Source organism: Trichosurus vulpecula, chromosome 3 (genome assembly GCF_011100635.1).
Source record: "Trichosurus vulpecula isolate mTriVul1 chromosome 3, mTriVul1.pri, whole genome shotgun sequence".
NCBI lineage: Eukaryota > Metazoa > Chordata > Mammalia > Diprotodontia > Phalangeridae > Trichosurus > Trichosurus vulpecula.
The window spans coordinates 230,245,363-230,317,451 of record NC_050575.1 but is presented as its reverse complement, the minus strand read 5'-3'; the positions used below and the strand labels follow the sequence as shown (position 1 = coordinate 230,317,451).

Below are 72,089 nucleotides of genomic sequence, written 5' to 3'. Positions count from 1 at the left end.
TACAAATCCAATGAGTCCATTCAGCCTTTGTTTCAAGACCTCCAGTGAGAGAGGACCTACCCCCTCCTAAGCCAGCCCACTTTTGTATAGCTATAATCGTTAAGAAGTTTTTCCCTACACAACCTTCTTCCTCTCAACAGATCTCATTTGAAAAAATATTGAAAGGTTTCATTCTAAGTTCCTCTTCACACCTCAAAAACCCTTCATATTATCCATTATTCTCTCCTTCTTTGAAAAGAAGTCTATGAAGAAGAGAGGACCCTCTCTTTTGCCAAAGCCAACCTCCTCCCTTACTCTTGAACCCATCCCCCTCCTCTCTTCTCTGAGAGCTTACTCCCTCCATTATTCCCTCTTTCTTCTTCATTCCTTCTTCAAACACTGGCTCCTTCCATGCTGCCTACAAACATGACCAGGTCTCCCCATTCTTAAAAAAAAAAATCATTTGACTCTGACCCTTAAAAAAGGATTGTATATATACTTAGTGGCCCCCATTTCCTTATCTTCCATTCACTTCTCAAATTCTGACATTCCACTTTTCCAAACTTTTTTGCAGAGGTGAGGGACTTTTGCAGAGGGATTGGTTATTTTTACTGAACAACTTTTTATTTCTCTGTTGTGGGGTGAACATCCAAATTGGGAGACTCTCTGGGAGAGGGGGAAAAGGAGGATACAGTGTGAAATGCAGATGGTGTTAAAACAAAACATAGTCAAAAAATTTTTTTAAAGTATTGTCTTCCAAATCTGGCTCTCACCTACCTTTTTGGACATTCCACATAACCTATCCCCTTGAGGCACTTCACATTCCAGCCAAACCGGTCTTCTAGCTATTGCTAGAAGTTGACATGTCACTCCCTATCTCAATGTCTGTACTTTGACTGTCCCCCATGACTTTAATACACTCCCTCCTCACTTCTGCCTCTTAGAATTCTTAGCTTCCTTTAAGGCTCAGCCCAGGTGCTACCTCTTTCATAAAGCCTTTTCTGATTCTCCTGGTTAGTACTTTGTGTTTACCTATTAATGTGCATTTTGTGTTCCTTTACTAGAATTTAAGCTCCTTTGGGGATCCTTGTTTTTCTCTTATGCACCTTGGACAGTGCCCTGAATTTAGGATGTGCTTAATAAGTATTTGTGGAATTTGCTGACCATATCTCTCCCCCACCCCCATCCTCATCTCCTTCCTTATCTTAGGTTTCAATTCCCTTCTATTTTAATCAATCCTTACCAATCTGGAAATCATTCTTCTTAGCTAAGAAAATAGCCAAGGGAAGCCTAGTTCACTTCATTGCTACTAAAGGAAAGGAGGCCAGGTGTTGTGCTAGGTTATTACAATGATCTTTAATTTCCTGAGTTACCCTCCTTTCCCATCACTACCCTCAACTGTCTGGTGACAGTGGAGTCTGGCTGAAATATTACCCCTTTCATGACTGTCCCCTCCTGAAGGTGAGTTTAACCTCCTGTGGATTCCTTTTTACATGTCTTATTACACATTCACACATTCTACAAGAGAGCTTCCATACTAACAATTTCATTCTATACCTTGACAAAAACTTTCAGAATAAACCATGGCGACAACAAGATTCCAGGTTCAGCTCCATAATAGCTCTAGAGTTCTGCCAGGACTGAGAGGGACCCGCCTGATGCATAGTTCATCAAATTTGGGAATGTACTGACTTAGTTCTTAGGTCATTCTCTGTGACCTTCATCACAGCTTGTTTACTTAAACCTATGTTATCTTGGAAAATTATTGTGGTATTAGGAGGACTGTGGCATGAGGGCCACTTGTAGCCTCTTCTCCATGGGTATATTTCGGGGGTCATAAACTTGGATGGGAAAAAATATATATATACGTTTTTACTCTAGCTGAAGTTTGAGATTTTCTTTAATTATGAACATAGGCGACAAAACACTATTCTGAAGAATCCATAGGCTTCATTAGAATTCCAAAGAGGTTCATGACCAAAACCATGTCAAAAATCTCTGTTTTAGGGAGAGAGTTTTGTTCACTCTTAGGAGCACAGTTTTCTCTTTTCCCTCCCACCCCTCAATCTTGAGCAATGACTTTAGGATTAGAAATAGGTGGGTCTTATAAGAGGAGAGCCAGAGGCCAGAAGGAAAGGACTTGAAAAGTCCAAAGGGGGTTTTCAGCTAAAATAATCTGATCATAGGTATTCCCCTTTACCCAGAGAGCTGCAAGGCTCTATTTACTGGATTCAGGTAGCTTGGCAGCTGACTGGTTGAGAATCTCTTGGAAGCCTTTCTGTTCACCTTTTCGTCTCTCTCTCTCTCTCTCTCTCTCTCTCTCTCTCTCTCTTTCTCTCTCTCTCTCTCTCTCTCTCTCCCTCTCCTGGCCAGCAAAGGACACCTCATGATCTTGTGCTTGTGCTCTCCTCTGCCCTCTGGTGCCTGGTACTCACACTGCATCTCCTGTGAGCAAGCTCTGCATCTTTTAGCCTCACATCTCTGCCTCACTCTAGGATGATAGGCCACTTTCCTATTATGCCATTTGGGATACTCAAGGAAAGAACCACTAAACTAATTTCATAGCTACAGAAAGCAATTTCGAAGTGGTGGGGAGACTTTCTCCCCATCACCTCTGCCCAGTGTTGTGCTTGGTCATTTTTCAATCATGGCCCAACTCTTCGTGATCCCAGGTCCCCCAGTAGGTAAGTGCTAAAGCCAAGACTTAGAATCCAACTCTTCTTTGTTGTACACTGCTACCTCTCACTTTAAGCAGGTACCATTGGAGGGGGTGGAGATGAGTTCCCTCATGGACCCTGCACATGCTAGGCTCATCCTCACCCTTCCATATCCTGTACCCCCAAATAAAATGCTTTTCTTTCCCCTTGCCACCTAGCAATGTAAGCCCCACCCCCACTTTAAGGCCTGCCTTGCTCAAATCCCATTTCTTCTATGAGGGCCTTCCTTGGGACAAAGATAATCACCACAATAACAACAGAAAAAGCAGTAAAAACAATACTATATTTTATAGCATTTTCATGATCAAATCCAATATAAAATTTTCTATTTTACAGCATTTCAATATTTGCAAGGCACTTTAAATACATTATCTTATTTGAGTATCATGACAACCCTGTGATGTTGTTCCTTACAAATACTATCGTACAGATTTTGCAGATGAAGAAACTGAGGCGTAGCTAAGGTTAAGTTATTCATCTATGGTCACACAGCTAATCAGTTTGAGAGGTGGGATCTAAACCCAGGTCTTCCTGACTCCACATTTAGCAGTCTGCTAACTATTCCACATTGCCTTTAAGGATTCATGTCATATTCTGTGGCCTTCGGTTTCCACAGATGCAAAATGAGGGGGTTGGACTAAGTTATCACCAGGTACCTTCCAACTTTAAATCTATGCTTCTTCTTCTATATACTTCTTGCCATCTAGCAGAGACCTGAGCAGGCACTTGGAAATTGAGACCACAAATTTGGATTTTATAGATGAGGAAACAAACTGAAGCCAAGTGACAGAAAAGAATTTGAACTTGGGGCCTGTGAATCCAAGTGCCACAGTCTTTCCCCAACCTCAAAATGCCTCCAACTTTGTGGTTAGTTGGTTGGTTGGTTGGTTGGCTGGTTGACCGAGTAGTAACAATAATAATCCTTCATTTTCTATTGTGCTTTAAAGTGTACAAAGTCATTTTCCGTATATTTATTTGTGCTTTAAAATAGATCTTCTGAGGTAGGTGATATAAGTATAAACTTAGATCCAGAGAGGGAAAGTACCTTTGCCAAAGGCCACACAGCAGAGAAGCAATGAAACTGGCCATGGAACTCAGTTCAGTTTTCTACTACACTCAGCTGGTCTCATCAGAAACATATGATACGGCCCAGACAGGAGTCCTTCCTGCCTCCCAAGTCTCCTTTCTCATTCAGCATCATTCACAGCAATATTTGCTGGTACCCTAGAATTTGCCTTCCAACTTGGGTTTCCAAACAGCAGCTGTTAGCCTCTGACAGGCACAGTTCTCTCAGGCCATCTAGGTTTTCTCCTTCTTCCTTCTCCTACACTGTCTCTCTAGAGTTAGAATACCTGGGTTCAAAGCATACATCTTACAGTTGGTGCCTATGTGACCCTAGGCAAGTCACTGAACCCTCCTGGGCCTCAAAGCCCTCATCTGTAAAATGAAGGCATCCAACTAGACGGTTTCTGTGGTTCCTTCCATCTCTAGATCTGTGAACTGCACCAACTGGTTTTACTGCAAAATGTGTTTTCTTCTCTCAACTGGGCTCTCAGTGCCTTATGGCAATCCTTTAATTCTTCTCTGATTGACCCCCTTTCCTATTCTTCAGTGACTATTTCAAACCTTATTCTTTCCTGCTAACTAATACCACTCTCCTCTTTAGTCTCTCTGTGTCGATGTAAATCATTGTCTTTATCTCTCTTTCAGCAGAGTAGGCATTGCTTCATATTTTATTTAGAAAAGAGAGCATCTGCTGTTAATTCCCTCTTCTCTGTCTCTTAATTGTAGCCACCTCCCCCCAAAAAATATAGTGCCTTATTCTCTTCTTCTACTCTCTAAGGAAGAGTTAGTCAAGGGAAACTTCACCTCATCAAAGACAACCCCTCTATTTGTGCCCTCCATTCCATCCCTTTCCATCCTATTGACCCTAGGATAAAATACCAATTCCTCTGTTTGGCATTTAAAGCCTTTCAGGATCTGAGGTATCTAAGTAGTGTAGTCATGGATAGATTGCTGAACTTGGAGTCTGAACTTGGAGTCAGGAGGATCCAAGTTCAAATGTGGCCTCTGACACTTACTAGCCATGTGACATTGAACAAGTTAGAAAACCCTCAGAGGCTATCTAGTCCAACGACCCTTATGTTACTTACCCAAATCATTAAGTGTCAGAGACAGGATTTGAATCCTGGTGCTCTTGACTCCTGGAATTCAATCATTCTGCCAAGTGGCAATTATTCAATCATTTTGGAGGGGGAAAGACAAGGCAATTGGGGTTAAGTTACTTGCCCAAGGTCACACAGCTAATAAATGTGTTAAGTGTCTGAGGCCAGATTTGAACTCAGGTCGTCCTGACTCCAGGGCTGGTGCTCTACTCACTGCGCCACCTAGCTGCCCTCATTCAATCACTGTATTATTCAGTCATTCAATTGTGTCCTACTCTCCATGACCCCATTTGGGGTTTTCTTGGCAAAGATACTGGAGTGGTTTGCCATTTCCTTCTCCAGCTCATTTTACAGATGAGGAAACTGAAGCAAAACAAGGTTAAGTGACTTGCCCAGGATCACACAGCCAGGAAGTGTTTGAGACTGAATTTGAACTCAGGTCCTCCTGACTCCAGGGCTGGTGTTCTATCCACTGTACCACCTAGCCGCCCCTCCTAGAGCCAGTCCTCCTGTATAAACACAGTGCAGCATAGGTGATAGGCATTCACAATAAATGACCTCAACCAGACCTTGAGGTGTCCGGTGCAGTGAAAAGATCTCTTGATTTGGAGGCAGGGGAAGTGGATTTAAATCCTAGCTCTACCACTGACTATGTGAGCTTGGGCAAATTGACTTAAATGAAGTATCCTCATTTGTAAAATTAGGAGGTAGTGTTATTAGCAGAAAAATCATTGGTTCACATCATGACTCCAGCATTTATTAGTTGTGCTAAATAAGCAAGCCATTGTAAGCCTGTTTCCTTATCTGTAAAATAGGGGTGTATGCTGGTATTTAACATCCGGCTCTCTGGGAAAATGTCTGCATGACATAACTTGTTTAATCTGCATTATCAATGGTTTCTCCATCAGTCCATCACTTTATTAAATCTAGATAATCAACAAAACAATAAATCAAGCCCTGTTTTGTAATGTTCTACAGTGTAAATACACAGTCATCCTGAAAATTTAACAATGGGTGAGTGCTCCTGTACACGTGTTCCTAGCCAATTAATACTACCTGCCTCACATAGTTTTTTGAGAAAAATCCTTTGTAATCCCTAAAGTGCTATAGTGCTTTTGAACCCAAAAGAATCCAATCATTTGATATTTTCAGATTCCAGAAATCAAGGAATCACTTAAGATGAGATGGTTCTGCCATCTAGTGGTATCCAGTGGCAGTGCTGCTGATTTCACAAATCCAGTGGTAACAGGAGCCCAGAGAGCCCCAAAGAGCTGGGGAGGAAGTTGTCTGTCGTCATGAGGCTATTGCACTTTAAACTTTGCAAAGTGTCTTCCTCAATATGCCCTTATGAAATGATTAACTAGAGCACTGGTGGAACCCCACCTCTATCAGTTTCTGTGTGACTTAACTCCTTATCTATGAATGGTAAGTTTAAACTAGACGGATGAGCCTTCCTAGGCTGAAGATCCTAGGATTCTGTGGACTATAATGTAACACTTTATGTAACAACATGTTCTCCTTACCTTAATGCCGTGCTCTTCTAAGCTGGGACGGATCTTAGAAGTCATTTCACCCAATGGCACATGCACAGTGGGAGACAAGATTCGAACTCAGACCCTCGACTCCAACATTCCAGCATGCTGCTTCTCCAGATCGGAAAACTACAATTTCCCACCCCCAAAGTTTTAATGCAATCTGGTAATATTAACTATATCCCTCACAAATCTAGTAGTACATATATGCATACTGTGCTAAAGCAAATGACTGTTCAAATATCCTATTGCAGCTTTTTCCAAATTAAGATCCCTCACAGCTCTGATTAGTGCCCACCTGCACCTTCTGGGCTAATCATATTGGGAAGCAATCTCATTTGGAAGGTATAATGGATGCTCAGCTCGAAGTTCATGAATGGGGGGGGGGGGGTGGGATTTCCATAGGCTGTGTCTTCTAATCGCTTGTCTCTTCCTGCCCCACCTTCCCCTTTGTCTTCCAAAGCAATGGTAATATAATTTATTGAGGGCAATTGTACCTTCAACTTTGGAATGTGGATGCAAATTTTAAGATCTGACTCTCCTACTCCTAGGCTTAGAAGCAATTATGAAGCAATTATGTTTAGAGTAAATATTGGTTGACACCCAGAACTGAACAAGTGAATGCTAACTGGTTTGAGATTATATGTAAGGAGGCCCTATTGATAAAGACATCTGAATATCTATTACTCATTTGATCTCCACAAGATACTTAACAAAGGTGAAAGAAGCATGACTTGCTTTCTGGGAGCCTGTTTTCTTACCTATAATGTGGGAATTATATTCTCTGAAGTGCTTTACAAATTTACTAATATTCCTATAATATAACAGGCATGTGCCTGTTACAAAAAGAATTTAGGTGTATATATAACAAGGGGTTTTCTTCCACACACACAAACTGTGCCCCGAAGCCCATGTGTTTTCCAAATGGAAACAAAGATGAGGACTGATTAGCAGACAGGCCCATTTCCACGAAGCATAGCTTCGTGGTTGGTTGTTATTATTACAAATGTGCCATGGGAAAGAACACTGGATTTAGTGTCTGGAAACCTGAAATCTGATCCAGGTTCTGCCACTAATTTGTCATACTAATGTCATACTAATTTGTCAATTAGGCAAATCCTCTTTGAGCCTCAGATTTCTAGCTTTAACTTTTCACGATTCTTGGAGCTATACTATTAAATTCTGGTTCCCACTCTTTGTTTAGTTTTTTGAGACAGGTACAGAATGCTCACAGAAGCCACAAGATCCATATGTATGTGGTAACCCCAGAGCCTAAGAGTTTTAGAGAATAGGATCTAAATCTAGAGAGACCAACTAAATCCAACCTCATTTTCAAAGAAAGAAACTAGGGTTCAGAAATGTGAAGTGACTTGCCCAAGGTCACACAGATATTAAGTAGCAGGGACAGGATTCTTGCCCAAATCCTCATTTCAAATTCGGTGCTTCCTTTCTGTGATAGCTGTAATTCAGTGTCCATACCATACCAGTTTCCTCTGTTCCTTCCAAAATCAATTTTAACATCTTCATTACATAGCACACTGTATAAAGTTTTACTCACAATTAAAGACAATGCTAATGTGTTTTCTCTCCATCACAAGTTGGACACACACAAGCTTGCTAACTTCTTAGTGACAGCCTGGGCAGTTTCTCACAGGTGGCAAAAATCAAAGCACTTTAAGCTTTGGGGAGGCCATTCCTTGCTGCTCTGGCTTGATTACACTGCTGTGCCAAGGTCTAGTCTGTGCAAAAATTCCATAGCTGCCCTTATGAGGCATTTTGCTCCATTTGCTTTATGTAGGAGCTATTTTTCATGTGACATGTCCCACTATATGGAAACTCTACCCTCACTGAATCCAAATGCAGTTTTTTTCAAATTAAGATCCCTCCCAGTTCTGATGAGGAAGAGAACAATTCTTAATTCTTAAGTAGTTTCCTCTCTCTCAAAAAAGATGTCCACAAGCTGAGATTGAATATTTCTAAGGGAAGAGACAGGTATTTAAACCATTTCAATACCTCAACTGTTCAGATGCTTAGGGACAAAACTTGGGAGTATGTTTGCACAATAGCTTATGCTACCCAAAATTGAAATTAGTTTCTGTCCTACTTATGAAGCATAAATTCTAAGTCAAAATCAGTATCTTTGCATTTTAAGACTTGTGCATCTTAAGACTTGCATCTTAAGACACTCCTTAAGAATCAAAATCCATTATGTATCAATTCTCCATAGGTTAATGGCTACCTAGGTTCTGATAAACTTTCCTGTTGTAGGAATAGGTGTTGTTCTTGGAGTGGGGCACCAAATGATAGTTTGGCTGCCATCATAGCTTCTGCTTCCTGCCTTACCATACTCCAACGACCAGACCTTCAACACTGTTAAAATTCTGCTCGGATTATAGCTATACAGATATACCAGACCGAGAGACTAGGACTTATTACAAGGAAGACAGCAGACAAGGAAACAAGTTCAGTTTCCTTCTATATAAAATACTTGATTACATACTTTCACACAAGGTTGTGACAAAAGAGTTTTTGTAAGCCTAAAAGCACTACAAAAATTGTGGTTAATGCACCAGCAACATTAAAGACATTTTGCTAGTTTGTCTGGATTTTGGAAATTGATTTAGATTCTTGTGTAGAGAAGGTCCAGTTAGTTCTCCTTCACTAAAAATCAAGAGCCATAGGAAATAAAAATTATGATACAATGAAGGGTAAACACCTACAACACCCAAAAAAAATTATTGCTGTTGAATTTATTGAGTTGTCACTACTGACAAACATTTTACATTCCTAATTCAATTTGCAACCTTGTTCCAGTAGCAAAGATGGAGAAAACTGAGGGGAAGAAATAAGAATAAGGTCTAAATAGGCAATGACATAAATCATCATACATCATTTTGCTCAAATTATCTCATCAACTAAACAAAAATGTCCCCATTACCTCAACCATTAAGTATGTAAAATAGCCGTTAGCTAAAAGCCAGCTTAGGTCATCATTTTGACCTTTATAGTTACAATGACTGTTTGGCCTAAGAAAATGCTCGAAGTTTTAGCATCTCAATTATGTCTCAGTCCTTTTACTTTTATCCTTCCACCTTCTTTCCTTGCTATTACTGACAAAAATGCAGGACAGAAATTTACCTCATTCTGGCATCTTTTTCATCTCAAGTACAGGACCTTAAAATAATAAATAGAAATGCCTAGGATCTCAACAGACATTACAATGGGAGTTCAAAAATATATACACCTCCACTATCCCTTATACCCCCCCCATTAGAAGAAATCCTCGGCTGCAAACCTTTAATAGAAGAAATTGAATTCACTCTAGGTATTTATGGTTACTTGTCTTAATGGCATTATATGCAAACCAGTTTTGAATGACCATAAGAATTTTCCAATACCTAATTATTTCAATATACTTTTATTTTAAAAACAGGTCACAACACTAAGCTCAATCCCATTCTGCCATTGTACACAAGCTACAAATGCTTGCTTAGCAGCTGAGGGGCAATCTTTAGAAGCATATTTGAAAAGTGAATAAAAATCCATATAAAACAAATATTCAAATAGTTTCCATAGGAACACAGATAAGTGTGACCCCATCTCTTAGTCTTCCATATTGTTGCATTTGTGCCAACCCTATTCTTAAAACATATTTAATAACTCTAGCAGGAATTAAGTTAATGGTCCCCCAAAATGCTCTAATTCAAGCTAAACTTGCAATTAATGGCTACAAACAGCATCTATACATTAATACTAGCTGAAGTACAAGTTGTTGAGTGATGTTCCATTCCACTTTCCCAAGCACAAGATAATGGCAAAGTGTTGATATCCTGATCCTCTACTTCTGCCGGAAAACCTTGGTTCTTGATTTGTTGCATGCATTGCCTGAGAGACACAGAAGTAGCATATTAAAAAGCCATACTGTATAAGTCTCGTTTTTTGTTGTTGAGTCATTTTTAGTTGTATCTGACTCTTTGTGACCCCATTTGAGGTTTTCTTGGCAAAGTTACTAGAGCGGTTTGCCATTTCCTTCTCCAGCTAATTTTACAGATGGGGAAATGGAGACTTAACCTCAGGATCACACATAGCTACTAAGTGTCTGAGGCTGTATTTGAACTCAGGTCTTCCTGACTCCGGGCCCAGCATTCTGGGTCACCTAGCTATTTAGGCTCATGAGACGAAGTATTGACAATATGGCCTAAAAATTCCCCCCATTACTGTGGCAAACACAATAGCAATGTAAATCAATCTCTTAATGCAGTCATTTCTTTAATACCAAATCTTTCCAAGAAGAGCACTTGTGAATTTACATGAATACAAATCCTGAAAGGTGTCTCTGTGCCTACTTACCCATAATATATATATAAATATATTGCCAATTATACTATTAATTATGTAATAAAATCAATTTTAAAACTAACCATGCTGGTCCAGACATCACATAATAGATAGTGGGTGTCTGGAATCCATTGAAAGTAGAAGCAGCAGCAACAGTATAAGCACCCATGTTTTCAAACAGCATCCAATCTCCCACATGCATTTCTGGTAAATCACAGCGTTCAACAATTCGATCAAGGCCATCGCATGTTGGTCCCCATATGCTACAAGAGTAATACTTCTCATCTGGTTTGGGTCTCTGGAAAAAAAAACAAACCCACGAAAATACTAAGTTACACCACTTAAACATGACCTTTGTCTTGTTTGTTAAATGGACTCTTCTTACCTTTTGTAGAATAGGTTTGACATGAGCATGATCAAACAGGATGCAATTAAATGATCCATATACTCCATCATTTACATAGTACATAAAGGTCTGGTCATTTGTGTCATCTTCATCTAAAAAAGGGAGAGGAGAAAATCCCAGTGAGTTGTTTGTATGAGTCAGATAAATTTATTTACTTCAGTATTCTAGACTGCTACATACCATCAGAACCTGTCTGTTCCTTCAATACAAGTTTTTTGGCAATGATGTTAACTGCAAGTGTAAAAGCTGATGCAACATAGTATCTGCCTGGTTCAGCTATGATTCTCACTCCAGAGTCAGAAGGAAAATACTTGTCCAATGCTGGATTGATTACACTTGAAATCTAAGAGAATAAACCATGAATTATTTACAGACAAATCAGGAGACAGCATTTACTGGTGGCAATTTGTTTTGGTTAACTAATTCTCTCCATAGCATGTCAGAATAGGGGTCATAATTAACACAAATACTAAACTCCACCACACATAACACACATTATATACAGTCTTAGTTCCAGAACTAGTCAATTCTCCCAGACACCCTTACAATTCACAGGACTTTTAAAAATGTTAAGTGTTTATGAAACAACATTTTTTTTAAAAGTTCCAAGCTCTCACTGGTATATCAATAACTACTTTAAAAAATTAATCCTAGTTAATTTGTACACAAAATTCTAGAAATATTTTGGATATAAACAATTAGTCAATCATTGAAAGCTAAATTACAAAAAATACAGAGTTAAGTAAAAATGAAGTTCTACAAATTTTTAATCTTAAGGTCACTTAAGAGGCCTGGCAAAATCTGAAAATTCTCTGCCAGATAATTTTAATTACCAAGAAATTCTGAATAGTTTTTTAAAACTTAAGAATTAAGTACCTCTTCAAACTTAAGCTTTACATCTTCAGAACCAGGAAAGCCACCACCAATATCAAGAAGATACATGTTGAAACCAAACTCCACCTACAGGTCAAAGAAATTAAACTGTCAGACAACCGCAGCTCACTAGGTAGTTGCCAACCACAGAAATTTAACTTAAAAAAAAAAATCCCAAGTTGTCAATGCTTTTTCAAAAGTTAAATTAAAAATATAATCCATTCAGTAAGTTAGGGCAAACAGCACAGTTAGTTTGCCAATTGTAATAACTGTACTGCAAAGTGGCTACCATGGGTTTTTTAATACCCCTGTAAGCCCCACTACTTACCCCCATGTCAAACACACATCGGGCATCAGAAACTGCTTGGACGAAGGTTTCTGGATCAGTACAACCACTTCCCACATGGAAACTAAGGAGAGAAAATTATTCTATTATTTTTGACAAAATAATGACTTAAGGAAATTTGATACCTTTCTATAAAATTCCAACATGATGAGCTTACCTAACTCCAATAACATCAATATTCAGTTCCTTTGCTCGCTCAAGGAGTAGCCTACAAATTTTGAGAGTGGCACCAAATTTAACACTTAGACGACAGACAGCTTTGGAGTCATCAGTGGCAATCCTCAAAACCAGCCTAATGGGAGAAGAGAGAGGCAATCAAATTTTGCTAACACTAATGATGTTAAGATTGAAGTGGAAAAAAAAAGGCTTTCCTAAGTAGCATCTTAAAAACCCCACCTTGCCACATATATTTTTAAGTAAACTAAGATGGTTTACTCTATTTTACAAAAATATATTTAGAATTTTTTTTGAGGAGGAAAAGGTGGTTCAAGAGTTCTGCACCTGTTCCCAACACAAATATTAATCAAATGTTAATGTACATCTACAGAATGTAAACTACACAATGAATAGAGAGTTTGGAATTATCTCAACCCAATATACTGAAATATACTAACTACTTACTTTGCCTTTGGATGAGCTCTAGCAACTTTCATTAGCTCTACTTCGCTATCAAAAGTCATCATTTGTACTCCATTGTTGGCAGCATATTTAATCTGTGACACTTGTTTGCATGGATTTGCATAGATTATCCTCTCTGGAGGCACCCCAAGACTTTGTACTAATTGTATTTCAGTCTGGGGAGAGAATAAAAAGAAGCAATTTATTAGGAGAATAGAATAAACAAAACCCACAAAATACTAAAAGTTATTTGAGCCTTCATTTGTTACATTTTCAGTCTTTTCCCTAGAGCTTAAATTTGACCTGTCTTCATATATGTTGATTTGAGCAATTTACTAATATACAAATAAAGCTTACCTTGCTAGCACAATCAAATCCTGCTCCTAAAGCAGCAAGTGTCTTCACTACAGCTCTGCTGTCATTACATTTAACAGCATAAAAAGGAGTTACTCGAGGAAGAGCTTTGTACCATCTCAAGTGTTTCTTTAGGATGTCACCAAGGTCAGCAACATAGAAGGCATCTTTATCATCCTGAAAGAAGTTAGTATAGAGATTATCTAACATGTTTAAACATCTATAGTAGTTCACAAAAATATTACTTAAGGTCACCCTTTCTTCAAGTCATTCTTTTTAACATCTACTTTTCCCCATTTAATGACCCTAGAATGGAGAAAGGGTCAAGGTTTAAATAGATTATTCTTTATGTCCCAACAACAAAGTTTCCTTTAGGCTTTGTCCGGGTTTCTTTGAGGCTCCAGATACTACTCGTGTCAACAAGCTGCAGACAGCAGCTACTTAAGCAATACACGCTTAGCTTAATACTTACAGAAGAAGAAACTTCATTAATTTTCTGGTCCACAATATCCTTAGCAGTAAAGCCTTCATCAAGGAAGCTGAAGTTAAATTCATCATTGCTAAAGTTGTTCATGGTTTCTTGGTGTTCTTCTAAAGTGCAACAAACTATAGCATAGACAGGAAAAAAAAATTGTCCTAACTGAATACCAAAGATCCAAAAGCTTTAAAAATTCAATTTGAAGCAATGAATATTTAGTAAATTATTATATAAAAGGACCAGGGATATTTAACAACAAAATAAAGAAACAAGACCTACTGTACATGACACAAAAAATATGCTACTGCAAGACACAGGTTATTTCATTTGTTCCTAATAACAACCCAGTTCAATAGGCACTATTTTCCCTCCACTGTAAAGGTAAAGAAACTGAGGTTTCTTCAGAGGTTAGGTGAACTTCATGGGGTCACAGAGCTAGTAAGTGCTAAGACAAGATTTGAATTCAGGTCTTCCTGCTGAGCTTTCTAAATCCAATACTCTATCCACTTTGCCACCTGCCTACAATAACAGCTAATACAAAGACATTTCAAGGTAGAAGAATACGTCATAGATCAGATGTTTGAAGACAGTATGAGAGCTAGCCTTAAAAGCATGCATTCCAAACTGGGGGAAGAGCCTGGGGAAGCAATGATCCAGAAATGGCATGTTAAAAATATTAAGATAAATACATAACAAACGACTTTAATTACTTACATGAAAACTAAGAGATGGAATTTAAAGACAGGCTATTTCCAGCTTTACACCGAAGGTGGTTCTCCAGGAAGATAAAGTCCTGTTAAATACAAGGCTACAATTGTGCCTTCGGTGCAGCCGTTGCACTGGACGTTCTCTGATAAAGAGACACACAAAATGTACAATTCAAAACACTGTGTACAAAATAAATCACAAACTCCCCAAAATATTTAAAAGGGCTTCCTTCGTGATAAATTAGCAGGTTTTTTTTCAGATGTTCAGCAAGTTTATAATATTACAATTTGAAGGGAGACCCTAATATATGGTCATTTGATCTCATTTTACACAACAGTGAGGCAGAGAAAAGTTTAAGGACTTTGCCCACAGGCAGTAGTTTTCAGTGACAGGGCTAAATTTCAAACACAGGTCTCCTTACTTCCCCAGTGCTCTTTTATTATATGTTTATGGTTCTTGAAAACACACCTAGGAACGGATAGCTATAATTCAATATCAGGTGTGTGAAAGCTTTTACAGAACTTGTGTGCAAAATTCTTTTTTGATGACCCAAGTGTACCAAATTGCCATAACACCCAATTCAGTGTTTTAAGTTTAAAAATGGTGTTTCAGCAACTGCCAAAAGCAAAATGAAATTTATAGCATGAGGTTCTGAAAACAAGTCAGACTTTTTTGGTCATTGTATTTGCAATCATTAGATACTGAAGTAACCTTTACTCTTAATAGCCCCTGATGAGAATCAAGAAGTTGGTAGGCAAACACACAATTATCTTCACCCTGTTCAACAATCTTTCTACAAAACTTCTTCTCCAGATTCTGAGACCAGAGTATATGATAGATTTTTTTAAATGTTTATTAACAAAAAAAAAACAACACATTTTTTTGTTGCTAATTCTAATCTTTACAAACACAAAATAGAGCAATTAAGGTACTAATTGCTACACTTATCTGTTTTTATGGCCTCCACTTTATAGTCAAAAGTGGTTAATAATATCAACTGTTTTAAAACATGACTTTAAAATAAATTCTCTCTTCCAGCCTTGCCAACCTTAAAACTTGTTCAAAGGTAAAATGAGCTCCTCTTTGTCTATATGAAAACATTTTACCAATGGGCAAAACGAGGTTTTAAACAATCTATTGGGCAGATTATTTTTCCCTGTAAACTTTTTAATTCAAGTTGAAAATGTTCTAGTACTTGAGCCTTTATTCATATGTCCATAATAAAAGAAAGATATGTGCTACATACAATTTAAGAGCTCTTCTAATTTATTATTCTATTTGATATCCACCAAAAATGCACTACATATTTTTAAAATACACTTAAAGTTATCGTTTTTTAGACTTAGTAATAATGTACTTTATAGCCATGTACTTTAGTAGTAAATAGTCCCTCTCCTATATCATTGAAATCACAGGTATTTCTACCTTCACGCTCTGGTTCCTTTTCTGAACCCATTACATTTAATTTGCATTCTGGGATCAGCAGACCCAAATTTAGTCTCAAAACCAAATTTTACTTGAAACTTAACACCTTTCGTGATTGGTGTTCCAGAAAAATTTTGCATTTTGTTTAAACAGTATTTGAGAGCAAGTGGGGAGGGAGGAAAAAAAAAACTTCATTTTTTTAAAGTACAATTAGGTCTGACTTTAAAAGCAGCTGTCAACTTTGAGTTCCAGCCAGTTTTTTGAGCCAGAATATACACATCTATCTTTAAGATCTCTTTCTGTGCTGAAAATGCTATATACTCATTGGGGTCTAAACTATTCAGGTCTACTTCTACATTTTTATGGGATTACCATTAGGATGAATACTTTGACCAACTAACAACAATACTTTAGCCAACACCAATTAAGGGAGTGGCCATTTGTAAGGTCATTTTATAGCTCAATGTTTATCAAAACTATTACAAGGCCATTTCTGCAGGACAACCTAGTAAAGGAAGGAGCAACTCCCACAAGTTTCTCTATCAGATAAGTACTCTTCTAAATAGCTTTCATCCAATCACTCCACCCAGCCCCCCCCCCCAAAAAAAGTCTTTATCCCAGCTATAATCAGAAAAAGGGCCACCTGTTGCTAAGGTTGGCTGGAAAAAACACAAAAGAAGAATAATTTGCTATTATCACAGCTAACATTTATTACAAGATGGCTTAAAAGCATTTTCCTCACAACTACCAGATAAATCGGTATATTTATCAGCCTTTTTTCAGATGAATACTGCATAGGATTTAATGGGACTTGTTAAAATAAGTCGGATTAACTCATTTTTCTATAAAGGAAAGACCGAAATTATTTGCCCAAGGTCACACAGCCTCGTCCGCCTAATTCGCAGAAACAGTGTGAAAGAGGGAACCTAAGTTAAGGACCCCCACCCCACCGTCTTTGCAAACGAGATCCAATTCGGATGGAGTCAATGGACTGATTTTTGTTTTCAGTAACTCGGGGCTGGGAGAGGTTGACGTTGACAGCCCCGAGTGAAAGGTCACGCCGTGAGTACAGCGGCCAAGTCAGTTTCTGGGCAGCGAACCCCCCACGAATTCAAACGGGTGAATTTCGGGTGTTTAGCTTCCTGTCGCTCACCCCCTTCAACTCCCGGGGAACTGAGGGCAAAAGAAGAAGTGAAAGGACAGCTGCAGCCCTCTCACCCTCCCTCCTTCCCGGCAAACCGCGTGGGGCCAGAAAGGAAGCGCCTCCGGGAAGAACCATCCAAGCCCAGAAGCGCCCGTTACCTGCCGCACCGGCGGGACCCGCAGCCGCGGCGGGGCAGGGTCCGGGCAGCCCCCAGTCATTCAGCTCACGCTCGCCTTTGGGGGTGGGTCCGCTTGCCTGTCTCACTCCGACTCCGGCTCCCGACTCCCTCCCCCCCGCCCCGGTAGCAGGGTGGTCTCAACCACCGCTTCCTCCTACGCCTCCCCCTCCCAACATCCGGGGTGGTCTCGCCCACCCGCCCCTCAGGAGGTTCAGAGTGGGGTCCCTGCCCGGCCTCGCTCACCCGCCAACCTCCCAGGGCACGGAGTCAGCCACGTCCCTCCCGGCCGGAGGCCGGCACCGGCTCCACAGGGACACGTGGCCGCTACGACCCGTCACAGGCCGCCGCTTAGTCGCCGTCCCAGAGACGGGATAAGAGGCGCTTCCCCACCCCCAACCCCTCACCTTAAAGGGCATGGACGGAGCGGGCAGACCCCATGGATATGCTCCAGGTGAACGGAATTTGACGGCTACGACGCCTTCCCCCCAACCTCCGCCCCCGTTCAGCCGCCTCCTGCCCAGCCGGAGGAGCCGCGCCGAGCCACCGGCCCGAGGTGGCGCGAGAGCTGGTGGCAGAGGAGCTAGCGGTGGCGGAGGCTGAAGGGGTCTGACAAAGCCCGACGGCTCCGAGGCGCCGCTACTTATAGCGCCGGCGGCGTCGTCATGGAGACGCACCAGCTCAAACCAGCCCCGATCGGTTCCGGCCGGGAGGAGGCGGAGGCAGGAGCGGCGCCCAGTAGCAGACCGAGGTGGGAAGAAGAGGAGGGAGGCGGGCGGTTAAACGTCAGCAGATTCGAATACCGCCCCGAGCGTGCACGCCCCGCCCGCCCGTGCGCCAGGCTCGCGCCATCCCCCGCCGTCCTCTCCCGCCCCGCCACCTCCACGCCCAAGCTTAAGCGGTGCAAGCCCTCCGGCAAGCGCGCGCACTCCCCCTTCCTGGGCGGGCGGGAGCGCGCGCAAACACAAACACACCCCCTCGCGCGCCTGGGGGTTTCCTGAAGCGCGCTTCTGCAGACCGAGCAGTTTCTTCAGCCTTAGGAGCTTTTGTGGACTCAGGCACCGGGATGAATTCACGCTGCCTTGCAGTGGGTTCCATAACCCTTTGTGAAAATTAGCCCTAAGTAAGTGCGCGTCGTTCCCTGAGCATTTTTCCACCTTTCCTTGACCCACCAGCAAAACACGATTTGTTTTCATTCGAAACCAAACGTCCCTGACGTTAACCAAAGTAGGGGAAAAGGAACTTTCTTCACAATCCAGTGTCTTTCTTCGCGCCTCCCTGCAGGTCAGATAAAGCCTTCAGGTGCCCTTAGATCCTTCCCAAGGATCTCAGGAATGCGCACAACCCCCCAAGGGCAGACTTTTGAGCCGGGTTTTCTTTTTTAGGAGGGAGAGCTATTTCTGTGCACCCTAATTAGCTTTGGACCGTAATTTGAAATCCCTTAGGTAAAAGTTGCCAATACATACGAAAGGATTGTTGCAGTAAATCAGTGAAAACGATAGAATTTTAAGTGTATTTTTTGTCCTCAAGCTCCCCTCCTAAAGCCTCAGTTTCCTGATCGGTAAAATGAAAAGGACCTTAGAAATCTTATTGTCCGCTTTCTTCCTTGAGAAACAAATGAAATGGCAAGTGTAAAAGCACTTGGCCCAGTGCCTGGTACATAGTAAACACTATGTAAATGTTAGCTATTTTAGAGATGAGAAAACCGGGGTGGTCAGCTACTTAGTATCCTCGAAACTGGACTTATGTTCACTGGTCTACTGCCCTTGCCACTGCCCTTTAACCCCAAATATTCTCTAAATTAACTAATGAACATTTCTTAAGCGGCTACCTCAGTAGTGTATGGGACTGGGCTAGGCACTGAGGATGCAAAGATTAAAGCCTAGTCCCTGCCCATAAAGAGCTTACATTGTCTTCCCCAAAGGACGGCAAGGACTGTTTCTTTGTCTTTTTGTCTGAGATGTCTTTCAGCCTTAAAATCCATGAGTCTATGAAACACATGTCTAAAATAAGAAGTTCATTGAACCCATGGCGTAGGACAGAGCTGGCCCCAGAATGAAAAAGACGAGGACAGTCTCAAGTTCTGCTGCTTCCGACATATACTGCTTGTGGTGAGGGTGGGCAAGCCATTCACTGTGCTCTAGCAGCTCTCTTAAGGCTGTAGATTGCAAAGTTGGTGCTGAGATTTTGAGTAATGGAAGTACCCCACCTGGATTTCCCTCCACCGAAGAAATCTTAAGGCTGGTCTCTATTCCTATTAAAAAATGAGAAGGTTTGACCAGTTGGTCTCTGACGGTTCCTTTCCGTTCTAGAGTTATGATCCTTTGACTCTCTGGACCCCAGTGTCCTCATTTATAGAATAAGGATATAGGATCAGATGAGCTCCAAGGTCCAGCTCTAAAATTCTGTCATTATATTTTAGTTTCTATAACTTTTAACCAGTATCCTGAAGAATGTCCTTCCACAGAATACTGTCCTCTTTTTCAGCATCCTAAATGGGCACTGCCTTCAGAACCTGCCATGGGTCTGGATCAAGAGCTGATCAGTCTCTCTTGACCATTCTCCATTATCCAGAAAGCTATATCATAAGCCTGGGACCTTAATACAGGAGGTAAGAGAACAACCGTATACCACTCATATATGTGGATAAGTTTTGTTCAAAGCTATGGTACCATTGACGGGTTCTAGAAGTAGGTTAAGAACATGAAAATGCAAATGGTCTCCATGAATGCTAGTTCCACCTTCTTTAAGGGGCATGTTTCTTCTGGTCTTCTGACATGTTCTATACCAACAGCCTATATTGACCTCAAATGCCAACATCCATCAGGCATCCATGGAAAAACAAACAGCACTAGTGTTATCCATTTCTGTTATTTTTATCCTCCTTTTTGGGATAATATCTCTGAACTTGCTTCCTGATCTCTGCTTTGGACTTTCTACTGTTTTAATTCAGCAATTAAAGAAATTCAATCTTTTGCCTCACTTCTAGACATTCACCTTGGAATCTTTGAGCATTACAGTTGAAAAGAGGGCCCAGGTCAACTCACAGCTGGCCTTGAAAGCCTATCATGTACCTTGTAGAGGATCTAAATAAGCAAGAATTACAGGTAGCAAGACTCTTAGAATGGAAGCAAAGATCAGGAATTCAACAGGAAAACAAGTATTATAGTGCATAAATAAAATCATATACATATATTTGTACAATTATGCTATTAAGCATTTAGCCAGAGATACACGGTTACTGTTACAGTAGCATATATACATGCATACACACGTAAAGAGATGAAATGTGGTGGTGGTCTAGACCTATGATTTCATTGATATAGGGAACTTTCTAAGACTATAAGTTGCAGAACAGTTGCTGATCTGTACGTAGGTACATACATAAAATTATCTATAATCAATTTCAAGGCTTACTTAGTCATTCACTTGATCTATATCCGCCCCCCTCCCCCACCACCACACACATACACGCCACTCCCCATGCCATTGTCAATAGCAAGACATCCTCCTTCCACACCCATACACACACCAAGCTGTCACTCTGGGCATAGCAACCTTGCCCAGTTTGGCCCATCTGTCCCTGATGAGAAAAAAGTGGAAGTGACTGAAATGTAATTGCCTTCACTCCTACTGCTTGAGGCAAACTTTCTTTGAGAGTCAAGCACCTGGAGTCTAGTAGCTGACTCACAGAGAAGGGAAGTTCCACAAAGGTAGTCTTATGCAATGTCATGAGAGGGATAAATTTGATACAGGAAGATAAATTGATGAGTAAATTACATCTTATTTAAATGCATACTTTAAAAAAATATTTTCAGTGTACGTTAATATCTTCCTCAATTAATAAAGTACAGGAGTATCAAATTATCGTGAAATAGAGCATTACATAGAACTTTAAGGTTATTTTGCAATAATATTTTAAATTTGTATAGTATTTCATACTTAGCAAAGTGCTTTAATATTCACCATTTCATTGGAGTCTCTCTGAAAACCTTTGATGAGTCGTGTCCATTTTACAGTGGCTTGGAGAATGATTTGTCTAAGATCACGCAGCTGTTAAATAGCGTGAGCAAGTCAAGACATCCCCCTTGCGATGTCATTGGTCCTCTTAGAGAAAGAAGGGTGAATAACAACAACAACGGTACCAAGCAGAGCCAGGACTTGAACCCTGTCCTCCTGCCTCCCACTCTAAGGCTCTTGGGTGGAAATTGTTACACACATCTACTGTCTCACCAGGGTCAGTAGCCCCTCCTCTTCTGCAGATCTGCAAGCTCATATTTTCTCATCCTGTGAAATTCTCGTCCGTGGATTTCTGTGCATGGACGATCCACTGGACATGCTGTTGACCTTCCTCTGAGTCTTGAGGTATTAATGGATGAACCGCTTGGATTATTCATCTGTCCTCTCTCATTCCCTGTATGTGACAGACCCACCTCCTTTTCTGGTCAAACATGTCCTTGATAATGGTTTTTATGCCACTTCTTGTTCCCAAGTTGTCATGGGTAGCATGCCGTAATTTCCTTACACCCAGTATGCTTCTTCTTCCCTCCTAACCCTTGTGTTACTTTTATTTCTAATTCTCTTGAAATTCTGGTATGCCATGATTTATAAGCATCTGGCATTCCCAGGGGGATTTTGGTGGTAAAAAGATGGGTTTTTGTGTCATGAAACTGCTTGGGTTCATGGAAAGCATTTTGTAGTTTCCCAATAATGATTTGCCTCCTCTTCTTCAGCTCTGGGCCTAGCTCATTGTCCCTCTACAGTTCCTGTCTATGATATATGTACCGATGGAGGAACTGACTGGAATCCCTTCCGATTACATGTATTAAACTGGGGAATGATCATTCTTTATCCACATTTTTTTTTGCTGCATGCAAATATTAGTTCATTATAATAGATTTAGACCTGGAAGGAAGCTGAGGGGCTGTCTAGTCTACTCCCCTCATATTACAGATAAAGAAACTGAGACCCAGAGAGATTAAGTGATTGGTCATGGTCACAGGGATTTTATGTTTGGTGCAGAAGCTACAAAAGAAATGGGGGAAGTACAGGCCTGAGAGTGCCACAGTATCCTAATGTTCCTAGCCATTTTGTCTAAGCGTTTGGACAAACTTCATTTTTTTTCCAAGTACCCTTCTTTTGTGGAGTATATGCTCCTGTTTTGTTGCACCCATATGTCTCTGTGCAGATGTACTGTAGTTTAGGTAATTCTTCTTTAGTGCAAACTTGTAGTAAGAAAATGTGGTCTAGACTCCATATACCAGTGGGTTATATGGTGATTGAAACTTAGAACAAGTAAAAGTAATAGCTGGCATGCGTATAGCAACCTAAGGTTTACACAGTGCTATATGTACATACCTTATCTCCTTTGATTTTTCTAACTACAGATGGGTTAGGTAGTGAAAGTACATCCCCACTGTGGTGATGGAACTAGGATCAAAGATAAAGTGATTTCCCAAGGTCACACAGACTGTAAATGACAGGACTGGGAATCAACTCGAGGTCAAATATGTTCTCCTTCTATCCAAATGAGTACTGTCTTCTTCCAAGTAGTTCCCTTGAGTGGCTCTACACTTGCCTGTTCCACCGAAGCTGCCATCATAGATCAGTATACAAGGTGTCTCGAAAGTCTCATGGCAACTTTAATAGCTGTAACAGCATAAAACTGCCCTGAGACTTTTTTGGGGACACCCTGTATTTCAAGAACTTTTCTTTCAGGAACTGCCTTCAGAGCCAGTTTGGCTATGTGACCATGGGCAAGTTACTTGACCCATCTGCTCCTCAAGTGACATCCAAAATTAGAGGAATGACTCAAGTGGTCTTTCTCTATTAGTTAGCTGTTCTGCTTTTAGATACCCATGAAATAATTTAAGCCAAAAGAAGCCTTGCCATCTGCTGAGGTAACAGTAACAATTTTGTGGTTGTTGTTGTTGAGTCATTTCAGTCATGTCTGGATTTTCATGATCTAATTTGGGGTTTTCTTGGCAAAGATACTGGAGTGGTTTGACATTTCCTTTTCCAGCTCATTTTACAGATGAGGAAACTGAGGCAAACAGGATTAAATGACTTGCCGATGGTCAGACAGCTAGTTGTGTCTGAGGCCAGATTTGAATTCGGGAAGATGAGTCTTCCTCATTCCAGGCCAGGTGTTCTATCCACTGAACCATTTAGCTGCTCGGTAACAATTTTACATACATATTACATATATATGTATATACACACATACCTATACATGTGTATATACATATTTATAAATGCATGTATGCTCATGTGTTTACCTTTAAGACTTATACAGCGTGTTCATTATAACAGTTTTGCGAGGCAAATAGTCCATGTAATATCATGCCCATCTTTACAGAGTAGGCATATGAAGCCTAAAGAGGTAAAATGATCTGCCTAGGGTCCCAGAGATAGTGTAGGAGCTAGGATTCCAATCTGACTCTTCTAACCCTAAAACTTGTGTTCTTGAACTAATCTCATTTTGTGTTGCTGCTTGTGAGCTCCTTGTGGCTGCCTCCCTCCCTGACAAGTTGTAGCAGCACCTCTGCTGGGCTTTACTACTGTCCCATTTTGAGTCTGGCTCCACCCTGGCCCTTGCTATGGGGTGTTACCCCTGTTATGGGGCACACCTTGGGGAAGCCCCAGGTCACGAAAGATTTCTTCCACCCATGTGCTGGGGAATAACTTTTGTCAAGAAGACTGGTGGAGCTTGCATAATCCCAGCTTCCTGAAGGTGCGCCCTAAGCCCCGGAACAGATATCTGAGCCCTATGAAAGGCTTGTGTCGTCATCATGAAGGGGCTTGCCAAGAGTGGCCATGCCACCACCTTGCGCCACCCAGCATCTTTGATGTTTAGGGAATGTTTAGGAAGGGCTGGTGTGACTTCCTTGCAGTGCTCACAGCTTCTAGAGGAGGGAGTTCCTTAAAAGAGAGGAAATTGGAGATATGTGGGTGGACAGCCAAGCCCTGGTGAGGCTCACCCATGACTGATGATGCTGACCTTCCACCTAGCCTTTGCCTGAGAGTGTCCACACCTCTTCAGTTTCCATCAGCTTCCACCCCTCTGATGGCAGCAGCAGGGGTGGTACCTGACAGAAAGGAGGATGCTTCAACTACTCTGAGTTTCATGGCTTCAAGGGTAAAAAGAGATGTGTCAGTCTGCACTCAGAATGGAGCCTCAGTATGGGATACAATTCCTTCTATTATTCTAGGTAGCGCAAGGATATAGGTAGTGAGGGAGAAGGAATGTGTTTCAATGAGAGGGGAAAAAATTTTATAGAGCAGGGATTCTTAAACTGGGGTCCACCAAACTACACAGGGGCAAGGATCCATGAAGTTGGTTGGGAAACATTACATCTTTATTTTTATTAACCTCTGACTGACTTTACCATTTCCTCCAATTTTTAATATAAGCAATAAACCACTATGGTATTAGCCTTCATTAGGCTTCCAAAGTGATCCATGACATGCAAAATAGTTCAGAACCCCTGCCAGACCAGTGTTGATAATGACCAAGGAAGGAAGGGAATGGGCCAGAAAGGAGGAAAGAATGTTGGAGGAAGACAAGAAAAACAAATAGAAGGAAGACGGAAGAGTAAAAGGCAGGAAGGAAAGGAGTAGTGGAAAGAAGGAAGAAAGAAAAGAAGGAAGGAAGGAGGGAAGAGAGGGAAGGAGGGAGGAAGAAAGTAAGGAAGCAAGGAAGGAAAGAAGGAAGGAAGAGAGGGAAGGAGGGAGGGAGGGAAGGAGGAAGAAAGGTAGGGAGGGATAGAGGAAGGAAGAGAGGAAGGAAGAAAGGAAGGGAGGAAGGAAGGAAGACAGTAGGGAAGCAAGGAAGGAAGGAAGACCTCCTCTTTATTCTTCCAGCCACTAGCACTTTCTCCTTCAAAGTTACTTGGTATTTGATTTGTATGTGACTTGTATATATGAAAGGCAGTGTCACTTAATGGATAAAGAACTGACCTAAAAAAGGAAGAAAAAAAAGGCAGGAAAGGAAAGGAAAGTAAGAAAGATAAAAGATAAAAAAGTAGGAGTGAAAGAAAGGAAAAGAAGGAGGAAAGGAATGAAGGAAGAAAAAAAGAAAGGAATAGAAGAAAAGGAAGGAAAAAGAAGATAAAAGAAAGGAGGGAAAGAAAGGCCAAGACAAAAAAGGAAGGAAGGGAGGGATGGATGAATGACCTAAGCTCCAAAGGGGCAGGGAGGCAGCTAGGTGGTATAGTGGCTAGAGGGCTGGGCCTGGAGCTGGAAAGACCTGAGTTCAAGTTTGGCCTTGGACACTTACTAGCTATATGACCCTCAGCGAGTCACTTGAGCTTTGCCTGCCTCAGTTTCCTCAAGTGTAAAATGAAGATAATAATAGCACACACTTCTTAAGGTTGTTATGAGGGTCAAAAGAGATAATATTTGTGAGTAGAGAGTGAGTAGCATGCAGTAGGTGCTTAATACATACCTGTTTCCTTCCTTCCCAGGAACTATTTCACTTTTATCTATATCTCTCCAGTGCTTATAATAGTACTTAGCACTGAGAATACACTTAATAAATGTTTCTTGAATTTTACTTTATTAAACAAAGAAAAAGAAGGGAAGAAAATAAAAAATATAAACTCTTCTGTTTGGCACATAAAGCTGTTTACAACCTGGCCCCTTCTTAGCTTTGCAGTATCCTTCTGTACTGTTTCCCACACGGTCTCTAAGTTCTAGACTACTAGCTTACTTGTTGCCCTTCACACATCGCTCTCCATCCTCCCCCGTTCCCCTCCATGGCAGTCCCCTATGCCTGGCCTTGCTGTGCTGCCGCCTCTGGGAATCCCTGGTCCCCTACAAGACTACACTCAAGCACCCTGCCTGACGCCTCTCTTTGTTCCTCCAGCAGCTTGCTCTTTCTCCTTCAAAGCTACTTTGTGTTTGATTTGTATGTGACTTGTCCATAGGGAGAGGCAGTGTCACTTAATGGACAAAGAGCTGAACTTGGAGCCAGGAAGACAAAGTCAGCTGCAGCTTCTGAGGCACATTTGCTTTGTAACCTTGGAGAAGTCCCTGGATCTTTTGGTATACTAAGCAACTGGCTAAGAGTATAAATTGTAGAACCTGTCCTGTCTTACATATATACAGGGAGTTTCTTCTAGGGGCTACCCTACCAATGAAAGAACTGGTCTAATTCCTATCCTCAAGGCAGCTAAGTCACTTAACATGTGTCTACCTTGGTTTCCTGTAAAATGGGGATAAAAATGGGGGGGAAAGGAAATAAGTATTCATATAGCACCTATTATGTGCTAGTAACTTTACTTAGCACTAAGGTGCTAAGGCAGACTGAGGTTAAGTGACTTGCCCAGGGTGAAACAGTCAGTAAAATGTCTGAGGCTGGCTGAATTTGAACTCAGGTCTTCCTGACTTCAGACTCAGTTCTCTCCACTTCCTACCTCACTGCCTCAAAGGTTTATTGTGAGGAAACAATGTGATAATATTTGCAAAGCACTTAGCGCAGTGGCACATAGTAGGTGCTTACTAAATTCTTGTTTCTTCCCTTCCCTTTTTCAGTCATTATGTTTTCTATATATTTATACTTTCACATTGTCTCCCTCATTGGAATGTTAGTTCCCTGAGGGCAGTGATTGTTTTGCTTTTGTCTTTGTATTCCTTTTTGTCCTTGTTCAGTTGGTCAGACTCTTCATAAACCCATTTGGGGTTTTCTTAGCGAAGAGACTGGAGTGGTTTGCCATTTCCTTCTCTTGCTCATTTTACAGATGAGGAAGCTAAGGCAAACAGGGTTAAGTGACTTGCCCAGGGTCACACAGATAGTAGGTGTCTGAGGCCAGATTTGAACTCAAGAAGCTCAGTCTTCCTAAGTCCAGGCTCAGCATTCTAACTGTGCTGTGTGGTTCATTTGTTTGATTGATAAATAAAGGGGAAGAAGGAAAGCAACATTTCCTTTGAAAGTGTCTCAGCTTTTCATGAAGTATGCCAGAGCAGCCCAGAGGGGCCTACGCTTATTGTCCACAGAAGGGGTAGAAGCAGACTTTCCCAAAGAAGTCAGAGAAATCCAAGTAGGTTTTAAAGGAGATGCCCATTCCCTGCTTGTGAAGAAAACTTTTCAACCTGACCTTCTCAGGGGAGTGGCTGCAGGATGACTGTTTGTCAATGACAAACTAAATTCCTTCATAAACTCAAAGGCCATCCCAGAGGCCAGGCCTCACCCTGTTCTGTAGGGCTTTCCAAAATGTGGAGTGTATAGCCTTGGGGGGGGGGGGGATAACAACCTGGGGGGGTGGGGAGGAGGAAGGAGAGGAGTAATAGTCAGAATCATTGGATGATTTTTCACCTATATAAATCCTCACACACTATTCTAGACAAATAATTTTCATATCAAAGTCAACAAAACTGAAACTAATGAGGTAAATGCAGCCCAATAATTATTTAATTTATTTATTTAATATGGTTATGCACAAATGAGGCCAAATTCCAGTTGGCCCCTGTCAGATCTCAACACAGGTGCTATCTGCTCTAGCTGTGGCCATTTATAGGCTCATCATATAAGTGAGTTATTTGTCACACAGCTTCCTGCATTTGAATGTGAAGTGTACAAATCCACAGTTAAGCAATATGCATGTGGAACTTAAAAGTACCATGACAGCTGTTATATTTCTCAGTATCTTTCCTTTTGGTAAGTATAGTATTAAAAAAACTACCAAAATAACCTACAACTTAAAAAAAAACCTACAGTAGTTACAAATATGAAAATTATAATGGAATTTGTTAATATCTCTGCCATGTTATTTTATCATTTAATATTTCTTTGGTATGGTTCTAAAATGTTGGAAATTCTTAATTTTATTTAAATAAAGCATGAACTGCTGGGTGTTGGTGGCATCCCTGTGATTCCTTTTATCAAAGAGACTGAGTCTGGCAGATCTCTTGAGTTTGGGAGTTCTGAACTGCAATAGGGCAAAAGCAAGTGGAGAATCTGCACTAAGTCCAGCACCAATGTGGTAACCCTCCCCTAGACCCTCAGGCAGTGGGCCGTCAGGTTGCCTAAGGAAGAGCCAGTTGGCCCAGGTCAGAAAAAGCAGGCAGGTTCCATGCCAATCAGTATTGGAAATGGGCCATGACTAGCTGCTGCTTTTCCATACTCTGCTCAAATAGACAAATAACACAGTGTAACCAGGAAAATTATTTGCGTATGTTGTTTTATGAAAAGTGGAATGGAATGTCGTCGTCGTCGTCGTCTTCTTCTTCTTCTTCTTCTTCTTCTTCTTCTTCTTCTTCTTCTTCTTCTTCTCTTTCTTCTCTTTCTTCTTCTCTTTCTTCTGCTTCTCCTTCTTCTTCTGTTGTAAGCTGCATGTTTCTAAATTGTCTGGAAGCCACAGCTTTACTGCTTCCCCCAAGAACATGGTCCCTGACTCTAACTGCCTGAATGTGGAGAGATAACAACTCCCAGAAAACCAACAGCAGCATTGGACAGATTACTAGTGATGATAACAGGACACAGTGGTGGAAGAGCCCTGATAGGGAACTGGGGCCCCAGGTCACAGCTGGTCCAGTCAAAATGAGAAACTCTTGTCCAGAATTGGGAGCTTGGATCCTGTGCTAGAGACTGGTCAGTTTCCTCACTGTTCCACCTTTCAAAACCGGAATCACACACATACTACTTAATGCTTCATCTCAGTGCCTTTGCATTGTGTGCCATACTTAGAACGCACTCCCTCTTTATTTCTACATCATAGAATCATTTACTTCCTTCAAAACTCATCTCAAGTGCCACCTTCTACATGAAATCTTTCCAGATCACAACCACTTCCCCCCCTCCCTTGCCTTTCCTTCTAATTACTTTATATTTATTTCTCATTATTTGCACATTAGATTGTAAGTTCCTTGACAGCAGGGCCTGTCTTTTCCCTCTTTTCTTACCCCATTGCTTAGCACCGCGCCTGGCAAGTAGTAGGTGCTTAATAAATGTTGATTGATTGGTTGATTTGGTGTGTGTATCTATCTACCCTCTGGACTCACTGAGAGAGAACTTCCATTCCCATAGACAGATTGGGTCCCCAGACCACTGACTTGACCATTTTCTCCCTTCAGGGGAGAAATACTCCCTACTCCCTAGGGGTAAATCCTGAAAGAATGTGGCTACTAATACTCACAAATTGCTCACCCCACCCCCCATTCTCTTTGTTCCTTATCGATTATCAATTAGCCAGCCAAAGTTAATTAGCTTATAGAAATGAATATTTATTAAGATAAGAGGATACTTGACATAAAATATTCCTCCCAAACCAGGGGGTATACCTTCCCATACACAAGGTCTTGGGGAGAGTAGATTCAACGTTAGAGAGCAAAATGCAGCCAGAGCTACTGAAAATCTCTTTCTCCCTTCCTGGAGTTCTCATGAATTCCCCCTATAGATGGGGAATTTCTTCACTAGGCTGGGAGGGTTAGGGCCCTTGTATAGTCCTGAACCTGCCTTTCCTCAGTGTATTTCTTAGTTCCTGATGCAAATGCTGCCAGAAGCCACTGCTGAAGAGGGTTTGGGGTGAGGGGTGCTTGACACCCCAAAGTACCAACACACCGGGTCCTGCCGAAAGAATTCGACTCAAGCTTTCTCAGCCAAGGGAAAAGATAAAGTTTATTAAGAGTTAGCCAAATAGGCCTGCCCCAAGAGATCCCACCCCTTGCGACGCATGAGGCCTGTAAGGATGGGCGGGGCCAGATCAATCTGAGCTAGATTGGATCTGACCAACTTCGTGGAGGCAAGATGGAGATTATATACACAAAGATTGTGGGAGGGATTGAGGGGTGGTCTGGGGTGATGGAAATGACAGACAATAAAGGGCTAGGGTAACAGAGCTAGGGTATAGATATTTTGATGAGGATTAAGGATGGGAAACAGGATTAAGGGTGGGAAACAGCTGGACGATAGAGGACTGGGCAAGGTAGGCATTTGGGCCTAATGGTTATAGCCTCAGGCCAAGGCCAGATCAAGTGGGAAGATTCAAGGAGGGTTCAAGGGGTTCCCAGAGACTGTGCCCTCATCACTGCTACCAATACCAACAGTAAGTAAAAATCTTTTCACTTTTCAAAATCAGCCAAGGGACTGGAGGGTGGGATGGGCAGGGAGGGAATAGAGACAGAACTCAACCCTCTTCTTTCAAGAACAGTTCTCTTATTGATGGCATGCTTCAGTAATATATATATATAGACCCAGAGGTATGATGGATTCTTTCAGGCATTCCAATATATTTCCTGTGTGGCAAAAGTTGATTTTACTTAATGATGAAAATACTTAACTTCTCCCAGATTAAATATTTGTTCAATCCTATACCAACCTTTGATTGATTGATATAACTGCTGACTTCTCAACACTGCTTTCTAGAAGACATCAAATTCAGCTCAACAACATTTGCAATTTATCTTGAGCAGTATAAATGTGGCACCAGTCTATACTTCTTTTTTTTTCTTTTTGGAGTTCTTTTTGGAAGGGGGAAGGCAGGGCAATCAGGGTTAAGTGACTTGTCCAAGGTCACACAGCTAGTGTGTCAAGTGTCTGAGGCTGGATTTGAACTCAGATCCTCCTGACAGCAGGGCCAGTGCTCTACTCATTGTGCCACTTAGCTGCCCCAGTACTTCTAAATGCTTTTCATTAGGAAGATCTCCACCATTGTCGCTAACCGTATTTATATACACGCACCTACTCCAGAACAAAATGAATTTTAGTATGTCTTCTTACTATAGGAAAATTTGCTGAACAAAGTATTATGCAAACTAATTGTTTCACAGAATTTAGAGCTGGAAAGGACCTTGAGCATTTGAGAGAAAGGAGAGGCAGCTAGGTGGTGCAGTGGTTAGAAAGCTGGCCCTGGAGTCAGTAAGACCTAAATTCAAATCCAGCTTTACATACTAATTAGCTGTGTGATCCTGGACAAATCACTTATCATCTGTCTGCCTCAGCTTCCTCATCTGTAAAACAGGATAATAAGAGACCTACCTCCCAGGTTGTTGTAAGGATAAAATGAGATAATATTTGTAAAGCTTAAAGCATCGTATCAATGTTAGCTGTCATTGGTATTAACAATAACTTCACAGATACCATATTATAGTAGTTATATTACGCACTGAGAAAGTAATGAAGAATACAACCAAGAAGTAAATAGCCACTTAAAACGTATTTGTTATCTATCAATTACACTAAATTCTATCTTGATTTAAATAATAATATATATGCAAAACATTGTTTATTCAGGCTACAGATGACATATTTGCTTATTTAATATATAGAGCCATTTAATGATAGACCACTTGCAATTACTCCGAGCTCCTCCAGGGGTCCTCAGTCCACAGGTTAAGAGTCACTGCTTAAGAGATCACAAAATTCTAGTCCAACATCCTCATTTTACAGATGAGAAAACTGAGGATCAGAAAGATTAAACAACTGCTTACAGTTAAACAAGCATCATGCAGCAGAGTTTGAATTTAACTTAGGTCTTCGTTTTCTTAAGCAGATTGTTTTTAAAAGATTTGGGCTCTCATTGAAAAAAAGGACTAAAAACTAATTGAAGACTGGATACCTTCATCCTAAAGAATCATAGGAACATTAGATATTTTTATTAAAAATAATGAAAACAAAGAGACAGCACTACAAAATTTATGTAATGCAGCCAAAGCAGTACTTAGGAAAAATTTATCACCAAACATTTTCATCAACAAAAGAGCATATCAATGAGTTGGGCATGCACTAAAAACAAACAAACAAAAAAAAATACCCCAAGGCCTAGAAAACCGATAAAAGCTCTGATTAAACACTGAAATAAAAAGTTATGAAAATCAAGAGATAAGCAAAAATATATTTGGAGTCTGAGGCTCAGAGTTTAGATTCAGGGTGTCTGCACTTGAATACTAGCTTTCCTATTAATTCACACTTTGGCCTTGGAAAATTCATGTATGTTCCAGACAAACTTTTCTAATTCTGGTTCTCAGAGCTCATCCATCCATCTCCTGCCTTCATGCCTTTTGCATGAGCTACTCTCTTTGCATATATAGTATATAGATGATCAGGAGAACTCCTGTCCAGTTTGATGAGTTTCCCCAGTCCGCTTGATGAGATTATAGAATGGGAACTTTTGTTCACCTACCATGGAGCTGGACATGCACCATAGCCCCAGTGAATCCTTGATTGGTAGCCAGTGACTGAACAGATGGTTGTCAGCTGAGAGTCTTGGTGAAGGAATCTTCATCTATGTCCTCTATAAGGGTAAGAAAGGAGAAGTTTCTCTGCACTTTGACTCTCTTTGGGATCAGAGCCTGGGGAGGGGAGGAGGGAGGAGAAGGGTGTCTCAGCAAGAAGCTTTGTACTCACATGGACCCAAGTTTGATCCTGAAGAGCGATGATCCCAAAGAGAGTCACAGCAGGGTGCTTAATTTCTTTTCAGGAGCCCCACACATGTTTTAGGCTTATCTGAGCATTCAGTTTTTTTTTTTTTTAAACTAGTGTGCTCATTAACTAGAGAGCTAACATGGGGCAAGGGAGAGAGGGAGTCCAAACTTCTGTCTGAATTGCTTTGTGCATTTACAAAGATCCTTTGGAAAAATTTGTATGTTCCTTTATGTCCTGAAGGGACTCATTGGAGAAATTCTCAGCCAGTACAGATTGGTTTCTTACCTGAGAGTAAGGAGGTGACTTTCCAGTCAAAACACCAGATCACAATCTCAGTTGGGAGAAACCCATGTTATTTTAGGAAATATCAGTGAGCAAACTTTCTCTCTGGATGGGAAAACTCATTTTCCTCCCTTTCATATTCTTTATTATTTTTTGTCCTTGTTACTTGCTTGTTTTATTTTCATTTTTTTCTTAACCTTTTTTCTTATATCCTATAAGAACCTCGTAAACTACCGTTCGTAGAATTTGCAAACTCCGTATTTGAGAGGTGAATGTAATGTCTAGGTCCAACAGCCGGATTAAGAATGGGGCCTTCATAAAATAATGTTTAATTAGGGAACATCTAACAGCTGTGCCACAGGGACTTTGTTGAGACTCTTTAGTCAAAGATTGGAGGAGGCACTTGACAGGGCAGGGCCTGAGCCTTTTTAAGTCCTCAAATAACTATCTAGAATTGGAAATATTTACAAATGTGCCCTCAAACACCTGTTTGATTTGCTGGAACAGAAGAAATAACACACGACAGAGTTAATCAAGAGAAGCTTTGTTTTTATTAGTTCTCCCAAGCTAATGGATTAAATCATAGAGCATAAACCTTTGATAGAAAGGAGCATCCACCTGCAATGGAGCTAGATTTGAACCATGGCACTCTACTGGGGGACATATACATTGCTAGCAGAACAGTGTACTTTGGATTGATCACCAACAACTGCATCAAATCCTAATGGTTGTCGATTGAGAGTTAGGAGAGACACTCTCTTGTTGGAGGAAAATTCCTTTCTGTGGTCTATAAGAGTAAAGGAGGAGAAATGGCTCTGACCCTCGACTTTGAGATTCTTCAAATACTTTCTCTTCCTTACACAAGTGCAGGAAGGAGGGGGATATTTCTTGGTTTGGGGAGTACGGAAGCTGATCTTCCCCTCTCCTCCAGTGGCTATGTCAACTCACAGCAGAAACCCATGGCATCAGGAGACATTTGTTTGCCCAGATAACCGGATGTTGAGGCCTAGTTCCTTCATCAGAGCACAGGGCTCAGTAATTAACAATCCTAAGAAATAGACATTGACAACCTTGAGAGTTACCTTGTGTTAGACTCTGGAGCTCATAGATTGGACAATAGGTCCCTGCCCTCCTAGCTAGCACTGAGTGAATGTAAATACTAAAAAGTAACTGTTTCTCTTTTGGCCAGGAACCCTGAGGGTCTTCCCTTCCCGGTTTTCTTTTTTTTTTTTCTGAGTTTTTGTTTAAAGGGGCCATCCCTTGATTAACTTCTCATAGAGGCCTATTCTTTGAATGGATCTTACCTCACTCACAGTGAGCACCTGAAAACACCGTAGCCTAAAAGGGCCAGGTTCTCCCAATGCATCCTGGGCCATCTACAGTCGTCCTGGTGAATATCGGGCATCTAGACCCAGATGGCTCTGGAGGAGAAAGTGAGGCTGGTGACCTTGCACAGCCCTCTCCCACTCAAATCAAAGTCAACTGCAAGTCATGTCATCATTTCCCTGATATCATGGTCCTTTTTGAGAACAAAGGACAAACACAAAACACAACCTGTGTTAGTTAGCCTTTAAGAATTACTGAAGAGGTTTCCTTAATGGTAAGATTATCAGAAAAAAAGACTACTTCCAGAATCACCTTGTACATGAAGGACAAAAGAAAGCCATACCCTGTATAGACAGGAAATCAGGATCTTGCCAACCCTCCATGATAAACTGCTGCAAGTTTCCCAACTATACAGTTCCTAGGTGAATGGGAAATATTTCAGTCCTATCCAGGATATGTATATTCTGAGGAGAGCATAATGAGGGTATAATTGGACTAGCACATGCCCAGAGATATTCTGATGGCATTGGCCCATGTGGAAAGAGGCTAGGAACCTCTTCCAGGAGAGTCATAGTGGCGCGTGATAGAAATTTCGTGGAATGACCTTGGAGCACATATAGATAATGGTTCTAACCTGCTGACCACACAGCAAATAGGAGGTTCTCTGAGTGGCTGTGGAGGAGTATTTTGAAAGGGACTAGCTGACCAGAACCTCAGCCATTTTTCTCTTTAGCTACTCACTCTTGGTTTGTTTCCTTCCCCCATGGCATCCCATGAGAGAATGCTGTGAGAGGAAAGACTTTGGGTTCTCCCTACCAAGGCCAACATGTAGCTTATAAATATTGGCCTGACTTCTTTGGCTGCCTCTGTGTTGGTTCTTTTCCATTTTAGATTAAGGGATTGGAGACTCAGAACTTATGAGTTTTGAAAGGTCAGGAGAGCCAACATCTCAGTGTCCCAGAATCTGAGCTCCACAATCAGCCCAATATTATTGCTTTGAGGAACAAGGAGTGACTATTGGGACTCAACCCAGCATTAGCTGAGACAAGGATTTATTCCTCATCTGGCAGTCATACCACATCTGGTGGCATCTGGGGGGTGGATAGTGGATAGCCCTGTCTCCCTTCATTAAATTGTAAGCTCCTTGATGGCAGAGATTTGCCTTTTTTTTTTTTTTTTTTTGTATCTCCAGCACTTTGAAGTTCCTGACAGATAGAAGGCACTTATTAAATGTTTATTGACTGAAATTGATGGGACCAATGCTGTGACAGTTAACAGCAGTCAGTTAAGAAGAATGTATTAGCACTTTCAGTGCCAGGCACTGTGCTAAGTGCTGATAAGCAGAAGGAAAAAAAAAGGTAGTCCCTGCCCTCAAGGAGCTTACTAATGGGAAAGACAACATACAAAAGAAAACAGAAAAGTGAGGGGAGATGCTACTTTGTCTGGGGGGCATGAGGGAGAAATCCAGGTGAATCAGTCTGGTGGGAAATGAAGGAATGACTGTCCTTGGTGCCCTCCTTCAACGGAAGTTATGGGGGGGGGGGTGCCCCAGGGGCAGAGGGCACTGAGGAGGTGTGAGTTCTAGGGCTGAAGTGATCTTCCAGGGTGAAGAGGTTCCTGGGGCATGGTGATGAAGAAATCCAGAGGAATGTAGAACCTAGTAGGAAATTAATAAATGGCTGGCCTGGTTGTCACCTTTAAATGGAGGTTCTGAGAGGAGTACTTCAATCAGAGGGAGGGACCCCAGGGGCAGAGAATATTTCTGAGATGTGAATTCATGCCTTAAAAGATCTTCCAGGATGAAGAGGTTCCTGGGATATGGTGAAGTACAGAGGATTATGTAAAACTCAGCTAGGTTTGAGATCATTCTTCCCAGAGACTGAGGTAAGATATGGGGGAATGTACCCCTGAGGTGTTGAGGGAAAATGTTTATATTTTTGTTCTTGTACCATCTTCAAAATAAATATCCCTGTGGGACATGGAGAGTCACTCACTAGCATCTAATAGTGAGGTAGAAGTGAGGGAAATGGCAAGGGGGCAGGGGGACACACAACTGGTAGGGACTTGAGCTAATAGCATTACAGAAACCTCCACATTTTCAAGGTACTCCTAGAATCCCGAGAAATGAATATAGTCTGCTGTGTTCTGGAAGAGTGAACCAGAGGTAATTGCTAGAATTGTAATGGGATCTTTGAGTATTTTATATTTCCTGTACTTTTTCCTGCATGTTTTTGGGTCATTTGAATATCTTATGTGGTTTTCTGGGGTGGAGGAAACAAACAGTAATCCTACGTCTGATAACTATGTTTTACAATGAGTACCTTTATGGTAGGGGATACTGTTACCTGATTTTGGGAGAAATCTTAGACATCAACTATACCTAAGCTTTGTTTTAGAGATCTTGGAGTTTTACTGCAGGGTTAATGCAGAATCAGAGATTCAACCCCACCCTCCAATGAAATCACGGACCTGGGATGGACCTTGGATCCATGTGATCCCAGTCTACTTTGGGAGTACTGAAAGATAGGGTTTAGCTTGAAAGTTCTACTTTATCACCTTTGGCAGATTTTGTCTTCCTTCCAAGCTAGCTCATGTGTCACCTCCTAGGGAAACCTTTCCTAATCCTCTTTGTGAGTTTTAAAGGGTCAGGAGAGTCAACATCTCAGTATCCCAGAGCCTGGGTTTTACAGCTCAGCATTGGTGAGTTAGTGAGGAGCAAGGAATGACCTTCAGGACCCAGCCAGCAGTAGTTGGGACAAGGATTCATCCCTCATCTGGCAGTTGTGCCAAGCTAGATGTAAAATTGGCAGTACCAATACAATGTAGGAAATGAGCTAAATTTGAGCCCATTCTCCCCAGAGACTGGAGTGGGATATAAAAGAACCTGACCTTCAGGTGTTGGGAGGAAATGTTTAAACTTTTGTTCTTATTCTATCTTCAGAGTAACTATGCCATGGAACTAGTGAGTCACTCACTGGCACCCAGCAATGAAGAATGGGGTGAGGTGAGGGTGAGGAGGGGTAGAACACACAACTTGTGGTGGCTCAAGTCAGTGGCATTGGAGAAAAGAAACTTCTTGCCCATCAGTGTACTCCTAAAACCCTAAGGGGCAGATGTAGCCTGTCTTGCTCTGAAAGACAACCAGAAGTTCTTGCTACAAGTATAAGTTCTCCTTAGTTTCATGAGTTATTGTGGCCAACAGCAGCAAGAACAAATGCTGCCAATCTTCTAGTAAAGATATCTAGTGTGTACATAGGACATTAGTTATTAGTGCTAGCTTCCTCTTCCTCAAATTATCATGTATGTTTTTATTTAGTTACAGGTCGTATCCCACCCTAACATCCTCAAATGGAACATGAGCTTCTTGGGGGCAGGGATGACTCTGTGTCCTCCAGGCCAAGCAAAGTGCTTTGTACATAGCTGGTGCTTAATAAATAAATACTTGTGATATTAGAACTTACGTTTTTTCTTTAGGCCTTGATTCCCTAATCTGTAAAATGAGAGGTATGGAACTAAGGTCTGTTAGAGCTCTAATCTATTATCTCATTATATGTATATGTACATACATACATAAATACATACACATGTACATATAGATGATTTCTTTCTATTTTTTATAGGAACACAGCCCCCAGTTATAACATTTTTAGAAAAAACATGTTCTATTTTACTCCAATCTATGCTGAAATACCTAGAAAGCATTGTAGCAAAAAGTAGCAACTGCCCTTAGTTTTGTATCCCCTGCAATAAGGTATGTAATGCTAGACACATTTCTGAATTGAGTTGAGTTGACACTGTGATGTGAAAAATTCAAAGACCTTCCCCATTGAACTTCACACAGCACTCTGTTTTATGCATCTATGATATGGTTGTATGCCTTGTAATCTGTTGGAAAGAATGATGGCTTTGGGATCAGAGGTCCTGGCTTCTAAGCCTAGCTCTCTCACTCACTATTTCTGGGACCTTCAGCAAGTCACATTAGCCTCTCCAGGCCTTAGTTTCCTCATTTGTAAAATGAAGGTAGTTGGGCTAGATAATCTTCAAGGCTCCTTCCAGTTCTAAATCTATTTAAATGATCCTGTTTATACTGTAATGTTTACAAGTCATTGTGTAATTCTATGTATCAGAGTTATATGTGTGGTTGTCTTTTTACCTTGACTACTCTGTAAGCTAAATTGACTAAGCTAAACTTTGTATCCACTCCCCCACCCCACCTTAGTTCTTAAGAGTGTTTTGCACTTAGTAGGTGCTTAACATATATTGATTGATTTTTGAGTGAATGAATGGTCCTATCTATGCTGCTTTCCTTCTGAATATGAAAGATAGACTGTAATCTTGACAACTTACACAGAAGTCTCTCAACTATCATGTTGACAGCAAAGTTTCAGGGGCAAGTGGAAACTTTTCCTGAAGGGCACCATGCACTGTATAGCACCACTTTTAACTGGCCTGGGTAATAAAACCATCATATAATGTGCCATTCATGGCTGGCATTTCCAAGACACCAAATAACATAGCTTTCTGCTAAGACGTTTTCATACCACACGACAAAGACAAGGGTGAATTCGCAGTCCTTCCCTCTCATTAAACAAAACCCCTTATAAAAACTAATGTACTGTCATCTACCCTTTGGTTCAACTCTTCTGTAAAGCAAACACTGTGCTATTTAATCAGCTTGAAAAGATGCTGAACTTTAGATTTGAAATTGACATTGTCTAAGAAGACAAAGGAAGTAGGTACATATGGTGATGTAAGATGGAGGACCAACTTCAGCCTGCAGATCTGGACACCTCCCATTGACATCAGTGAGGACAGATTGTTACACATTTACCAGTGAGAACTGGTCTCGTGTACTGCTGACACTCATTTTATTTAGAAATAACGTCTTACTGTTTTATTGTGGATGGCTCCTTATACTTAGGTAAGAGGCATTACAATGCCTTGAATTTATTTCTTTTCAAGGAGTGTCTCACTTATTCTCACTTCCGTATGACATAATGGATAGGAAAATGGAATCATAGAATTAGAACTTGAAAGGACACTAGAGATAATACCATCCAACTCTCTCATTTTATAAATGAGGATGCCGAGATCCAAAGAGGAAAAAGGATTTCGTCAAGATTAGAAAGATAGTGGAGGGACTAGAACCCAAGTGGGTTGAGGACACTGGGTTAGGAGTCAGGAGATCTGAATTAAAGTCCTACCTCTGTCACTATCTAGTAGTATAAACTGGGGCAAGTCACCCCACCCCCCATTCTGGGCTTTCATATTATGGGGTGGGAATGTGAGAATAAAGGATTTATAAGATCCTTTCCAGTTCTAAAATTCTATGAAAATGCACTTTTTTATTTCATTTATTTGAAGCAAGCATGCCACTATCCAATTTATTCTCAATGTGTACCTGTATGGGAAACAACTCAGAGTCAGGCTATTTTGAAAGAGAAAGAGATTGGGGCAGCTCTTTTATCCCATGTTATTTTCTTTTAGAGAACCTCTGATAGCCAGATAAGGAAAATTCCCTTTACAGAAATCTAATCTAGCATAAGGGCCAGCTAGGAACCTCTCAGCTGAGGCCATAGAGGCTGGTACCCTGTGCTGATCCCTGTCCTTTACCATCTACTATGATGAAATGAACCCCAGGGATGTAGGAATCCCAAACCAAAGTTCCCAGGTTATCTGGAATGAATTCGTGGGCCCAAGCATTCTTTAAGTCAAGGAGGCAAAGATTTATTATGCTTTACATAAATAAGGCGAGCAAGAGTTCTTAGGGAACCTGCAACCATACAGGGCTACAGGGAAAGTTTAAGTACAAGATTTAGGGATGAAATCTGTCAATTAGGTGATTTGGGGTGGGATTAGGGAGTGGTTAGGGAGTGGTCAATTTTTAAAGGAATATGCACTTTTTGTATCTACTCTGCAGGTATCTTATGCAGAGTTCACTGGGAAATAGCCCAAGGCAGGGCTACCTGTGGGTGTGGTTTTGACTGTGAAACATCACCAAAAGTTCATGACTGACTGGGAATATCCAGGTGGATGCCATCACGTGTCTTGTTAGACAAGATTAATGTAGGGGAGTATATATTCGACTGTGTCTAGGATGTGTGTTAGACTCAGTGTATCATTAAGAAATCAATCTATAATTGGGCATAGCTGCTTACTGAGGAAGAAGCGGAGATAACTTTGGGGCACCCTGCCCTTTAGCTAGAGAGAGACTGCCTGGGCCAATGCTTTGAAGCTTGGGAGAGATGTGATTTTAGAACTGGATTTCAGGCACAGGCACCCAGGCAAAGGCTAAGGGGAAATGTGATGTTAGAATTAGGGTCCAAGCACAAGCACTCCATCAGGTTCATTGCTCTTTGGTTACCTGACTTCTCAAGGAGAAGTCGTTTCCCCAGTTCTCCACTTCCGTTGTCTCCTCGTCCTTTCCCTAGATGCTCAGAAGAGTTGCTACTTATGGAGTTGCTAATCATAGAAATCGTTTTGGGCTTGAAGTCTGAGTTCTCAACAAAGGAGGAAAGTAAAAAATGTGCCAATGTATAAACATGAATCAAGTATGCAATAGGTAGTTTGTTCCCACGCAGAAAAGGGAATGCTGAATGAAACCTGGGGCTCAAGCCCATGTGCATGAGACTATTAGTGGAGTTTGATTGCTCAATACTCTGTTCATGAGCCAGTGTCGGAGCTGTCAAGAATTTTTGGGGCAGGGATCCAAAAGCTTCTGGCGTCCACCTTTAAGAGAAGATACAAGCACTTCAAGAAGAGGTGCCTGGAAGAGAAAGATTGTGGGAAGAAGCTGACTTGTAGAGGAAATGGCACCTTGAGCACATATGTCCCTGTTTTCAGCTTACTATGCTAAAAATTGGAGATTTTCACCTTGTGTGAAATTGGAGTCTATCTGTCTCTGTCTCTGTCTGACTCTGTCTCTGTCTGTCTGTCTGTCTCTGTCTGCTTGTCTTTCTTGCCTGATATAATCTAAATCTGTTAAATTTCACTGATTTCTGGTTGCTATTGGCTTGGAAAAAAGGGTTTATTTGTTGTTCTCTATGTGGTGGTCTTTGTGAAACTGGCATTTGGTGAGAAGGGAGTGAAGCCTTTGGATACATAGCTTGGAGCCTTCCATCTCTGCTAAAAGAAGAGTCATCAGGAGAGTGGCTTGAACCTTAAAATTATTTTACCTAGACTAACAATATTTAGGGGAGAGATAGATATGATTCTAGCCTAGTAATTCCTCCCTCTCTGAATAGAGCAGAGTAGCCAGCCTTGTAGCCCAGTTCCCTTCCTAGTAGGAATCACAGTTTGCCTTGAAGAAGGGTAGACAGAAAAGACTCTAGAGATTATCTTTTTAGACCTTCCTATGAACCACATTTAGACAGAACTATGTGGCCACACAAAAACCATATGGACGTATTTATACCCCTTATATTGGCAATTAAAATAACAGAATTATTAGAACAGAATCCAGTAATGTATTACTGTTAGTACAATAGGTTGTGAGGCTAATAGGTCTTACTGGGATATAAACAGGAGTTGGGTTTTTTTTGGAGGGGCTGTTTTTGTTTTGTTTTGTTTTTGTTTTGTTTTGTGAGGCTACTAATTGTCCAGTTCACTTTTCATGTCCAGTTAGCACAGACCGACCAAAGTGGAGTCTTCCTTCCAGTGCCCTGGCCCCTTCCCCCCAAGCTGACACTTTTGTTGCCCAAAACTTATATACCACTAATGCTGATACAATCTCAACCACTCTTGCAGATTCTCCTCTTGTTGCCAGCACTCAAGAGTTCTTTTAGGATCTTTCAGTGTTCACAAAGTTGATATTAGAAGAAAGAAAAGACAAAAAGAGATTCAAGTTAGCCAGTGTCCTCTGTAATATACGTTATTAAATCCAAGTCCACATTCCACTCGAAAGTATTCTTTTTAGTCTTTCTGTCTATAGTACGCACACCTAGCATAGGGTCTCACACAAAGTAGCTGCTTAATAATGCTTGTTGGTTGATAAATCCTCCCTAGAGAATCTACCCAACATGATGGAGACCTTCCTCCAGTTTTTAGTATCTCACGGGTATCAGTACAATACTTTAGTACTTTAACTATTGTCCTTCATTGTCACACTTCAGTGCACCTCCCTACACATTTTATTCCCTTCAAATTTGTCTCAAATATCCCTTACAAAACTCTTCAAGGTCCAGTTGTAATGCCTCATTGTGTTACAGGAGTTGACCTGGGTTCTCAAAGGTTATTCTAGCAAAGCACATCTTCTCCCTGTTCATATCAAATTGGAAGGGCTTAGATTTGTTATGGCAATGTACAGTCATACATTCAAGGAACAGACTAGCTAAGCAAAGAGAGCATCATCATCAGTATGTTGGCCACTTGGTGATGAATACTTTGGTCAGAAGAACCCATTAAATTTTTAAAGATACAGAATTTCTTCTGTGCCCCTTACCCCCCGCCCCCCACTATATGCTTTCATTGTGACCAAGGTGAAATGGTAGAAAAGAGAACAGATGGCAGTATGCATCACAGTTTTTAGACTTTTTACAAACATTAATGCAGCTGTGGATATTTTAAGTGTGAGACATGCCAATACGTCAATGTAATACTAAAGAAACTAAGCCACATTTACATGGAGAGTCTCACTATAAATCAAACCAGAACACATTAAGATGTTGCAGTAAAATAGTAGGATGACTGGCACAGGTCCTTTGTAGAGGAGCAAAAAAGTTGATGGTGTTGGTATCATCATCACTCAATGGTAACAAGAAAATTAAATGTTAGATTTGATCATCTTTCCATGATATATTCATGATGAGCAAGTAAGCAGTCAAAATTTATGTAGATATTTGAGCCTGAGAAAGAAGTTTAACACCCATCTGGTGCTTACTTTCATTGACACCACTCTTCCTTGTGCTTATGGTTTGAGAGTTTTACATTAAGTATACAAGCTTTCTGATTTTTTTCATCCTACATCAGGAGCCCATGAAAGTGAGATCCCACTTTCCAACATCTGCATACATAACAATTGTTTGCATTTTGTTGATCTCTTATCTAGTCCAGTTAAACTGCTTACAAAGGTTATAACCTATGTACAAAGGTTTTGATTGAAGTGGCACATTGGGAAATAACAGAGGAATGATTAGTAAGATAGGGGCATGAGATGTTAATTGAATGAATATTACTCCTAGATAAGTAGGAATTTGATTGTGGCAGCAGTTTGGGGCAAGGTGCTGGGTTGATTGACAGCTACCCCTGTCCATGGTACTGATAATTCATAGAGGCCCATACATAGGTACTACTACCTACCCCACAGTCTATTATATTTCTGTAACAAACTATTTTCTTCATTAATGACCATTGGAGCAACAATATTTAGCCTGCAGCACCTAAGTCCCAAGTCTATTCCATTAGGAGTGGAAATGGCACTAAAATGAAGATGAAGACAGATAGACAAGATCAAATATACACAGAGGAGCTGTGTACCAAATGGAGGTGAAACAGTTGGAAAGTATCAAGATACCAATTCTCAAGATAATTAAAAGACAGTAAGATAGTAGAAGAGGAGAAAAAATCAATTAGTACTTACCCCAAAAAAGTGATTGAGAGAATATTAAAACTAGTGACTTAAATGCCTGTTTTTCCATCTCTACAAAAATTTTGTGGGAATAATTTATAATTTTATAAAGGGTATGCATGATAAACATGAAAAGAAAATAGATGGGCTTTTGCTAATTACATTCAATAGTTGGCCACATCTTTAAAAGTAACATTTAACTATTAATAAATGTTAATAATAAATAATTCTTAATGATAGGTATTAATAATACTTATTAATAATGTCAATAAACATTAATAAATCCACAGAATGCAAAACCTCCCTGTTTACTGGTTTTTAAATCAATTTTATTGAAATATTTCTTTACCAATTTTTCTATTATATTCCTTCTCCACCTTTTCCCATATAACCATTTCTTATAATAAAACATGAAGAAAGGAATAAGGAAAAAACAAAGTTCTGCAAAACTAAACAACATATTTTTAATATTAGACATTATATGGAGTATTTCACTCATGTGGTTTCCCATTTCTGCAAAGGAGTAAGGGGAAATATCTTCTAAAAATAATTCTTTGGCTCCAACAATAGTCGTTGTAATTTTACAGTGTTTATTTTTGAAATTGTTACTGCTTTTCCATTTACAATTTAGTCATTGTTTATATTGTTTTCCTGATTCCATTTACTTTACTTTGCATCAGTTCATGCAAGTCTTTCCATGTTTCTCTGTATTCATTATTTTCAGTATTTCTTAAAGCAAAATAACATTCCATTAAATTCATGTATCAAAATTTATTTGGCCATTCCCCAATCAATGGACATCTACTTTGTTTCTAGTTCTTTGCTACCATAAAAAAGAATTGCTGTAAATATTAGGGTTCTGATTTCCTGATTGGTAACTGATTCTTTTGACCACTATGCAGCAAAGGTCCAGCCTTGCTTCTCTTCTTTTAACCTTGTTGTTATAGCTGCTGTTTCTAGCACTAAATCAAATAATAGTGGTGATAATGGATATTCTTGCTTTACCCCTGATTTTATTGGAAAGGCCACTAGTTTAATCCTTATTAGATATAGTACTAGCTCCTGATTCTAAATAGATGCTATGTAGCATATTAAGGAAAGGTCAGTTTTTTCTCATGTTTTCTTGTGGGGTTTTTTTAAACAGGAATGTGTGGTATGTCTTTTCAAAATATTTTTTCAAGCTATTGATATATGATTTTTGTTATTTCTGTTACCAATGTGGTTCATCATGTTGGTAGTTTTCTTAATGTTAAACCAACTTTGCATTTCTGGTATGAATCCAACTTGGTCATAATATATGATCTTGTGATACATTATCATAACATCTTTACTAATATTGTATTTAAAAATGTTTCCATCAAGGTTCACTAAGGATATTAGTTTATAGTTTTCTACCTCTGTTTTGATTTTTCCTGGTTTAGGTATCAAGACATATGCACATAAGAGAAAGAATTTGGTATGACTCCTTTTTCTATTAAAATAGTTTATATAATATTAGAATTGATTTTTTATTATTTTATAGAATTCGCTTACAAATTTGTTGGGTCTCGGGATTTTTTCTCTTTGGGTACTAATTTATGGCTTGTTCAATATCTTTTTCTCACATTGAATCATTTAAACTTTGTATTTGTAGTTCTGACAAGTCAGAGCAATATTTGGGCATTTCATATTTTTATAAATATTTGTTTCATTTACATCGTCAGCTTTATTTGCATATGGTTGGGCAAAATAGTATCTAATAATATCTTTTGTTTCTTCTTCATTTGTTGTTTTTGGTACTAGTCATTTGGTTTTCCTCTTTAAGAAATCTAATTGACTAATGGCATATTTTTTTCAAAAAACTGTTTTCTTACTTTATTTGTTATGAAATCAGTGGAGTTTTTTGCTTTGAATTTTTATAATCTCTTCCTTGATTTTCAGAATTTCTATTTTGGTGTTTAGTTGGGGTATTTTAATCTGTTAGTTTACAAAGTTTTCCAGTTATACGAACAATTCATTAATCTGTTCCTTCTATCTTTTGTTGATGAAAGTCTTTAAAGTTATATATTTTCTCCCTAAGGACCACTTGGTTGCATCCCAAAAAGTTTTAGCATATTGTCTCATTGTCATTACAGTAAACAAAATTATCTATTATTTTTACGATTTTTATTTTGATTCACCAATTGCTTAGAATTCAGTTATTTATTATTTTTAGTGTCTCTTTATTTTGCTTTTCAAGGATCTTAGGGACAGGTCAGGCTGCAAACCTTCAAACTTTTAGCACACCTAAAATAGTCTGAGACCGAGGAACACCTATGATCACTGTACTTCTGGTCTAAGCTTTTCAAACTCCTGACTCCAGTTTGAGGCTGGGTGACACAAATGCAGGCTTACCTCTAGTTGGAGTTTCAGTAGACTGCTGTTGACAGACTCCCTGGAAGGCTCTGCAAGTTCAGGGAAACAGGGCTGCAAGCTCCCCTTGATCTGAATTCCCTGCCCTGGACACTCAGCTGCAGGCTTCAGATCAGACCAGGGGCTGAATCTAGGTCACTGCTTCAAGGTAAGAGTAAATCTAGTGATGCCCACTTCTTTTCAATAACATTAGGCCTGTGACTATTTCTTGCCCTAGTCTGCAGCTGCCACTGTACACCTTAGGTACTGGTTCCCTCCTTACCCCACATTGGGTCTGTGATCCCACTTTGGCATCAGAGTAACAGAACACAAGTTGACTTTGTTCTTATTCCCATCACAGCTGCAGAGTTTCAAGTCTATCCTTGCTGGGTTCATGATGCACTTTTTGCAGTAGTACACAGTTGCAGTCCCCTAACCTCCAAAACAATGTCCATGGCTGGAAGGCTCAGTGGGGCACCCTCCTGGCTAGACTTGTCCCCAATATCCACAGACTTCTTTGTCTCCCTATGCTGACCTGGCCCAGGACCATGGCTCAGTTTATGTTCTCCTTGGATGTGCCATCAGTACTCAGTCTTGCACTCTTTTTAGGTCTTTGTTGGAATAGTTGTGAGAGGAGAGCTGGGGTAATCCATGATCTTTGCTGGGATCTTCAGTCTTATCTATTTCTATCATTTGTCTATATATCTTTCATGTTGTTATTTAGTCATTTCAGTTGTATCTGTCTGTTTGTAACACCATTTAGGCTTTTTTTTTTTTTGGCAAAGACGCTGGAGTGGTTCGCCATTTCCTTCTCTAGTTCATTTTATAGATGAGAAACTAAGGCAAACATGGTTAAGTGACTTGCCCAGAGTCACTTAGTTAATAAGTGTCTGAGGCCAGATTTGAACTCAGAAAGATAAATCTTCCTAACTTCAGACCTGGCACTCTATCCACTTTGCCACCAAGCTGCCCATATGACTTTCATATCAGATCCCTGTAAGAGATATTTGATACAAAGGTTTTTACCCAATTAACTACTTTTGGGGGCAGAGCCAAGATGGTGCCTGGAAAGCAGGGACTTGCTTAAGCTCTCCCCCAGGTCCCTCCAAACACCTGTAAAAAATGGCTCTGAACAAATTCTAGAGCTGAAGAACCTACGAAATAGCAGAGGGAAGCAGGGCTCCAGCCCAGGAAAGCCTGGATGGTTGCTGGGAAGGGTCTATCACATGGAGCTGGGAGCAGAATGGAGCGCAGCCCAGCATGGGCCATGCCAGGACCAACCAGACTGGGAGCTGGGCAGAACAGGCTGTAGGGCCCTGAATCATTGAGCTGTGGCAGTTACCAGACTTCTCAACCCACAAACACCAAAGACAACAGAGCAGGTTAGTGGAAAAACAGCTGGATCAGAGTGAAAAGAGTTTGTGGTCAGCCCCAGCCCTGGGGGCAGCAGAGGTGGTGCAGCTCTGGGGCTCCTTCCAGAGCTCCAGCTGTGGTTGCTTCTGGCCCTAGGCCTACCCAGTGGGAAGAAGTAAGCGGCAGATCAGAGCAGGAGTGCAGAGCCTCCTTGGATCTGGGTCAAGGTCCTGGTTGGCAGTTCTTGGGGGAGGAGGAGTGCTGCTGTGGCAGAGCTTGCTGTGTAGAAGTAGCTCTGAAAACAGCAGCGCAGCCCCTCAAGCTTGAGACAAAGTACTCTCTACTCTACAAGCAGTCATACCCTGACAAACAGCTCAAGGGTCAAGTAGTTGGCTGGGAACATGAACAGGCAGCAAAAATGGACTCAGATTCAGACTCAGACTTTAGAATCTTTTTTTTTTTGGTGACAAAGAAGATCAAAACATACGGCCAGAAGAAGTCAACAAAGTCAAAGAGCCTACATCAAAGGTCTCCAAGAAAAATATGAATTGGCCTCAGGCCATGAAAGAGCTCAAAAAATTTTGGTAAAGCAAGTAAGAGAAGTAGAGGAAAAATTGGGAATAGAAATGAGAGTGATGCAAGAAAATCATGAAAAACAAGTCAATGACTTGCTAAAGGAGACCTGAAAAAATACTGAAGAAAATAACACCTTAAAAATAGACTAACCCAAATGGCAAAAGAGCACCAAAAAGCCAATGAGGAGAAGAATGCCTTGAAAGGCAGAATTAACCAAATGGAAAAGGAGGTCCAAAAGACCACTGAAGAGAATACTACCTTAAAAATTAGATTGGAGCTGTGAGCTCTTCCACCCAGCGTGCACTTGCCTCCCCCCTGCCTCCAGGTGCGGCACCACCTCCTCCCTCTCTTAAGGGTTTAAACTTGCCACTTCAAAGTTCACCATGGATGATGATATTGCTGCTCTCGTGGTCGACAATGGCTCCAGAATGTGCAAAGCTGGCTTTGCAGGAGACGATGCCCCTCGGGCCATCTTCCCTTCCATTGTTGGGTGCCCCAGACATCAGGGTGTGATGGTGGGTATGGGCCAGAAAGACAGCTACGTGGGGGATGAGGCCCAGAGCAAGAGAGGTATTCTGACCCTGAAGTACCCCATTGAACACGGTATTGTCACCAACTGGGATGACATGGAGAAGATCTGGCATCATACTTTCTACAATGAGCTCCATGTGGCCCCTGAAGAGCACCCTGTGCTGCTGACAGAAGCCCCCCTGAACCCCAAAGCCAACAGAGAAAAGATGACTCAGATTATGTTTGAGACCTTCAACACCCCAGCCATGTACGTTGCCATCCAGGCTGTGCTGTCCCTGTATACCTCTGGTTGTACCACTGGTATTGTGATGGACTCCGGTGATGGTGTGACCCACACTGTGCCCATCTATGAAGGTTATGCCCTTCCCCATGCCATCCTCCGTCTGGATCTGGCTGGCCGTGATCTGACGGACTACCTCATGAAGATCCTGACCGAGAGAGGGTACAGTTTCACTACCACAGCTGAGAGGGAAATCGTGCGTGACATCAAGGAGAAGCTGTGTTACGTCGCCCTAGACTTCGAGCAGGAGATGGCCACTGCTGCATCTAGCTCTTCTCCGGAAAAGAGCTACGAGCTCCCTGATGGTCAGGTCATCACCATTGGCAATGAGAGGTTCCGATGCCCAGAAGCCCTCTTCCAACCATCTTTCTTAGGTATGGAATCCTGTGGAATCCACGAAACTACCTTCAACTCAATCATGAAGTGTGATGTTGACATCCGTAAGGATTTGTATGCCAATACCGTATTGTCTGGTGGTACCACCATGTACCCAGGCATTGCTGACAGGATGCAGAAGGAGATTACAGCCCTAGCTCCCAGCACAATGAAAATCAAGATCATTGCCCCACCTGGGCGTAAATACTCTGTCTGGATTGGAGGCTCCATCCTGGCCTCTCTTTCCACCTTCCAGCAGATGTGGATCAGCAAGCAGGAGTATGATGAATCTGGGCCCTCCATTGTCCACCGCAAATGCTTCTAAATGGACTGTTTGTGTTTTTTTGATTGTTTTTTTTTTTTTTTTTGTCAAAGGGTGTGACATGATAATTGCCCAAAAAAGAGATGAGATTGGCATGGCTTTATTTGTTTTTTTTGTTTGTTTTGGTTTTTTTTTTTTTTTGGCACTTGACTCAGGATTTAAAAACTGGAACGGTGAAGGTGATGAGCAGTCTAAGTGTGTTGGAGGCAAACATCCCCAAAGTTCTACAGTGCGTCTTCAGGACTCGGATTGTACATTTGTTTTGTTTTTTTAATAGTCATTCCAAATATTGTATAATGCATTGTTACAGAGTTACAAGCCTCTGTGAAGGCTGTCCTCTGCTAGAGCAAAGGAGCTATGTAACAAAAATCCAGTGGGGGAGGGGGGAGGAGGGAAGGTACTAGTATTGCTTTACATGTAAATTATGTAATCCTTTAAAAAACAAAAAAACTTTTTGTATCTTCCGCCTTAATACTTGTTCCTTTTTTTTTTTTAAATTGTCAGCCATAATGAATGGCCCCCTAAATTCCCTCCCTGCCCCCAACATAGATGTGAATGAAGACTTTACAGTCTCCCTGCGAGTTTTTTGAGATTGGTGCCAGTACTTGGGGGAGGGGAGGAGCTTTACCTGTACACTGACTTAAGACCAGTTCAAATAAAAGTGCACACATTAAAGAAAAAAAAAAATTAGATTGGAGCAAGTGGAAGCTAGTGACTTTATGAGAAATCAAGAAGTTATAAAACAGAACTAGAGGAATGAAAAAATGGAAGACACTGTGAAATATCTCATTGGAAAAACCACTGACCTGGAAAATAGATCCAGGAGAGATAATTTAAAAATTATTGGACTACCTGAAAGCCATTATCAAAAAAGAGCCTAGACATCATCTTTCAAGGAATTATCAAGGAGAACTGCCCTGATATTCTAGAATCAGAGGGTAAAATAGAAATTGAAAGAATCCACTGATCGTCTCCTGAAAAAGATCCCAAAAAGAAAACCCCTGGGAATATTGTCGCCAAATTCCAGAGTTCCCAGGTCAAGGAGAAAATAGTACAAGCAGCCAGAAAGAAACAATTTGAGTATTGTGGAAACACAATCAGGATGACACAAGATATAGCAGCTTCTACGTTAATGGATCGAAGGGTTTGGAATATGATATTCTGGAGGTCAAAGGAGTTAGGACTAAAACCAAGAATCACCTACCCAGCAAAACTGAATATAATGCTCCAAGGCAAAATTTGGATTTTCAATAAAATAGACCACTTTCAAGCTTTCTACATATAACTTCACATTGTCAAGTTGTAAAGAAGAATTATGACCAATGGAATGAATCATGAGAAAGAAGAAACAGAACCAAAAAAACCCCCAAAAACAAAAACAAAAGAGAAAAAAAAACAAAGGGGAAAAAAAGGCAAGCATAAAGTGTGCCTCAATCTGCATTCAGACTCCATAGTTCTTTCTATGGGTGTAGATAGCATTCTCCATAGTGAGTCCTTTGGAGTTGTCTCTGCACCTTATCAGAGCTGAATAGAAAATTTGACTTTCAAACACAAGAATCAAAAGAAGCATGAAAAGGTAAACAAGAAAGAGAATTCATAAGGGACTTACATTCCTACATGGAAAGATGATATGTGTAATTCATGAGACCTTTCTCAGCATTAGGATAGTTGAAGGGAACATACATATATATAGACAGAGGGCACAGGGTGAGTTGAATATGAAGGGATGATATCCAAAAAAATAGAATAAAATTAAGGGATGAGAAAGGAATATATTGAGATAGAAAGGGAGAGATAGAATGAGATAAATTATCTCACATAAAAGTGGCAAGAAAAAGTAGTTCATTGGAAGGGAAGAGGGGGCAGGTGAGAGGGAATGAGTGAATCTTGCTCTCATTGGATTTGACTTGAGGGAATAACATACACACTCAGTTGGGTAGGGGGAAGGGGATAAAAAGGGGAGATGATAGAAGGGAGGGCAGATAGGGGGAAAAAGTAACCAAGAGCAAACACTTTTGAAAAGAGACAGGGCCAAGGGAAAAAATTGAATAAAGGGGGACAAGATAGGATGGAGAGAAATGTAGTTCACAACATGAGTATTGTGGAACTGTTTTGCATAATTATACATGTGTGGCCTATGTTAAATTGCTTGCCTTCTTAGGGAGAGTGGGTGGGAATGGAAGAGGGGAGAGAATTTGGAACTCAGAGTTTTAAAAGCAGATGCTCAAAAAAAAGTTGTTTTTGCATGCAACTGGGAAATAAGATATACAGGCAGTGGGGCATAGAAATCTATCTTGCCCTACAAGAAAGTACAAGAAAGGAAAAGGGATGGGGAGGGGAGTGGGGTGACAGAAGGGAGGGCTGACTGGGGAACAGGCAAATTGGAATATATGCCATCTTGGAGTGGGTGGGGGAGGGTAGAAATGGGGAGAAAATTTGTAACTCAAAATCTTGTGAAAATCAATGCTGAAAACTAAAAAATATTAAACAATAAAATATGGAATCCAATTAACTACTTTCCTTCTTATCCTAGTTGCATTAGTTTGATTAATGCAAAGGCTTTTCAATTTCATGTGTGCAAAATTATTTATTTTGTCTTTTGTAAATGCCTATATATAATGTTTGGTTAAGAATTCATCATCTACCTACATCTATGAAAGATGAATTATCTATCTCTGTTCTAATTTTTTATGATATGATTTTTAATATTCAGATCATTTATCTATTTTGAATCTATTATGGAATAGGGTATAAGATATTGGTCTAAGCCTAATTTCTGCCAAATTGCTTTCCAGTTTTCTTTCCTGGTGTTTTAGGGTCTATTCAACACTATGTTATTGAGTTCTGTTATTTCTGATTCTTCCTTATCTAACCTATTTCACTGACCTTCTTTTCTATTTTTAGATAAGATAGACTAGACAAGTCACTTAATCTTTCAGTGCTCCAGGTAATTCTCTAAGACTATACATCACATCCTTCTTATTTGCTTTCTTCCTTGTTATTCTTTATGTGCTATTCAAAATGGTGTTTTGTTTTCATGCACTTCCCACTTGAAACTGAAACAAGGAAGACCTGGGTTCTAATACCACCTCTGACACTTTTGACATGAATATGGACAAGTCAGTCTCTCTAAATTTCAGTTTCCTCATCTGCAAATTGGGGATAATATGCCTACCTCAAAGGATTATGATCAAATTCAAATTAGATAATGAGTGTAAAGCACTTTCCAAACTTTGAAGTGCCATATAAGTGTCTATAATGATTATTATTATTGTTATTATCACAAAAGACAAGCATTGTCTGTTAAATCCTGCTTAACAATAGATTGACTTTCTATTGCAGCAATCAGCAATTGGTAAATCATTGTTGGAAAGGTAGTCAGCCAGGTTCATGGGAGGGCAAAAGGACAGAACTCGTATACAAGTGCTTTATCGATAAAGTGAGTAAAGTGATAAATAAATGTCAATCATTACATCATTCACTTGTTCCAGACATTATAATGGTTCCTGCTGAATCATGTGTAAACTCCTCAACCCAGCATCCAAAGCCCTTCATAATCTGTCCCAATCTAAATATACAGAAATTTGTTTTATTACTCCCTGTTCCTAAGTCTGCACTTCAATTTGAATTGTCTCTCAGGCCTCCCTCCAACTCTATCTCTCTCTGTCTCTGTCTGTCTGTCTGCAATCTCAATGTTTAAAATATACTCTAATGAAATCCTATTTCCTATATAAACTTTTCTTACTAACAATAAAAACAAATGATAACAATAATTCAGTCAACCACCATTTATTAAGTGCTTACTGTGTACACTGTACTGAGTGCTGAGATACAAAAAAGGCAAAAATATGGTTCTTGACCACCTCAAGGAGTTCACATTATAATGAGGGAGAGAATTCACAAATGACTGTGTATGTGCAACATATATTCTGTGTAAATGGAAGGCAATCTCAGAAGGAAGACACTATCAATATGGTTGGGGAAGGAGGGAGACTTAGAAAGGTTTCTTGGAGTAGGTAGAATTTGAGCTAAGTTTTGAAGGAGGCCTAGTAAGGAGGAAAAGTATTAGAGGCATGGGTGACAGTGAAGAGGCACAGAGATGTGAGATTGAGGGTCCTATATGAGGAACAACAAAAGACCAGTCTCATTGGATCATGGAGTACATAACAGGGAATAAAGTATAAGAGGACTGGAAAAGTAGACATTGTAAAGAGCTTTAAATGACAAGCAGAACATTGTACATTTGATTCTGGTGGAAACAGTAGGCCCCTGGAGTAAAGAAGTGACATGGTCAGATGGATTTTAGGAAAACAGCTGTGGCAGTCTTGTCGTGAATGGATTGGAGTGGGGAGAGACACAAAGTTAGGAGGAGGTTATTGCAATAGTCCAGGTGGGAGCTGATGAGGGCCTGCTACAGGGTGGTCATAGTATGAATGGAGAGAAGGGAACATATGTATATATAAGTGTATATATATGTATATATATATATGTATATATGTGTGTATATGTATGTGTATATATATATGAGAGATGTTGTAAAGGAAGAAACTACAAGACTTGACAATAGATTATATCTGTGGGATAAATTCAAGTGAGGAGTCAAAGATGACTCAGAGGTTTTGAGACTGGGGGATTGGGAAGATACTGGTGCCCTTGGTCATAAAAGAAAAGTTGGAGAGAGGGAAGAATTTTGAGGAAAAGATAATGAGTTCTGTTTTGGACTCTTTAAGTTTGAGATGTTCTATGGGACATCCAATTTGAGATGCCCAAAAGCCAGCTGTGCTGTGATACTGGCACCTAGGGAAGAGATTAGGACTGGATATTATAGATCTGGAAGTCATCTGCATAGAGATAATTGAACCCATGGGAGCTGATGAGATCACCAAGCATAACTCATCACATTAAAGTGAATAGCACCTCACAGTTTACAAAGCACTGGACATACATTAGTTCTATGGATAAAGCAACTATACTACAAACGCTGTTTGCTGACCAACTGCCACCTATGGGCCAGGCAAGCCTGCCTCATTGTATAATTAAGTCATTCTGAGTGAGAGATAGGAAATGGCATGTGCCATGCTAGTCAAACTACTACCACCACATCAACCATAATTTCCCTTAGATCTTAGTGGAGACAGCCTAAAACCTTGTACCCAAGGGCTGTCTCCCAGAAACAGCATTACCCGCCCCCCACAAACTAGCCTTTCTTAAAGCCTGTACACCTGCCAGCACAGCCCATCATAGAGGAGTGTCACCCTTGTGGAGAAGTGGCTCAGCTATTCCACCAGCACCAGCACCAACTACTGTCCAACTGCCATCAAAATCTAGGGGAAACCTATATGTTTGTAATTTGAAACCATAACCAAGGTACCCTGTGGTGGAAGCTTACTTTAATTAAAGGCGAAATACTTAGATGGAAATAAACAACCTATTAAGTACTAAGCTTATAAACCTCTCCCCATAAAGTGATAATAATATCCTAGGCTCTCTAACTGGGATATGAGAAGCAGCTATAATCTCTAATTTTGAGTGTTATCTTGTGGTATAAGGATCTAAGTGAGACATGGGTGTGGTGGAGCTTTGGGTGTGGTTGACCATGATTTTGGCAAAGACAATAAAGACAACAGCCAGATCTGTTATGTGATGAAGAAAAAGACAGGCACTCTGATAGTATAATGGAATTTCGACAAGAGATTCAGCCAGAGGAGGGGAAAGGAAAGTGAGGAATCAAAAGTTATTCCAATGTTTCAAGATGGAGGCATAGGAAGAAAAATTTTGCCGCCTAGGATAATAATTAAGCAGGGTAACAAAAAAGGCTTTCAGGTCCATTTACGGAGTACCCTGGGAGAGTACGCATTCTCTATGGGGGACTGGAAGGGGGATAGAATCATAGTAGGGTGGCAGGTGATCCTAACCTTGAGGAATGGTTTCTAGATCACAATAAGGACTGGAGTTACTGTGCTCACTCCCTGTTCTGTACCCAGGTAAGCAGTTTGGATTGGGTTCAGTCCTGGGGGTGCCTGCTTCTAATGCAAAGGTCAGGCTCTTTTTTCTCATACTCATTGGCTCACTTTGTCCCCTTCTCAGGCACTATAGGGATGATTTTACACATCTGAGGCTTCCTCAAAAAGCAAGGAGTAAAAAGGCACTCAGTAAATAAAATAAATCCTCTATACACTGGGAACACAAAAGACTCATAAATACCCATTAACTTAATAGTATTTAGTTATAACTGCTGTTGCTAGGAGAATGATATTCAATCATCAACAGGACATAAAGGAGGAATTGTAACTCATCTAATGCTGGCTAACCACCTAGCAAGAAGCAGGCTCCAATGTTGCAGGCTTTCAGAATTTTCCTATATTGGTCAATGAGTAGGTAAAGGGAAGAATGCTAATTGATATATCGGAGTATGTAACATTCTGTTACCAAAATGAAGGAAATGTGTTCCAACATCAGTCACCTGGAGTCAGTATCAATCGTTACATTTGATCTGAGCTCTGTCTTCTTTTTTTGTTGTCTTCATTTAAATTATTGTGAGCATTATACATGTTTCTCTTCTGGTCCTGCTTTCTTTGCTCTGTATAAGGTCATATAAGTCTTCTTCCCATATTTCTCTGAATTCCTTATGTTAACAGTTTCTAATGGTGAAATAATAGTCCATCACATCCATACACCATTATTTGTTTTGCCATCCGCCAATAAATGTGCATCGACTTTGTTTCATGTTTTTTGCTTCTACAAAAAGTGATACCTTGTATATTTTGACACATAAGATCCTTTTTCTGTCATTAACCTCCCTGAGGTATAGACCCAATTAGTGGGATCAATAGATCAAAAGGTATGAGCAATTTAGAAACTTTTGGGGAAAAAATCCAAAATTGACTTCCAGAATGAAAGGAGCTATCTTTCTATAGCCCCTCCAACATTTATTATTTGTTTTTTCTCATCTTTGTTATTTTTCTGGATGTGAAGTGACAACCTGAGAATGATTTTACTGATGATGATGATAAATAATAGCTAGAATTATGCTTTAATATAAGTTTGCAAAAACCTTTATGTATGCCATCTCATTTTATCTTCACAACAACCCTGTGAGGTATGTAGGTATTATTATCAATCCCATTTTACAGATGCAGAAACTGATAATGATAGAGGTTAAGTGACTTGCCCAGGATCATATAGCAAGTATGTGTCATAAGGAAAATTTGAACTTAGGTCTTTCTAGCTTCAAGGCCAGCTCTCTAACAATTATAACATACTGCCTCTCATGTTATCATAAACTTCTATTATTTATAGTTTGTTAACGTGCCCCCCTCCCCCTGGTAACAAAATTAGTTGGTTTCCCTGATATCCTTTTTTCTGTATTTCTTAAGGTCTTGTTGCTGTTATTATTGTCTTTATTTATGTGATTGTATTCAGTGTATATATTGTTCTTTTGGTTCTCCCTTCTTTATTCCACATAACTTCCTAAACATTTCCCCTCTACTTTTGTATTCTTCAAATAAGTGGCACAGTGGCTAGGGAGCTGGACCTGGGGTCAGGATAGTTCTGAGCTCAACTCCAGCCCTAGACACTTACTAGCTCTGTGACCCTGGGTAAGTAACTTATCCTATTTCTGCCTCAGTTTTCTTATTTGTAAAATGAGGATAACAACTGTACATTACCTCCCAGTTTTGTTTTGAGGATCAAATGAAATAATATTTTCAAAATGCTTAGCATGCTATCTGGCACATAGTAGTTATTTAATAAATGCTTGTTCCTTTCTTCCTTCCTTCATATTTGTCCCTTTTTGTCAGGTAATCATACTCTATTATGTTCATATACCATAATTTATTAAGCTATTCCCAATCAACATACTTATGAGTTATTTCCAGTCTCCTGCCGTTTCAAAGAGTGTTGCCAGGAACATTTTTGTATGGTTCTATCATTCTTCCCACCTTTCACCGTCAGTAACATCCTTAGAGTATAGTCTTAGTAGGGGGTAATCAAAAGCAAGAGGGTACAAAAAGATGAACATTTCTATAGCTCTTTTTTTCTACATTCTATATTGCTTTTAAAAAAGAAGAATCTCAAGCCATTTCATAGCTCTGCTAGCAGTGTAATAAATAGCATGCCTGTTCCCCCCCCCTCCCGCAGCAAGACTGGCTCCTTGGAGATATAGTCACTTTGTGCTGTACAGGGTTTTACAGGCATAGCTCTGCTCACATCAAGATACGACTCTCCCCCTGAGGTAAAACCCATGAGTCAACATATATAATTCACTGTAACGCCTGTAACGTGTATAACATATATTTAAATGTGTACTGCAATTGATTTGGACAGCCGCCTCTTCTCCCCCCACTCCCATCAATCATTCCTTGGGGCTTTAAGAGAACAATAGGGCAGCCTATTGGGCCAAGTGGAGACCCAGGAGACAAAGACTTGGTGTTCTTGTTCAGACTTAGCTACTGACTTGTTTCAGGCCCTGGGCAAGTTACTTAACTTCTCAATGTCTCAGTTTCCTTATCTGTAAAATGGGGATAATAATACTTACCTACCTCACAGGACTTGTTGCAAGAATTAATTAAAGTTTATAAAGTGCTTTGAGATTCATGGATAAAAGGCACCGGAGAAGTACAAAGTATTATTATCATAACCTAGCAGACTATAAAAGATAATTTTGCAGGAAAAGGCAAAATTTAATTTCTATACAAGCAGAAACAAAGGCAGATATAGTCACGCAAAGTTTAAAAAATTAGATGGTAGTTTTATAATTTTTAAAAATTTTCACATCTGTGTTGCCCCTACCAACAATCAATATGGGGAACTAATTAAAGTACTGGCATTTCTTCCAGGTCCAAGTTATTGATATGTAGGGCAAGGTCCTTATGGATGGCCAAATATTTTTAGACTAACTATAACTTGTAACTCCTATGGGAACTGGTGTGGGCAGAGTTTGGAGAAACTCATTCCTCCTTCTACTTCATGTTCAAGCATTTGTTCAGTTTAGAGTCCCAGAAAAGCCACTGCTTCAAGTCTCCTGACCTATAAAACAAACCTCCAACCTCCACTTACCTCTAAGGTATGTTGAGAGAAATAAAATACTCTTAAAATGCATGTTACATTATTAGCTTCTTTCATCTGTGGATCTTGCAGAACTTTTGGTGCATTTAATTAGATCATAAAAAGCCCCTCTGAAGCAGGTAAGAATGTGAGTAAAGATCAATAACCTGGTAAGAACATCTAATACATACCTAAAATATACAGAGAAATAGCACAATATTATTTTTTTCATTCACAATTTTTTTAAAAATTTAATTTATGGAATAAAACAACCATTTCCATAACCCAGTACAATAAAAAAGATGAAACTGCAAATCTACTATGCACAACTTGCTACTCCTTTCAAATATACAACAAAATTAATAGCATAATATTGTGGAAAGAGCACAGGACTTGGAGTCAAAACACCTGGGTTTGAACCTTGATTCCTCATCTGTAAAATGAAGGAGGTGGACTAGATGAAATCACAAGCTCCTTCCTGCTCTAATTTGCTATATTCTGTTCTCTTCCAGCTCTGGTGATCTGTGTTTTAAGGTTCCTTCCACCTCTGACATGTCATGAGAAAATCTATAAATCAGAACATAAAGGATTGACACCATTTTCATTTAGGATATGGATAGGGTCTAGACCTGTGATTTCATTGGTATAGGAACTCCTAGGAGAGGAAACTCCCTCTACCAATGCAGGTCAGCACCTTTTCTACTACTTATAGTCTCAGAGAATTGCCTAGAACCTAAAGCACTACAGGTTAAATGACTTGCCAGGGTCACATAGCAAATGTGTGTTTAGAGGAAATATTTAAATCCAGCTTTGAGGCTGGTTCTATATCACTATGCCATTATGAAACATAATTGAATAAAACACAATTGAAACATAACAATAAGAAAACAACTCAATTCAGCTAATATTTATTAATATCCTGTTGTATACAAAGTACCATCCTGTGCATTGGAGCTATAAAGATGTTTAAGACATAGTGCTTGCCCTCAAGTCGCTTACAATCTAGTAGAGTGAGGGGATACAGTTAAGTATGACACAAGGCAGAGCATAATATGGAAGATGGTAAGCTCTAGGTCAGTGGTCCAGGAAAATTTGAAGAGGAAAAACCCACTTTCACCTGGGGGTTGGGTGGAGACCAGAGAAGGCTTTATGAAGAAGGTGGCAGCTGAATTGAGCCTCGAATGAAAAGCAGAACTTGAACAGGCAGAAATATAGAGGGACCAGTTCTGACAATGCCTTCACTGACTAAGGGATCTTGTGCAAATTTGTGCAACACAACTCTGAGTTGGATACTATTCTTCTCTGAGTCATGTTGAAAACCATCCTAAACTTAAATATGACAAAGGTAAATGGTTCAAGCCCTAATAGATATAAACTAACGTGGTAGAGTAAGCAGTGGGATCAGGTTCGTATGATCATAGATCTCAAGCTGGAAAGGGACTTTGGAGCCCATCTAATCCAAGCCCTTCTTTTTTATACCCAATCACAGGAATAGTAAGCATTTTATATCACTCTTTTTTTAAAATCTGAAAAGCACCATCTACCTATCTATGCATATATACATATATAATGTATACATATGTATGTATGTATAAAATCTCATTTCATTCTCAAAACTGCCTCACTTTTATTACATCCATTTTACAGATGAAGTACTAAGCCCCTGAGAGATAAAGTGATTTTAAGGTTGGACAGTGAAAGAGCCAGAACTTGAACCTGAGTCCTCTGACTCCAAATCTAGTACTCCTTCCATTTCACCATGCCACCTCTTTTTGAAGCAATTTGCCGTGTTGTCAACTCATAACAGGCAGCAAATTTCCCTAGTATCATAAAATCACACACCTGGAAGAGTCCTTGAAACAAAGCACCCAGAACACCAGGGGACTTTCTAAACATGAGTTGTGAGAGTGGGAAGGGTCCTCAGAGATCTTCTGGTTCAGTCCCATCATCTTCCAGAGAACACTGAAGCCCAAAGGGTGGGAGCAGCTCCCACAAGCTTCCACAACAAGTCAGTGGTGGAATTCAGGCTTTGACACAGGTCTTCTGCTCCCAGTCCAGTGGCCTTTCCTTTTCATCATGATGCCCGGCAAACACTATCACAATCTCACTTCACTCTGATTACCATTAAGTCATTTCTCTTCTAGGCTTCTCCACTGCCTCTTTCAAATTGGTAAGTAGTGTGGCCTAGTGGCAACAGTGCTTGATTTGAGGTCAGAGGACTTGCATTAGGATCCCAGCTCTATCAATCACTCCTTTGTGACCTTCTACAAGTTAAATGACACCTTTTAGCTTCAGTTTTCTCACCGATGTGTAAAGAGTCAGACTTCAGGGTCAAGTGGTCTAAAGACAGAGGATGGGTAGAACTCCTTTAAAAAAAGAGGAGAAAAAGCAATTATGGCTATATCCTCAGGCCAAGACACCAAGAAACCTAAGAAGGCAAGGACCTCATGAAATAATAACAATCCCTAACCTACTCACTCACTCTACTACTAGCCTAATGGTCTGGCAGGGCATACAACCCAATCCACCAACTTGTGGTCTGGGATCCACTCACCATTTTCCCTTCTGTTCCTTCTGTCTCTGCCTGCATACACTGCCCCTGTCCTCATCCCACCACTCTGTGGCAACAAGCAGCAGCCCAAACTCTTCCCAGCTACTTTGAGGAGGGGGAGGTATATAGGAAAGTGGGAATGTTCTCTCCCTGGGTGGCAGCACTCAGTCACAGAACTGAAGAACAGAGTGACCTTAGGCAAGGTACTGGTATGCATGCATGTAGGGCTGCACCAGGCTTGAAGGTAAGAGGGCTGGCATCCAGTTAAGACAAGTCCTTTCCCTCCAAGAATCTTTTTGGGACAGGGAATGAGGATGGTGAAAAGTTAATTTTCCAACAAAGTAGAGGGTTAAAACAGCTTTGAAGTCTAGCCCCTCCCCACCTCCAAGAACCATGATCAAAGGGGAAGGAATCAGAAAATGAATGAAATGATAATATGGTGGGAGGGGGAAAAATAAATTCATCACAGACCTCAGTAGGAAAAAAATTCTGTTAAAAACCTTGAGCATAAGCAGATAAATTGATAGGGAAGATATTAAAACATAAGGGAAGATGACTACCAGTACATTTAAATCACTGCAACGTCTCTAAATAAATGTAGCAAGTTAAAGGAAATTGAGCCAACACCCAATGACACAGAGCATCCTGCAGATTCCCAAGAGAGCACACATAGCAAGATGATCCTAAATGGTTTGAGAGAGAAACCAGAATCTTGAAAGAAGTAGCTAAAAAGGAACAAATGGCAAAATTTAAGACCTAGACAGCAGAAATAATCAGTAGAATAGGAAAACTTAAGTATATGGTGGAAAGTCTCTCCAAAGATGCAAAAAAAAGAATGATTGTGAATACCGTGGAGATTGGGAGAGTGAGCCCAGAGAGCATCTTACATTTTCATTGCAAAAAACATGAAACCAAAGTGCATACCCAATTGTTGGAGAATGCTGAACAGGCCATGAGATGAAAATGGAATGTAATATCATTATGTTGTCAGGAATGACAAATATTGAAAGTTCAGAGAAAATGGGAAGACTTGAAGAACCACGGAAGGAGGAACATACACAGGAATGACTGACTATATAAAAGAAGACCCCTTTGAATGGCAGCCAAACTCGAAAAATAATGGGCAAAGAAAATTGATTCCAATTTATACAAGTTAAAGCATGTACCCTTCCTGTAGTGTGCTACAGTGGAAATAGTCTTGGGTTCGAATCCTGGCTTGGTCATTTACGGCTTTTGTGACCTCGGGCAAGTCATTTAATTTCTCTAGGCTTCATTTTCCTCAACTGTAAAAATTAGAGAATTGGACTAGATGGCCATAAGTTCTTTCTAGCTCTAAATCTATCATCCTGTGTCAGGTCACATAACAATCACTCTTTTATACAAGTTACCTTGTTTTCAGAGATTGTAAATTAATTGGGATGGGGGAAGGAGAAGCATTAAATTGTGAGTAGGATGGAGGTTTCATGCTGTGTCAAAACAAAAGTCATCAATTACAAAAATAATAATCTTGTGCCCATAAAATGTCACAAATGGGGAGGTCTATATTGCTGCCTGCAATGAGCCAGTTCAGTGTTTTCCACTCTCTTCAAGTATGAGGAGCTCTTTTAAATACCCAGAAAATTTCAGGAGACCCCACCCAGTAGCCGTTAGCTGTCCTAACAAATATGTTTACATGAAACCTACGTTTTACTGTCAGTATCCTTTGATCGAGAAAATATCAGATGACAAAAAAGCTCCTATGAATTCAGTAAGACTTAAATGGGTTCCTATTTTATTCATCATGACAGTATCTATATACATTAAATTAGTAGTAACAGTAGTAGTAACAGTACAGATAAAGCATACTATTTATTCATTCTGCTTGATAATCAACAAGCATTTAATAAGTATCTCTTAAGCACCAAACACTGTGCTGAGAGCTGGGGATAAAAAGAAAGTAAAAAAGACAGGTCCCTGCCTTGAGGAGCTCACATTCTAATGAGGGAGACAACTATGGTCTACAAGACATATACATACAAAATGTGAGAAGACAACTTAAGGAGCATAGACCTCCTAGAAGGACACAACAAGCCAAAACACGTGAATACCATAATGAAAGAAATAATATAAGAAAACTGCTCAGAACTTCTGAATCAGAAAACAAAGTATCCATCCAAACAATCCAAAGATTGCCTCTAGAGAAGAAAAAAAAACCCTATGCTTTATGTAAAGAATCGGGATAGGGAGTTGAATGAGGTGGTCAGTGAGGTTTCCTTCAGCTCTAACTTTCCATGATATAATGTTCTCCTCTACCTATTGTGAATCTTTCATGGAACTGTTTTAACTAAAATATTTTAATACTAAAAATGTCAAAATTGAGCAAACTATTGAAGCCATTTACCTGCCCTATGGGGATAAAAGGAACAATTTATAATAATTTCTGGTCACCTTTACCCCGTACACAGTGCCTAGCATATAATAGATGCTTAGAAGGTACATAATAGGCACATAGTAGGTAAATCGGAAATAATCTAAGAGAAAAGGCACTAGCAGGAGGGGGTGGTGAAAAACAGAAAAGACTACTTGCAGAAGGTGGAATTTGAACTGTCTTGAAAGAAGCTGCCTTTTAGGTAGCTAGGTAGCACAGTGAATGGAGCATTGGGCCTATAGTCATGAAGACTTAAGTTCAAATCTATCTTCAGACACTTACCAGCTGTGCAACCGTGGACAAGTCACTTAACGTCAATCTGCCTCAGATTCCTCATCTGCGAAATGGGGATAATAATAGCACCTATCTCCCAGGGTTGTTGTTAGGATCAAATGAGGTAATATTTGTAAAGCTCCTGGCACTATGTAAAATGCTAACTGTTATTACTATTTTTAAACCAGGAGACAGAAGAAGGAAAGAAGAACATTCTATTCAGTCCATACAAAAATAGGTTCACATATCTAGTCTTCTGTGTCATTTAGTAAGATTGACCCCTTGCAATAACTACGCAGTGCAAAGAGCTCTGAGATCTACAGGTTGAGTTAAAGAAACTGAAATTGTGGAGCCCAGGAAGATGGAGCTGCGAAAGGAGGGAGTGACGAGCTGTATTCCTGTATTTGAAAGGCTGGCTTCACATGAAAGAGAGACTTCTTATGTTTAATCTCAGAGGGCAGAACCAGGAGCAATGGAAAGTAAATTTAAGTTTGGTATCTGGAAAAACTTCCTTAAACTTAGGACTGCCTGAAAATGAAATGGATTGCCTCAGGAGATAGTGAATTCTCCCTCATTAGAGGTCTTCAGGCAGAAGCTGGATGAGAACTTTGGGGTATGTTACATTGGGGATTCCTTCTTGTATATGGATTGGACCAGATGGATGCTGAGGTCCCATTCAAGTCAAACATTTTCTGATGGAGTCAGGGAGGGGCTAGAGAGAAGGAGAAAAATTTGAAATTCAAAAAAATACAAAAATTCTGAAGTAAAAAATGAAAATAATCTTAAATAATACCATTTAAACTCTACTTCATTTACTAGCTTGGCTGATGAATAAACTATTATAGAATTAGATTAAAATGAATTTGCTTTCCAAAAAATAAATAAAATTTTGTGATCAACTCTTTGAGGGCAGAGATTACATAACCCAGCAAGTGTTTAGGGGACTGAAGTCAGAGGTAGGCTTTGGGGTCAGAAGACCTGAGTTTAATTCCCAACCCTGCTATTATACTATTTGTGTGGGCCCTTCCCTTCTCTTTGTCCCAGTTTACTCCTCATTGAAAGAATGTTAGTCCAAGGTCAGGTCCTTTCAGGGTTAAATCTCATGCCTGTTAGAACTTATCTCTAGCCAATGACAAAAAAAGTGTTTTGGGGTTCCTAACTTTTTCTGTCTTCAAAGTTGTAGCAAGAATTCCGGTAAATATTTAACAACCAGCTGTCTAGAAAAATACAACATACTTTTAAGTTTAATCTTCATTACTAACATTTTCTCCATCACTTTCTTAAATCTAGGCAATCAACAAAACAGTAAATCAAACCCTTATCTGTGGCATTTGTGATTTCTGAGGTGTAAATGTTCACACTGAAATTTTAACCAGCTCAAGCTGACCCCAGCACACCCCCAGTGGCAATGTGATAGAGAGTACACCATAGTCCTGAATGCAGGAGACCTGGGTTAGAAGGCCCCATTCTGCCATTAACAGGCTATATGACCTTAGAGAAGTAATTTCTCCTCCCTGGACTTCAGTTTTCTATTCTGTAAAATAAGGGGGTTATACTAGAAGACTTCCAACATCCCTTATAGCTCCAAATCCTCTGACAACTTCCTACTAGCATTTTTTTTTCTTTTTTGTATCCCCAGCACCAACTGCATAAAAGACGCTTAATATTTGTTGAATTGGGGTGAAATTGAATTGACTTGATTCATCTAAATGCTGATACTGAAGAAAACCCAAAGGGTAAAAATAAGAGGCCAACAGTACTTGTTTGGGTTTCCTGGGACCCAGAGCCAACTGGGATAGGTGGAGGCTTTCCCTCATCTCGAGGAATCCCCAGTTGCTGCAACCATTGCTGACAATATTCCTGCTTCCTTCCTTGCCTTCCCTTCTATCCATTCCAAGAGATTCTGGTGGAGGAGAAAGAAGATTGTTTAGGGATTTGATTACTGAATAACAATAATAGCTACATTTATATAGCACTTCAGGGTTTGCAAAGAGATTTACAAAAATTATTTCATTTGATCCTCACAATTGCCCTGGGAAGTAAGTGCTATTATTATTTCCATTTTACAGATGGGGAAAACTGAGGTTGACAGAGGTTAAGTGAGTTCTCCACAATACACAGTTAGTGTTAGGGGCTGGATTTGAATTCAAATCTGTCTTGACTCAAGGTCTGGCATTCTTCCTGCTGTGTTACCTTGATGCTCTCTAGGACCCTTTTCTCCATTCCTCTCTTGCTCCAAAGGTACTTCTGCTTAGCAGAGCTCAGCAGCTATCAGGTCCAGGTCAGGAAGGCTCCCTTCCTCCTTCCCACTCCCAGGAAGCCCCTTGTTCAATTAAACACTTTTTCTCCCCTTTGATTACTCTGGCCATTTGGTTTTGCATTGATCTGTCACTAGTATGTGGCTGTCAGGCTCTAGTTGGTAAAGTCAGGGAAGGCAAGAAAAGTGAAAAACTTAAATTTTAAAAGGATGCCCCTCTGGTCACCAATCCTTAACTTCCACTATGGACCCTTTGTGCTCAAGTGCAGGGCTAGGAGAATAGCATCGAGTTGGAAAGATATTTTTTTGACCAAGAGGATAAGGCTAAAAAGGTTGTTCTATATTTTTAAGGAAAGGGTCTGCAGTATGCATTTTTAAAATATTTTAAAATATTCTAGGTATAGGGACTAGATGTGTACTTTCATTAGTATAGTGAATTCCCAGGTGAAGAAATTTTTTTCTACCAATGCAAACTAGTACCCTCTCTGCAACTTTCTAGAGCATTGAGAGTTTAAATAATTTGCCCAAGGTCATGGGGACATGAAATCAGGCCATTCCTGGCTTTAAGCCCAGGTCTCTACTCACTATGCCAAGGTGCCTCTCATTATATTCAGTTAACCTAAAGAAAAACGAAGTGGTTAAGTTTTATTTTTTTTTTTTTGCTAAATTAAAAAAATAATGCTGGTTAATTGTTGTCCTTTGTTCTCGAAAAGGACCAAAATGACATCACTATGCTAGAGTCAAGTTTCAGTGTGTCCTACTGTGGCTGATCAGACCAATCTGAGCTTGGAATGCTCTACCACAGATCGGGCACAAATAGTCCGTGTGAACATTTGGGGTGGATTATCTAAGTTTGCGCATCCTGCATTTCCTTTGAATTGTTTCAATTCTGCTTTGTTCATAGAGCACAGCACCTTCTCTGATGTGGGCATGCCATGCTGAGTGGTGCTGTGCCAGTGTCTCCTATGTCACACAATCAATTCCAAAGTTCTTAAAAGAGACCCTGAGAGTGTCCTTGTATCACTTCTTCTGACCACCATGTAATTGCTTTCCCTGTGTGAGTTCTCCATAAAATAGTCTTTTTGGCAATTGTATGTTTTGCATTCGAACAACGTGGCCAGCCCATATGAGTTGCACTCTCTGAAGCAGAGTTTGAATGCTTGGCAGTTTAGTTCGAGTAAGGACCTCAGTGCCTGGTACCTCATCCTGCCAGGTGATCTTCAGAATCTTCTTAAGACAATTCAAATGGAAGTGAGTCAGTTTCCTGGCATGGTGACATAAGGTCAGCACCACAGCTCTGTAGACCTTCAGTTTGGTAGTCAGTCTAATACCTCTTCTCTCCCATACTTTCCTTTGGAGCCTCCCAAACACTGAGCTAGCTCTGGCAATGCATGCGTCAGCCTCAATTATCAATGTGTACATCCCTGGAAGGTACACTACCAAGGTAAATGAACTTATCCACAGGATTCAAAACTTCTCCATTTGCTGTAACCAATGGTTCCACGTATGGATGGTATAGTGGTGGCTGATGGAACACCTGTGTTTCCTTGGTGTTAATTGTTAGGCCAAAATTAGCACAAGCAGCAGAGAATTGATCCATACTTTGTCACTAAATTTAAAAAAAATGTTCCTTTTAACTAAGTATGCAATAAATATTTGCCTTCTACCAAAAAAAATGTAAATCTCCCTAGGTTTACAGTTGAGTATATTTGCCCTATGAGCAGAAGCTTCCCCACAATACTCAGAGTGTTCTGTGGAGAATGATGTACAAAGACTCTCTAACTCTTCTCCTACCTTGACATTTCACCTCTATTTTCCATGAATTGTCAAAGTCTACCATTTGTCATGAATGATCTCTGCCTTTTAGAATCATTATCATCCTTCAAGGCTCAGCTCAGGGGCTACATAATCCATGAAGCCTCTTCTATGATTCCCCTTCCTCTCTCCCCTCCCCCGCAACTATTAGTACTTTTTCTGTACTCTAATATTAGAAGTTGGGCTAATCTTTCTTTTGGCACCCCCCCCCATACTTCTTGACTCTGTCCATGACGTATCTCCCCTCTCCTAAAAGGACGTAAGCTCTTGAGAGTGAGGGTTGTTTCCTTTTTGTCTTGTATCCTCAGAGCCCGGCACAGTGCTTTGTCCGAAGTAGGTGTTTAAGAAATATGTGTTGATTTGGATTGGGTGGAAAAGAACCCCACTCATGGGCAGAAGTGGCAGACATATTGGACATCAGTCAGTCAGTAAGCTTTATTAAGTGCCTGCTATGTGTCAGACACTTTGCTAAATGCTAAGAATACAAAGGTGGCCAAAGACTGTCTGAGCCTGTAAGGAGCTCACAGTTTAATGTGGGAGCCAACATATAAACAAGTATGTAAAAACAAGCTTCATACAGGATACATAGGAGATAATCAACAGAGGGAAGGCCATTCCACCTCTCCTTCTGCTTTCCTACACCAAACTCTACTCTACCTGAGGTAACCTGTTACTGAAGAAGAATCTACATGGGTCTTGTAGCAAGGATAAAGGGCAATAGATTGGTCACCCTACTAACAGACTTGCTCCCATAAGACCACAAATGGTCAACTGGGAAGGCTCAAAATTTGGTAAGATGAATAATTTTTTTTTAGCTGTTTGATGGGAACAGAGTGTATATGTAGGGAGGAGGGGGAACAAAGTAGGGGCAGCCATTGATTCTGGCATTCAATGAATAAGAAATGGTAGATTTTAATATGATTATGAGTACTTTCACACTCCTCATATTATTTGACCCATATGACATCTTCATGAAATAAAGAGTACACATGTTATTTTAGTCATTTTGCCATTGAAAAAACAGACTCATAGGCAGGCGAGCAGCAAGCGTGTTATCAAGTGCTAAACACAGAGGGGATACAAATACAAGCAAAAAAAAAATCAGTCTTTGCCATCAAGGAGCTTACACAAATTAAATGGGCATTTTAATATACATAGGAGAAGAAGGGAAAAAAGAGGATTATACATGAAACTCTATTATGTATAATTTGCTTTTCTTTTAAAATGTATAATAAATTCAAAATGTAACTTTTAAAGTTGTCATCCTTTTTTGTGGTTCTTTCTGGTCTTCTTTTCTGTAAATTGAAAAAAAATGTTTCAATGACCCTCTTTTCGCTTTCTTTTTTTTAGTGCGTGTGTTTGTAGGGCAGATTATCCTAACCCTGGTCCCATAAACTTCCACCCATCTGCAAATAAAAAACAAAAAACAAAACCCTTGTAGTAAATAGTTCATCACTCTTTTCACTTTAACACATTATCCAACCACCACTAATGTCCTTTGGTTCCATTAATGTGGTCTGATGACGCCTGTGGTTAGTTTTTGAGGTAACGCTAATACCAAGAGAGACAGCATCTTTGGCTGTGAGCTTCCAGGGCCTATTGAGCTATAGGAGGGGTTACAAAGGGATACATTCTGTGGGTGGCATTTATTTTCTTACTAAATAATTAAAGTTGTTTGTATTTGTCCACACTCCAATACACATACACACACAAATGGATCTGTGACATCCTCCATATAGATACTCTTCCAGTGACACAGACTGCATCATCTATGCTTGCCCATCCTATGGGACTCTTGTCCGTGTCTTCCCATAAGTCTGCCACAGAGATCCATTCAAAATCCTTGTTTTCTTTTGACATCACAAGGATCCCAGAAGACCATATGGGTCAGTCAGCCAGCAAGCATTTGTTACATTGGCTACATTTACTACACGTTATCCATTGTTCTCAACATGTGACTAGTCCATTTTTTTTTGGTTATACATCTTCTCTTTGATACCATCCTTTGCTCCTGTTCTCCTTTGTTGTTCCTTGTTTGTTATATCTTGCATTCTGTTCACACTCACCTCATGCCTCCCCATTGCCCTCTGGAAGAACCAGCCTGACCTTGGGTTCCACTGGCTCAGCCTCCTTCAGGAATCCATGATCTCCTCACCCTACCCCAGCCCCATCTTTTTTTTTAATACAATGAAGCATTAGATTAGGACTCTTTCAGATTTGTAAGACTTTATTCATAAATGATCATAACAAAATTTCCATTCTCTCAGAGAGGCAATGTGTAGTAGTCAAAAGTACCCTGCATGTAGAGTCAGAAACCGTGGGGCCCAGACCAGATTGATAACCACTTAACTGTGTGACCTTGAGGAGCCTCAGCCTCAGGTTCCTCATATATAAGATGAGGTTAATAGCTTGCTTCACAGGGCTATTGTAAGGATCCAATGAATTACGGTGGTGTACCATGTATCAGTATGCTTGGTTGATACAATTCCTCGTGTGGACTAGGCTGATGAGTCGATTTCTAGGAGAATCATGATGATGTGTAATACAGGTGTCTCAAAGAGACTTTGAGGCATGTGTAGAAATTCCAAACTGCTTCCAATTTACTACCCACATGGTAGACAGAAACTTCTTTGATTGGCTACAACCAAGGAACTAGAAGGGGGGTTGGGCCTTCAAAAGGCCCTGTAGCTATGTCTCCTGATTGGGTCTCTGCTCTTGGTTTGGTTCCTTCAGGGATGGCCTCTGATGAAAGCCAATTCTATCAGGTGAGAAATGTTTGGCCCTTTCTCTCTGAGGCTGACCTGTGGCCCCAGGAATTAAGGCTTCAGTTTTATGCCCACCTTTTTGTTCTGTTCCATTTTAAATGAAGGAGATTAATCTTCAGGATCTGACCTTTTGAATTTCAGAACATCTGGAGAGTAGGTTGTTTGGGCATCCTGGTATCCGAGCATCTGAGAATACAAGAGTCAAGTCCCTGCCAGGTTTTTCAGACATCCTAGCAATGATTCCCTAAGGATAGAAGAGAAAACTTCAGGACCCGAACCAGTAGGCACTAAATAAAAAGACATCCAACATGTATGCCAAATTTGTATGTGAACTTAGTGGGAACAAAGCTTGTAGAAATTGTGTTAAGAGTGAGCCCATTTTCCCTAGAGACCAAGGAGGTTTAGGGAAAAGTATATCCCCAACCCAAGTTGTTGGGGAGGAGTGGGTGGTATGTTGGTATTTCTGTTCTTATGATATCTTTAAAGTAAATACTCCTTTCTAAAAGCTAATTTTTGTTAAGTGGTTAAATGGAACTAGGTCTCTAGTCACTCACTGGTGGCTAACAATAAAGGAAATATAACTCCTGGAGCTTCAAGCCAATAGCATTAGAAATATTACCCCCTAAAATACTCAGGGGCACCCCTGGAACTCCAAGAGGGACATATAGCCAGAGTGAGGCCAGAGCATACCAGCTATGTTAGTGTATGAGATGCTTTGTAGGCATTGTATCACATTAATATAAGCTCTTTTCCTACACTGTCTATGTTCAAGAACATGTGACAGAATTATTTATTAGACAATCATAGAGGTATACTACATAGTACAGTGGGTAAAGCATCAGGCCTGGAGTCAGAAAGACTTGAGTTGAGATTTGGCCTCAGACACTTACTAGTTGTGTATCCCTGGGCAAGTCACTTAATCTTGTTTGATTCAATTTCCTTAACTGTAAAATGGGGATAATAATAGCACTTACCTCACAAGACTCTTGGTGGATCAAATGAGATCATATTTGTAAAATTTTTAACATGGTATTTGGAACATAATAGGCACTTAATAAATGTTTGTTTCCTTCCTTCTTTCTGTTATAATGATGGTCAGGCATATTTGGTTGTTTGGGAATGTGTATGTGTGTGTGTGTGTATTTAATTATTATTATTTTTACTTTAGGCCTTGAACTTAAGGAATATATCATTGCAGAATTCAATTGAGGTCCATTCATGCCCATCGAATTAGCTTTGAAGAGGAAAAATGATGGGTGAGACCCAGAGGGTTTCTCCTGAAAAGTGAATGAAGATCTTCTTCTAATGTTAATTTTTTACCCCTGGCTTCTCCAAATCACTGATGATAGCTATTTTTCAGAGCCTTGCCTAGAGTTT

At 40.3% G+C, this 72,089-nt stretch overlaps 2 protein-coding genes across 3 annotated transcripts; one reads left to right on the top strand and one right to left on the bottom strand.

Moving 5' to 3' along the window:
• Positions 1 to 9,124: 9,124 nt before the first annotated feature.
• On the bottom strand, positions 9,125 to 18,161 carry ODC1 (ornithine decarboxylase 1). Of its 2 annotated transcripts, XM_036750575.1 has the most exons (12): positions 17,666 to 18,161; positions 14,521 to 14,656; positions 13,801 to 13,934; positions 13,332 to 13,505; positions 12,978 to 13,150; positions 12,514 to 12,648; positions 12,339 to 12,420; positions 12,014 to 12,097; positions 11,318 to 11,480; positions 11,117 to 11,229; positions 10,815 to 11,029; positions 9,125 to 10,278 (listed from the first exon to the last, which is right to left on the bottom strand). In XM_036750575.1, the coding sequence occupies exons 3-12, from the start codon at positions 13,900 to 13,902 to the stop codon at positions 10,134 to 10,136; spliced, it is 1,386 nt and encodes a 461-aa protein (XP_036606470.1). In that variant the 5' UTR covers positions 13,903 to 13,934; positions 14,521 to 14,656; positions 17,666 to 18,161; the 3' UTR covers positions 9,125 to 10,133. The 2 variants fall into 2 exon arrangements, with proteins under 2 accessions (XP_036606470.1, XP_036606469.1); XM_036750574.1 differs by having other exon boundaries at positions 9,129 to 10,278; positions 10,815 to 11,229; positions 17,666 to 17,837.
• Positions 18,162 to 48,372: 30,211 nt separating this feature from the next.
• Positions 48,373 to 50,180, top strand: LOC118841730 (actin, cytoplasmic 1-like). Its single transcript, XM_036749322.1, has one exon. The coding sequence runs from the start codon at positions 48,475 to 48,477 to the stop codon at positions 49,600 to 49,602; it is 1,128 nt and encodes a 375-aa protein (XP_036605217.1). The 5' UTR covers positions 48,373 to 48,474; the 3' UTR covers positions 49,603 to 50,180.
• The last annotated feature ends 21,909 nt before the right edge of the window (positions 50,181 to 72,089 follow it).

Coding starts and splice junctions, on each gene's coding strand:
- ODC1 (XM_036750574.1), bottom strand. CDS start 13,902: ATGAACAACTTTAGCAATGATGAATTTAACTTCAGCTTCCTTGATGAA. Junction 12,098..12,338: donor GATGTGTGTTTGACATGGGG/GTAAGTAGTGGG, acceptor TTTGACCTGTAG/GTGGAGTTTGGTTTCAACAT. Junction 10,279..10,814: donor GTGATGTCTGGACCAGCATG/GTTAGTTTTAAA, acceptor TGTGTCTCTCAG/GCAATGCATGCAACAAATCA.
- LOC118841730 (XM_036749322.1), top strand. CDS start 48,475: ATGGATGATGATATTGCTGCTCTCGTGGTCGACAATGGCTCCAGAATG.